The sequence below is a fragment of the Magnolia sinica genome, chromosome 18 (assembly GCF_029962835.1).
Source record: "Magnolia sinica isolate HGM2019 chromosome 18, MsV1, whole genome shotgun sequence".
Taxonomy (NCBI): domain Eukaryota; kingdom Viridiplantae; phylum Streptophyta; class Magnoliopsida; order Magnoliales; family Magnoliaceae; genus Magnolia; species Magnolia sinica.
The window spans coordinates 6,495,363-6,567,451 of record NC_080590.1 but is presented as its reverse complement, the minus strand read 5'-3'; the positions used below and the strand labels follow the sequence as shown (position 1 = coordinate 6,567,451).

General features: G+C 40.0%; 2 protein-coding genes across 5 annotated transcripts; both read left to right on the top strand.

Annotated features, from left to right (window-relative positions):
* The first annotated feature begins 15,028 nt into the window (after window positions 1-15,028).
* On the top strand, window positions 15,029-27,454 carry LOC131233311 (uncharacterized). 3 transcript variants are annotated; one of them, XM_058229972.1, is made up of 9 exons: window positions 15,031-15,370; window positions 21,126-21,253; window positions 21,385-21,456; window positions 21,637-21,779; window positions 21,878-21,992; window positions 22,077-22,157; window positions 23,660-23,797; window positions 25,408-25,495; window positions 27,159-27,454. In XM_058229972.1, the coding sequence occupies exons 1-9, from the start codon at window positions 15,115-15,117 to the stop codon at window positions 27,281-27,283; spliced, it is 1,146 nt and encodes a 381-aa protein (XP_058085955.1). In that variant the 5' UTR covers window positions 15,031-15,114; the 3' UTR covers window positions 27,284-27,454. The 3 variants fall into 3 exon arrangements, with proteins under 3 accessions (XP_058085957.1, XP_058085956.1, XP_058085955.1); XM_058229974.1 differs by lacking the exon at window positions 22,077-22,157 and having other exon boundaries at window positions 15,029-15,370; XM_058229973.1 differs by lacking the exon at window positions 21,385-21,456 and having other exon boundaries at window positions 15,030-15,370.
* A 32,389-nt stretch (window positions 27,455-59,843) lies between these two features.
* On the top strand, window positions 59,844-71,024 carry LOC131232532 (two-component response regulator-like APRR2). 2 transcript variants are annotated; one of them, XM_058228831.1, is made up of 12 exons: window positions 59,844-60,120; window positions 60,678-60,879; window positions 61,830-61,909; window positions 62,354-62,420; window positions 62,747-62,793; window positions 62,918-62,995; window positions 63,321-63,914; window positions 64,024-64,164; window positions 64,969-65,235; window positions 66,642-66,701; window positions 67,251-67,313; window positions 70,191-71,024. In XM_058228831.1, the coding sequence occupies exons 2-12, from the start codon at window positions 60,711-60,713 to the stop codon at window positions 70,338-70,340; spliced, it is 1,716 nt and encodes a 571-aa protein (XP_058084814.1). In that variant the 5' UTR covers window positions 59,844-60,120; window positions 60,678-60,710; the 3' UTR covers window positions 70,341-71,024. The 2 variants fall into 2 exon arrangements, with proteins under 2 accessions (XP_058084814.1, XP_058084815.1); XM_058228832.1 differs by having other exon boundaries at window positions 60,659-60,879.
* The last annotated feature ends 1,065 nt before the right edge of the window (window positions 71,025-72,089 follow it).

The window sequence follows — 72,089 nt, the reverse complement described above, 5'->3', positions numbered from 1 at the left end:
GGAAGTTTAAGGATAAAGGAGGACTTCTAAAAAATATAAGGTGTGAGCCAATAAAGACTTATTAAAAAAGAAAGGCATGTTAACTTTTCAGTAAGGAGCGTACCATTGAAGGAGAAAGTGTGCGAGGCCAAGAAACACTTACAAAAAAGAAGAAAAGAGCATGAGGCCAAGAAACACTTAAAGAAAAAGAAAAAAAAGAAAAAAGAGCATGAGACCAATCCTTCTTGAAAGAAGGAAAACTTATAAAACAAGAAAGGCCATGAGGCAAAAAATACTTATAAAAAATAAAAAAGAAAGGGCTTGTTAACCTTCCGGTAAGGAGAAAGACTTGAGAGAGAAGGGGAAGAAGAAGGGACACGGATTGCGTCCTACCCCCGCCTAGATGGTAATCCGTCCGGGCAGGGCTCTGTGGGGCCCACCATGATGTAAGTGTTTTATCCAAGTTGTTAATCACTTTTCTCATATCATTTAAAGGTATGAACCACACTGAGCAAGGTACAGGGTTTTAAGTGGACCACAAAGTGGGGATTTAAGGAAGTTTCGGATCAAGCTAATATTTGTTTTTTCACTTCATCCACGTCTACATGACCTTATTAATAGGTTGGATGATTTAAAAAAAACATCACGGTGGCCCTTAGAAAGGTTTCAACGGTCGGTGTCATTATCACTGCAGCTTCTTCCGGTGTGGTCCACTGGAGTTGTGGACCAGCTTCAATTTTATATGCATACCTTAAAATGATTTGAGAAAAGCGATTAACAGCGTGGATAAAACACTTACATCACAGTGGGCCTCACAGAGCCCTACCCGGATGGATTACCGTCCGGACGAGGGTAGGACGCAATCCGCGTCCAAGAAGAAGAAGGCGCAGGCAGCAATGTCCACCATCCATCCATTTTAGGTGTTAAAGTAGGCATCTTATCAATTTTCATTCTTTTTCAAATTAATAAACTGAATCATACATACATCAAGTGGACCCCACCACTAGGAATTGATAACCGGGACAAGTAGACCCCAACCATCAATCAAGGGATCACTCATGTGGACCCCACCCCTTGTGGGCCTCCACACGCTGTCCACATTGGACAGACATGTGGATCCCACACGCTTCCCACTTTGGGTAGTTATGTGGGCCCCACCCCTCTTTTTCTTTATGTGCTATATGGGCCAATCATATTTTTCTTCCTACATATATGGACCCCACTGGCTGTATGTAATGGAGAACCCTTTATTTTGATCATATAGCGTTTTTACAAGTATAAGATAAACATAATTTTGGAGAGTTGATAACATCCATTCATCTTAAGATGTAATGGTGGGTCCCACAAAAATTTGAAAAGGTTCCATAGGTGGCCCCACCACATAATATTGTTGAATGGATGAATCACAATTAGTGACAGATATATGTGTATGGAGACCATGATTTGATTTGGACCACCTCATCTTAAGATGTAGTGGGGGCCCACAAAGAGTTGATACATTCCATAGATAGGCCCCACCACCAATCTTATTGTTTAGTGTGGACCAATTTATAGTAAATCTATGTATTCTAAGATTAGTTATAGATGGTGTCAGAATGCCACATGATCATGTTGTGGACCACACATGTTTAGAAAACCCTTTGAAGTAGGCCTCACCACAAGAAAGTATGATTTTTAGAGAAATCAATGAATTTAGATTGACTTCATCTTGAGAGGCAGTGGTAAGCCTCACAAGGATTCAACACATTTCATAGATGGGTCCACTACCAAACTTCATGTATGAAGTGAATCAATTATAAAGGTAGATTTATATGAATTCCTAGATGTATTTGACGATTATCCACACAATCATGTGGTGGGCTACATGACTTAAAGAATACCCTTTAAAATGAGCCTCATCCCACAATCATGATCGAATATATAGATTTCAAAGCCTTGATCTTTAGATCATTAGGTTAGATTGCTTAGATTGTATATATACATGTCTAATATTGAATCATCATCCTTAGTGGGCCTCACATAGAAATTGTGTTTAAAAGGTGGGTCCCACCATATCAATGTTTTCCTTGTGACCTTAACTATTGATAACTAAATCTTGGCACTCAAGATCAACTTAATCCGAACGGATGATAAACCAAAAAGTAGATCTTAACCGTTAAATCTTAATACGGTAGATCTAACCATTAATCGATGACCGAATCAATCGATTAAGTAGACTGATTAGGGGAACTTAAGATCTACCCAATCTAGATCTAGATCGAATCCCTTACTTTAAGGCCGATTAGGATCGTCAAAACTGGATAATTAGAAACATGAAGAAATGGATGGTTGGATTAGATGGATCTTAACATCCAATGAACCTAAACCTAAATTTTCCTCGACTTGGGGAGCTACGCTATAATAGGACTCTCAATCGATGGTTAGGACTGATCTCAACTTAGATTACATTATGAATAGTGATCTACGACCTGATTTAGGGATATAGCATTATAATTTGGCTAGTATGAAATCTAATTAATAGAAAACTCAAAAGAGCCATTTTTGGCAAGATTTTCAAATAGGGAAAGTTTTACTGATTCCTAATTTAAAAAGTTCTAATTATAGAAAAATTTGAATTTTAGCAATGGATACCAGTCGTGAATATTCTAAGGTGATTAAATTAGAAAACTGATGTAGAACGTATCACAGATACGTCCCAGCATGGTTGAGCCAAAAGACGATGGATCGTGAATTGACCATAACTTTTGATTCGGGTATCGTTTTGGGGCGTACTACCTATCAATCTTTATTGAAACGAGCCATCCGAGGTGAACCGACCCACATAATGGGTCGCATCTGTTCGTTTCGTCAGAAAACGTGCACTTTCAGCTCAAAAACAAATTTTTAGAAAATTTTTATTATTTTTAGTAATTCTGATTTTTTTTTTTAATTTTTAGAGTTTTAGATTTTCTTTCCTTTTAGAAATAACTTTTAGTTATACTAGGACTCTTCTAGAGAAAGTTTATTTGCAATTTTTATTTTTAGAAATTAAGCCTTAGAAGAGTTTTATTAGAATTAGAATTTTTATTAGAGTTAAAATTTTGCTATTTTTGGTAATTACCAATTTTAGTTTTTTTTCTATATTAATGGTGTAAGGAGACACATTAGACAATTATCAATGATTAATTAATCAATTTTGTATTTATTTGAATTTATTTCTATTTTCTGCTTTCTTTCCTCGTGGATTCGAGAAGTCTCTGAGGAGTCCAGAGAAGTTCCGTGGATTCGGAGTAGTTATCCTCTTGAGGAAGACGATGCTCAACCTCACGTCCTCCCCTGCGTCAATTGGTATCAAAGTCAGGTTCCCCTCGGGCCGATGACAAATAATGAAGGTCTGAATCAAAATTCTGTGGACGGTGATCCCATGATTCATTATCTTTTGGAAAGAATGGAAGCTTTCCACCGGGAGAGTCAGTTGACCATGCAAGGGCTACAGGCAACCCTCAACCGTATTGCGGATGCGCTAATTCCGCCCCGAGCTCAAACTGATGCTCAACCGCTTGTGACCGATGTACGACACAACCCTAATTTCTACAAAGCACCATCAGATGATGGTAAATCACAGGCCACCACTTCGATTATGAGGAAGTCGTTATACATGCCAAAGGTAAAAATAGAATTACAGCGAGATAACATCTTTCGAACAAGGTGCATTGCATACAAAAAAGTTTGCAATGTGACCATCGATGTCAGGAGTGATGAGAATTTCGTGTCGAAAATAATGGTGGAAAAGTTACAACTGAAAACAGAAAGATACCCATCTCCATATATAATTGGATAGATCAAGGAGGTCAACAAAACAGAGGTAACTGAATGATGTTGTATATCTTTTTCCATTGGTAAATATTATAAGGATGAAATAATGTGTGTCGTGGTCGACATGGAAGCTTGCCACATGTTACTTGGTCAACCCTGGCAAAATAATATTAATGTTACACATAGGGATCAGGATAACCTATTTATCTTTATTAAAGATGGTAAAAAGATTATCCTCGGCCCTATGGGAAGGGAAAACTAACCCAAGACTTCTAAAGTTGAGGAACAGTCTCTCACAACTAAACAGGCTTTTGTCAAACAATCTGAGGAAATAAAACATATATATCCATTAGTTGAAAAAAAATAATATATGGAACCTGTGAATATCCCATAAAATTTGAAGCCAATTTTGTAGGAGTTCAAGGAGATTGTGCTCGATGAACCCCTCGATAAATTGCCTCCCATACGAGATATACAAAATCACGTTGATCCTGTCTTAGGGGCAAGTCTGCCTTATTGCCCACGTTATCAGAAAAAATATGAGATCTTGAAGGCAGATGTGAAGGAACTGATCGATATTAGTCAAGTTATGGAAAGCATGAGTACATGTATTGTGTCAACTCAAGAGCTTAATGCCAAGTACCAAAAAAAAGCTAATGAACATCAGCATTAGAAGTTATCTCAAACTCATGTGCCAAGTCTCTTGCGTAACTCGAGGACGAGTTTTTTTTCAAGTGGAGGGGTCCGATGTAGAACGTGTAATGGATACGTTCCCAGCATGGTTGAGCCAAAAGAAGATGGACTGTGAATTGACCATAACTTTTGATCCGGGTATCGTTATGGGGCGTACAACCTATCAATATTTATTGAAACAAGCCATCCGAGGTTAACCGACCCACAAAGTGGGTCGCATCTATCCGTTTCGTCAGAAAACGTGCACTTTCAGCTTAAAAACGAATTTTTAGAAAATTTTTACTATTTTTAGTAATTCCGATTTTTTTAAATATTTTTAGAGTTTTAGATTTTCTTTCCTTTTAGAAATAACTTTTAGTTATACTAGGACTCTTCTAGAGAAAGTTTATTTGCAATTTTTATTTTTAGAAATTAGGCCTTAGAAGAGTTTTATTAGAATTATGATTTTTATTAGAGTTAGAATTTTGCTATTTTTGATAATTACGAATTTTAGTTTATTTATTTATTTATATTAATGGTGTAAGGAGACACATTAAACAATTATCAATGATCAATTAATCAATTTTGAATTTATTAGAATTTATTTCTATTTTCTACTTTTTTTCCTCGTGGGTTCGAGAAGTCTCTGTGAGGAGTCCAGAGAAGCTCCGTGGATTCGGAGTAGTTATCCTCTTGAGGAAGACGATGCTCGACCTCACGTCCTCCCCTGCATCAAAAACCTGAGGAGGGTTAGGGATAAGAATCGAGTCAAGGAAGTGTTATTTGTATGTAACTTTATGCAATGTTATATTTTTGGATATAGCATGTAAGTCATACTTGGACATTCTCATTACATATTATTATTTGGAACTATGTGTTTCTTGGAATGCTAGATACATTTAGTGAGTATATTATGTGATTGATTAAAGAAACATTCAACATAATATCGTTGTGAGTACTAGACAACCCAAGGACTTGAGGATCCCTTAAATTTGAGAGGCAAGAAGAGGCATAGCAGTGTGCAAATCCTCACCCCTAGATGATATCATTAGGGCCTCTATGTTAGGACGTAGGTCGAGCGAAGGAGTCTAACCAGTTCAAAAAGGGGCTATCCGTGAATTTGCGCTGGGTGATTTTCACACAAATTGAGAATAGGTCACAATGCGAGGCTTATATACCCGACATGTTGACTACCACACATGTCAGTGATTAGCCTATGCAAGCCAGGTGAGTGTTGGTAGGCCGAGGTTGAAGAGATTGAGCTATGGTGGTTCAATATATTAACTATACTGAAAAAAATGAAATACCACAATACATTCGTACATTTCTGATTACTTGGGATTGATACTTGTGAATGAATATTCCATATATAATATGCACGGATGATTACTTGTTGGGCTTTACAGCTCACACTATTTGGATTTGACATTCCAGGGCGAGGATAGCATCAAGTATAACTATGGACTGGTAATGTGAGCAGATATATATATATATATAAACCAATCTTTAATTACTGATTTTATTTTCAATAAAGTGAACAACGTACTGGGACAAATTTATTAAATAAATGATTGTTGATGCCATTTTTATTTATTTAAGGTTCATTATGATTATTGTTTCTGTGAACGGTTAACTCTTGCTTGAATCACACCCACAAGTTAGCGGCCACGTGGATGTGGTAGTAAGCCCCACGTGGTGGATGACCCACGTAAAGGTGGGACCATGTGATGGATAATAACATTGATGGTGAATCCCAAGTGATAGACAAGGTATACCAAGGTGGGCTCCATGTGAGTACAATTCACATTAAAGGTTGGCACATGATGGTGAATGACCTGGGCCATACTTGTGGACAACCCACTTCAAAGTTGGGCATTGCATGATGGATGATTCACCATAAAGATGGGGCCACTGTGGGACTAAATCTATATGCGGAATAGGCCCACGGATCTGTCTGTGCATGGGACATGGCGATCAGGGGTTCAGATAGCTTACCTAGCTGAGACGCCGCCATGGAAGCCGGATAAGAACACCAGAATACTAGAATTCCTTTAGAGCTTAGGATCTTCCTCTCCTTCACACCCTTTCTGCAAATCAGTAGATGAGACTCGAATTTCTGCTGTGGTGTAGGATTGGGGACCCAACTCTCTTTTATAGAATCTGTAGAGAGAGAGTTTGAAACCCATCACAACTCTCTCTCCCACGCTCCACATTGTAGCATCCTAGTACAACTCAAATTGCTGTCTGCGTAAGACAGTTATAGCATTCCAGCCCTAGTACGCAAAGCTGCGCAGATAGGCTGCGCAACACATCACCTGAAGTGGGGCCCACTGTTCTACTCAATCATCCAGTCCAACTGAATGACAATCCAAACTGTTGATCAGTAAGGCCCACTAAACAGAGTTCTTACATTCTCCTACTTGGGCCTTATTGAGTAACGTCAATGATGGTCATATAGAATAATTTTGAAAACAAGTTTTGATTATTTAAGAAAATATCTAAATGGTTAACCAATGAAACAGTTGGACAGTATGAGTAATGCTATTCAATCTGGTCCATTAAGACAGTCAGTATCGAAACGCGGTAGTCATCACAACATTTAATTTAGGCGAAGTGAGTCTAAGCGCGATCACAAATACTTTCAATCTTAACGACATAGATCACGAACTAGGAAATGTGGTATGAGGATTACACACTTTAGTGTGTTAATATGTGCCTATCCTTAAGAGGTCCTGAAGCTTTTTCATGTCTCCAACGAGACATAACTGTAGTTCCACTTATTCAAAATTTGCGCATATATATAAATAAGCAGAAATAAATCTTTATATCAAAATCATCCAAACAAACTGTATAAAACGAGATCTCTAAGTGTCTGTGAAAATCAAAGTACGCTCAACTCCCACTAACTGAAAACATCTGTGGGATCAATGACTCTCATGGATGTTACATGCTCCTGAAATGGTGTGATAGAGAGCCCTTTAGTGAGCGGATCTGCAATCATCTGCTTAGTGTCGATGAATTCCACGGACACTTGATGATTCTGAACCCTTTCCTTTACAACAAGATACTTGATGTCGATATGCCTTGACCTCGATGAATACTTGTTGTTACTAGAGGAGGAAATAGCAGCCGAATTATCGCAAAATATTCTCAATGGTTTCGGGATATGCTCCAGTACCCGTAAACCTGAAAAGAAACTCTGTAACCATAGTGCCTGATTATATGCCTCATGGCGGGCAATAAATTCATCTTCCATAGTAGATGAGGCTGTGGTAGATTATTTCACGCTTTTCCACGACACGGCTCCTCCCACCCTCATGAAGATGTATCCTGAAGTAGACTTCTTAGTATCGACGCAGCCTACGAAGTCTGCATCTGAATATCCGATCAACTCCAACTGATCAGACCTTCTGTATGTGAGTCCGAAGTCTTTTGTTCTCTGAAGATACCGTAATACTTTCTTTGCAGCTATCCAATGTTGCATTCCTAGATTAGATAGATATCTTCCCAACATTCTAGTGACAAAGGCAATGTCCGGTCGCGTATAGACTTGAGCATACATGATGCTCCCTATTACTGATGCGTACGAAAATTCTTTCATTCGATTCTTTTTTAAATCATTCTTTGGACACTGAAATAAACCAAATTTGTTGCCCTTCACAATAAGGGACTTTCCTAAAGCATAATTTTGCATGCCATACCTTTCGAGTACCCTAGCAATATAGGCCCTCTGTGACAAGCTGAGCAGTCCAAGTGTTCTGTCACGGCGAATTTAAATGCCGATGACGTAAGAAGCTTCACCAAGGTCTTTCATTTCAAACTTTTGAGATAAAAATTTCTTGGTGTCGCTCAACATCCTGGTATCACTGCTAGCTAACAGAATGTCATCAACATACAAAATCATCATAACGAACTTACTCCCACTGGTTTTAATATAGATGCATTCATCTGCAGTGTTTTCTACAAAGCCATATGAAGAAATTACTTCATGAAACTTAAGGTACCACTGCCGCGATGCCTGTTTCAACCCATAAATGGACTTCTTAAGTTTGCAAACCAAATGTTCTGCGCCAGTAGCTACAAAACCTTCGGGCTGCAACATGTACACATTCTCATTTAGATCTCCATTGAGAAATGCAGTCTTTACATCCATCTGATGTAACTCTAAATCCATATGAGCTACAAGAGCCATTATGATCCTGAATGAGTTTTTCTTGGATACTGGTTAGAAAGTCTCTTTAAAGTCAATGCCCTCACGTTGGTTAAAACCCTTGGCAACAAGTCTGGCTTTATATCGTTTAACATTACCTTTGGAGTCCCGTTTGGTTTTAAATATCCATTTACAACCAATCGACCTTATTCCAGTGGGTAACTCTACAAGATCCCATACTTTATTGTCCTGCATGGATTTCAACTCATCTTTCATGACATTAAACCAACGAGAAGGATCAGCACTTTGTTTGACTTGTGTAAAGGATTCAGGATTCTTTTCCACTCCTATGTCAAAGTCGTGTTCCTGTAAGTATATGATGTAATCGTCTCGATTTACAGGCATTCTCTCTCTTTCAGATCTTCTTAATGGTTCAGTTTGTTGGGTTTGATCTTGATTTTTCTCATCAGTGATTTGTATATGAGGTTCTACGTGGTGCTCTGCAGTGACTGCAGAATCGACTGTATCATTAATATCCACGTGATCTGGATTGACTATGACAGGAGTCACAGTCCTTTGTTCTTCAAATACAAAATTTCTTATGTTCGTGCTCCCACTGTTTTCGGTGTCCTCAATGAATCTGGCATTCCCAGTCTCAACAATCTTGATGGAGTGGGAAGGACAGTAGAATCGATAGCCTTTTGATCTTTCTGGGTATCCAATGAAGAAACAACTTATGGTTCTAGGATCAAGCTTCTTTTCATGCGGGTTATAAATTTTGGCCTCAGCAGAACAACCCAAAACATGTAGATATCAGAGACTTGGTTTTCTCCCATTCCACAACTCAAAAGGAGTTTTGCTTACTGCTTTGCTAGGAACCCTGTTTAATATATGAACTGCGGTTTTGATCGCATCACCCCACAGAGATTCTGGTAATGTTGAATTGCTGACCATACTTCGCACCATATCCATAAGGGTGCGATTACATCTCTCAGCAACTCCATTCTGCTCTGGAGTACCAGGCATAGTGTACTGAGCAACAATGTCACAATCCTGCAGGTATTTAGCGAATGACCCTGGATTGCGTCCTGATTCGTCATATCTGCCATAGTATTCACCACCACGGTCAAATCTGACAACTTTAATTCTCTTATCGAGTTGATTTTCAACCTCGGCTTTAAAGATTTTAAAAGCATCCAGGGCATCTGATTTCTCACTGATAAGGTATAGGTACTCAAAGCGAGAGTAGTCATCTATAAAGGTAATGAAATATTTGTGGCCACTCCATGAGGCTGTAGGAAATAGTCCACAGATATCTGTATGTATAACCTCTAATAGATCTACACTCCTAGTTGCACCTTTCTTTCTCGTTCTAGTCTGTTTCCCTTTTATACAATCAATGCATACTTTATAGTCAGAGAAGTCTAGAGAATGCAAAATTCCTTCTCGCACAAGTCTGTCTAATCTCTCACGAGATATATGACACAGCCGCCTGTGCCACAACATGGAGGAATTCTCATAGTCTAGTCTTCGCTTGGATCCCACTACATTTCCATGCAAGGTATTAATATTATAAACTTGAGAGGCAATCAAGTCTAACTAGTATAAGTTGTTTACTAAAGAGCCGGTTCCAACTTTAATCGAATTAAAGTAAATACTAAAACTTTTATTTCCAAAGTGGAACGAATATCCCAACTTATCCAAACAGAAAATTGAAACTAAATTGCGCCTTATAGACGGCACACAGAATGTATTTACTAAATTCAAAAAATGACCAGTCTTCAACTTAAGCCTATAGACTCCTATTGCCTCCACGTCAACTTTGACACCATTACCTACGTATACTAAGCGCTCCGCATCAGTTGGTAGCCTGGCCTGTAGTAATTCTTGCATAGAAGTGCATATGTGAATAGTAGTTCCTGAATCTATCCACCAGGAATCCACTGACACATCGGTCAGATTAGATTCAAAATAGACAAGAACAGAATGATTACCTTTCTTTATGAGCCAATCCTTAAAACCTTCGCAGTCTTTCTTTAGATGACCTGTCTTTTTACAAAAGAAGCACGGTTTGTCTTTAACCCGTTTGCGTCTAGATCCATTTCCAGATTGATTCTCATGGTTTCCATATGGAAGACCAGAGAATCCATTATTAGAACCTTGTTTCCTCTTCCTTTTACCTTTATTCTCTTGTCCATGCCCTTGTCCTGAAGTCACCATATTAACATTTTGAACTTTTATCATCTGTCTGATCCTGTCTTCTTCTTGGACGCATTGAGTGATGAGTTCATCCAATGTCCACATGTCCTTTAGAGTGTTATAGTTTATCAGGAACGTGCCGAATTGGGGAGGTAGGTTGTTCATGATCAAATGAACTAGTTGATCATCAGTGAGTACAAGCCCTAGAGCACGGATCTTAGAAACAACTTCGATCTGCTCTACAATGTATTCACGGATGTTGCCTTTTCCATCGTAGGACGAGCGAGTCAATTTATTCAGAAGAATGCCTACTTCAGATTTATCAGATTTCTTGAATCGTTTTCCCATTTCAGTCAGGAAAACTTTGGCCTTATCTGTTTCAGGCATGACACCCTTCATCGATTCAGAAATTGAATACTTAATGACTTTCAGGCATGTATCATTTGATCTAAACCATGTAACCCATCTATTATATTCAGCTTCAGTGGCATTATCAAATGGCTTTGACGGTTCTGGTGTTATCAGGGCAAGATCTAATTGAAGACAGCCTAGTACAACTTCATTGGCGTTCTTCCATTGAGTATAATTATACCCATTTAAGGCAGGGACTTGATGTGTATTAGTTGGAATTGAGACTGAAATATAAGAGATACACATATACTCACATTAGTTCATTGTTTCACAAAGCAATTTAGTGAATGTAGACAAAATTATCAGGCAAAGTTAATCAATTCAGTTGCTAGGGGAGGCATCAACTGAATCATCTAAGATGAAAATGGGTCTAACCATCACATCCTGGTGAGAATCTGTTACATCATCATTATTCCTCCTATGGGAGGTAATAACAACATGTTAGTGATCCTCCTGAACATGAAGCTGAGTGATGTAAGTCATGTAAATTTGAGACACTCAACACCTATGGGTGAGATGAGTCTTTCAGTTTTACATTACCAGCACCATTTACTTCACCCGTTCACTTGACTGCCAAACGGTAATCGTCTGTGTTTTCGTTACCGTACGCATGAAAACGTGAACGCAACTGTATGCAATCTTTCTGATCCCAATGTTACAAGTCTGTACTTGTAAAGTTTTCATCGATTGAGGTCACTATGGTGGCTAACACAACCAAATCCAAAACTACAAATATAGACTTTAAGATTACTATTATAATCCTGCCTCTCTATGGATTATATCTTAATTATTCTGATGCGGCCCACTAGATAGTTAGTTTTGATCAATGGAAAATAGATGATCTAAAGAGAAAAACTGTCAGATATGTTTCGCTTTCTATGATCCAATGGTCTGTAATAATATTAAGGATGGGTAATGGGCCTAAATAGGGGCTTCATCAAAATTTAATCTGTATGATCTATACATCATCCTTAAGGCACTCATAATTAGAATAGAATTATCACAAGATGGGTGGTAATAATCAATAATATGTTTAGTTCAATTATAGTGTATACACACCCTTGATCCCCACTTAGTGAATATTCTACATGAGATGCCTACGGGATACATAATGGATGATTTAGATCTATTAATCAATGTCCACAATGTAAACACAATGTTTACAATGTCAATCATATACGACCTTGGCCCATCAATAGTTATGAAAAATCAGGCCCATGGATGTCAATCATATACGACCGGGCTTACAAATCATGTCAGGCCCGGTTCAAAGATCCATATAGTGGATCCGATTTAACTGAAATCGGGTTTAGAGAACGGATCCGATTAAACAAAATCGGGTCGGAGGACCCGTCCTCTTATATGGTCGTTTTTTCGACCTAATTCCAGTCGCAGCGATGGGAAGAAAAAGAAAAAAAAAACAGGCCGTTTTCGACCGGACGTCTGCGGCGAGGAAGGAGCCGGTAGTTCTCGTCCCGCTGTATGCAGTCTCGAAAAAAAGGAAGAAGAAAGAGAGATGAATCTCATCTGTTCTCCTCTGTCCGTTCAATCAGATGAAGAGAAGATTGACGATGGCATCTCCCTCGATTCTATATGAGACGCAAATTCCTCCAAATACGTTGGATGTGGTCGTGGTTGAACGACGTGGCTAGTTCAAAGCTTCAACAGCCATGAATGGAGGTGGATCTAGAGAAATCGAAGTTTCTCAGACAGCTCGAGTGGAAGAACCAATCGTTCATGGCGGTCTTCACCAATTCATAGGTATGGGTATACAAATCCCTAATTAATGGGATTTAGGGTTTCGAATATGAAATTCCCAATATCTGGATTTGGGATTAAAATCCCTAATTCCGAATTTGGGATTCGAAATCCCTAATTGGATGACTGGATTCCAAAATCCCGATTTGGGGTTTTGAATCCAAAATCCCTAATTCTCAGAATTTGGGAATCTGGATTCCGAAATCCTTAATCAGATATCTGTATTTAGGAGTTCGAATCCAAAATCCCTAATTTAACTGGATTTGGGGATTTCGAAATTGAAAACCCTAATTATCTGTTGAATACAGGGATTCTAAATCCCTAATCTTAGCTGGATTTTTGGGGTTTATGAGACTGAAATCCCAATATTGGATTTGGGATTAAAATCCCTAAACATTAACACAGCTTCGAATTTGGGAAAAATTAAACCCTGATTATCTATATGGGTTTTGAATCTGAAATCCCTAATACGAACCTGAATTTGAAAATTAGATGAATCTGATCATCATACCTTTGCACAGATGGCTCTGATACCAACTGTGGGACTTAATCTATATGTGGAATAGGCCCACGGATCTGTCTGTGCATGGGACATGGCGATCAGGGGTTCAGATAGCTTACCTAGCTGAGACGCCGCTATGGAAGTCGGATAAGAACACCAGAATACCAGAATTCCTTTAGAGCTTAGGATCTTTCTCTCCTTCACACCCTTTCTGCAAATCAGTAGATGAGACTCGAATTTCTGCTGTGGTGTAGGATTGGGGACCCAGCTCTCTTTTATAGAATCTGTAGAGAGAGAGTTTGAAACCCATCACAACTCTCTCTCCCACGCTTCACATTGTAGTATCCTAGTACAACTCAAATTGTTGTCTGCGTAAGACAGTTATAGCATTCCAGCCCTAGTACGCAAAGTCTGAAGTGGGGCCTACTGTTCTACTCAATCATCCAGTCCAACTGAATGACAATCCAAACCGTTGATCAGCAAGGCCCCACTAAACAGAGTTCTTACAGTCACATGATGTATGACCCACATCTAACACAGGCCCTGCATGATAGATAACCCACCTCGAATGCAGACCTTGTAAGATGAAGGGTCCTCATTGGAGGTAGGCCCCATGCAATGAGGGTTCACATTGAAGACAGGGCCAAGGTTAGTCCAACATACTACATGGTTCACATCAAAAGTTGGGTCTAAATGATTTAGTAACTTACGGTCCAAACGACCCCTAACTTATTGTAAAAAAGCTTAGGATTGCTTGGACAATCTCAACCTCTCATCGGTGGACCGTTTGTTTCTTAGCATGAGACCATACGAATTCTTTCAATTTTAACTGTCCCATAAGTGTCCACCAATCTAAATAGGTAGATAGCTAAATACCCTTACGTTTGTTTGAGGAATCGGATTGCTTACCGAGTTACTTAGTAGGCTCTTAGGGCACTGAGTAAACTTTGTTGGGCCTTCGTGAATGCATTTAATTTATCCACGCCCTCCATCCGTTTTTCCAGATCATTTTAAGGGTTGAGACCAAAATTTTAATATATTAAAAGCTCAAGTTGACTATACCAAAGGAAACAGTGAAAGTATTGATTTCCACCATTGAAACATTCCTAAGGCCTACAGTTGTGTTTGTTTGTCATCCAACTAGTTCATAAGATCATATAGACATGATGAAGGGAAAAAACAAATATAAGGTTGATCTAAAACTTTTGTGGCCCCCAAGAACTTTTCAAGGGTGGATGTTGAATTCACATTGTTTCATGTGGTGTGTTCCGCTTGAGTTTTTGATACCTCCATTTTTGGACTGAACCCCTAAAATTATCTGGTAAAATGGATGGACGGAACGGATGAAATGCATGAATGACCGTAGGCCCCACAGGGTTTACTCAGTACGCAATCCGACCATAGTATATTTAAAATGTTAAATATTATGTGGAACAGTTTAATATGAAATTTATAAAATTTAAGTAAACTGTGAGTGTTTGCTTATCATCCATCACGGAACACACCGTCGGAGAATCAAAGTTCTTCCAAGTACGGTAAGGAGAAGCTCCGACGGTGTGCGCAGTATAAGGAGAAGCTCTCTTCAGCGCTCTCTCTCTCTCTCTCTCTCTCTCTCTCTGTCTGTGTCTGAGAAATTCGGTTTATAGGCATGTCTTCCATCACAAGAAAACGCTCAAAACCAAAGCAGAAAAGCTCACCTCCTTCAATCCCATTCCTACTAAAAGAGCCTCCTCCCTCTCTCTTCCCTTCCAAAGAAGATCTTCTCAAGCTCTTCACTGTTGTTGCCATCGCTTCCTCCGTCGTCATCGCCTGCAATTACGTTTTCACCATCTTCAATCGCCATCCCAAGCCATTCTGCGACAGCGACAACATGACCGGATTCTTCCACGATCATTCGATTTCTGGTAAATTTCCCAGTTTCAAAATTCAAGATGTAGAAATTTCTCGTGCTATTGGTTACATACTTTCATTTTCAAATTCGGGATTTTTGTACTGTTTGAATCCCCAAAATGGAAAATGGGTGTACGGTAATTAATCTGGGTGGTTGTTGATATCAATTCCCTATCTTTATCTTGGCCATGATGCAGTAATCCAGACCGTCTTTCAGTTGTGTCCCACCATCCACAATCTTCGGGGCCTTTTTTTTTCCTGATTGGAAGATCCTAGCCACCAATCTTGGGGGCCTTTTTTTTTTCCTCCGGTTGAATGTGGACCGTTGTTGTATTTCCCTGGTTAGCTGTCTATTTGTAGGCAATGAGTCAAAAGGTTATGATTCTCCTCTTGAGGTGATTTTTTTGGTACCGGTCCATCCACGGTGGGAGACAACGTACCAATGATCTGTGCTACTCAAGCAGGACTTGTACTTGGAAGAATTGAAAACCTGCAGATACTATGGATAGCCTGGGGTTGTGTATTCTGTAATGGCCCCTTCACTTGTTTCTTGAATTCGTTTGCCGTTCTAATCACCACGTGGTGGAGCCTATGAAGGTAAATACGTATTGTGAATTCTTGTACTGGACCTATACTAAAAATCAGTGTGCTAGTTGCAAGATTCTTCTAACTAGGTGCCACTCCTGCTTCGAATCACACTTCAGATTTGTGCTTCCACTCCCATTTTCTAACCTTTTATACTTGATAACTTTTTGAAAGGACATTTCCCCACTTCCACACCCAAATATGTTGCTGCTTGCTTCATGTCTTGTGCAAATATAAGTAGACAGAGTGGGGATGTTTGGAAAGCTGGAAATGGTTGGAAATGAAATCGATTTCCGTGGATATAACTGTGGAAATCGATCGTCATTATTATGCTTTACCTCTGAAATGAGTGAATTGATGTCTTCCAGAAAAGCTAATCCATGTGCATTCCTCTCTTTAGTGGGGACACCAATCGACTGTTGAGGGTTCTTTTGATTTTCCGCAATAAAAAGCTTCTATCCAAACAACAGCAAAGGAAAAAGAAATCAGTTCCATGGAAAATTTAGTTGCAAAACAAAACCGTTGACCATGGATTCTTTTCCATTGTTTTCTGCGCTTTTTAGTTTTTCATATCCACATTTTATATTCTTCCTATCTGGAACAGGCCTGGGGGTGGATGATCAGTTGGACTGAATTGCAATACCTGGATTAGACATAGAAGGAATGGCCAAAATTGAGGTGGGGTCATTTTGATACTCAAAAGGTGAGTTGCCGACCAAACCTTGATTGCAATTCCATGTGTTCCCAGTTGGAGTTGAAACAATCTGAATTCCTACTTGGGGGTGGACCTCTCATTATGAATCGAGTTGGACTTGTCCCACTCGGTTGTATCCACTTTATTGAATTGAAGTATTGCACTTCAATTCAGCTGAGCATCATGAACATGTAGATATTAGTAGATCCTTGAGGGTCTAGATTAGTTTGTATTCTGAGGCTGGATCCTACCTGTGTGCCATTAGCAAATGTACCATGTACCAATGCTGAAATCAATGAGATTCATAAATGTGTGAAGGGTTTTTGTATTGACACCGAATTCATAACTGCCAAATTCAAGAAGTACGCTGCCGAGACATTCAGACAATGCATTTTACCAGAATTGTGAATTAGGCAAGTGGCAGAAGGAGCCTAATTGATGAAGTCACCATTAAATAATAGAAATGCAATTCCCAAATTTATGAAATCACCAATTCCTTATTGTTAGTTCATCAGATCGAAGTGATTCTTCAGAAGCCATGGGCAATAGAATGTGGGGTCCTTGTGATGGCTGGTGCAAATCAGTGATTGGGCCCTTCATAATCAAGGCATACTATTAGTTCTTTTGCCATTAATCAAATAAGAGATACAAGAATCCTAGGTGGGAAAAATGATTGATGGTCTGCACTTCTTCTTCTTCCTAACATTAATCAGGGTTTGGGTTGGCAATGGGCTGGGCCGGGGTTGGCCCTAGCCTGACTCTAGTCCTCTACTAAGTCTTGACCCGGCCCTGGTCTTATCGGGCTAAAAAGGCCCTGGCTCCATTAGGAAAAGAGTGAAATGATCAAAGGTTTGGAAGTCCAATCTAAGAGTTTTTTGGGGTTATCCCCTCCATCCACCGTGAGTTTGATCTTGGTTTTGATCATTGAAACATGAGTATGGATCTAAGATCACATTTAAACTCTCATTTACATTGAATGGGCATTTCTCACAAGTTTCTTTAAATTGTTCATTCTTTTTGTGTAATGGTGACCCACTTGATGATTGGACTGGGTCGCTCATCACTAGCCCACTCCCAGCCTGGCTCCAGTGCAGATGCCTAGCCAAGGTTTCAAGCTTGGGCCTGGTCCTATGCCAAGTTTAGGGTGTGGCCTTGGCCCTAGGGTTGGCCCAGGACACACAGACCATTGCCACCCCTAATCAGTTCCATCCGTTTAGTTGGCCACCAATCAGATGATTAATATCATCACATCCAACTGATTCTTGAGATACATGGGCAATTGAAGGTGTCCCAGAAAACAATCCATATCAGCAATTATACTTTTTTATAATCAATTTGGAATGCTGATTGAATGATTAGGATCGTTTGATCATGGTAATTCTTTAGAAACATAAGCAATCCAAGGCAGAGCTCGCATGGATCGGTGCATGTTAGTCATTGGAGCCTTCTTCTACTATCAGTTTGAACATTTCATGTTATTGGTAATCAATTAGATGGTTAGAATAATCAAATCGAAGTAATTCCTAAGAGAAGTTGCATGATCCTTCTAACCAGGTATTGCTTCCGCTCTAATAACACTCTTTGAACCTGAGCACTTGCTCCCGCATTCGAGCTGTTTAAACTTGCTGACATTTTGAAACAAATGCTTCCTCACTCTCACACACCCAAATCTGTTGCTGCTTCACTTCACACTTCATGCAAGTATGCAATATCCATATAACGGTTGATCTAGGTTGATCATTTGAGTTTTGTTACCATGATTGGGCCATTCATTTTACTTATAATAGATCATAGGGTTAGGATTATTAGCTCAAAGTGATCCTTGAGATATATGCACATTCGAAGGCAGGGTTCACATTATGGATGGTCCAAATGTGTTATTGGACCATTTTCACTATATGATCTGGGCCATCAATTTTAATTTTACATCAATCGGTTGTTTGGATTGTCCAATCAAAGTGATTCTTGTGTGATATTGGCAATCTGAGGTGGGTGAATGTGATGCATGGTCCAGATCGAGTTGGACCATTGCTATGATTGATTTGCTTGTCCATTTTACTAACAGTGGATCATATGGTAACAAATTTTTGATCAAAATGATTATTGATAGATGTGGACAATCCAATGTGGGACCCTCATGATGATTGTTCCATGAGTTATTTAACTTATTATTGTTATGTTCGATGTGGAACATACATTTTGGCGATCATTGATATGATGGTTATAGCCATCCAATCAAGGTGGTCACTAAGAGGCATGCACAATCAAAGTTGGGTTGTAGATGATGGATGGTTTAGATCCACAATAGGACATTTCTGTATTATGATTGATTTAGGCCTTCAGTTGCAATTGCCATTCTTAAATGGTCTTGCCCATCCAATTGAAGTGGTTTTTGAAGGGCTTTAGAAATTGACGTGGACCATTATCTGAAAATGTAAGTTTGATAGGACCAGCCAACAACACCAACTGTTAAATCATGAACTTCACAGGAAAAAGCTGTTAAATCATAAATTTCTAGGTTCATGAAGGGATCAATTAATAGATTGACTAATTTAGGAAGTGACTAATTGTATATCTCCAAAGAGCCCCTCAATTAATTGGATGAACCAATTGACAGGCCACCACATGGATGAGCTGATGGTAAAAAGTTACCACAATTGGCTTTTGCTAACCATTTGGTCTATAGAATCTCTTCTAGACCTTTTTTTTTTTTGAACAATGATGAATTTGTTGCTAAAAGGCCGGAGCCAAAGAATACAAGAAAAGCAGAAAAAAGAAAGGGAAAAACAGAAAAAAAACAAATTACAGATCAGCCCAACTTTCAGATAAATGAGATATCCCGATGCCTGCAGATTCGATGGTCCATTCCTTTACAAGGTCTTTTGCTAGAATACAGACCACCTCGATGTCTCTGAGCCGATTTCTGAAGCAGCCATTGTTCCTTTCCAACCATATATACCAAATCCCAGCTAGCAAGCATAAATGCCAGACCTTTTTCCCGACCTTCCCTTAACCCCTGCCTTGCCATGACAAGAGGGGAGAATCAATAGAGCCTGGCAAAACTCACTTAATGCCAAACAAGATTAGTAAGCTTTCCCATAATTTCCTTACAAAAGGACAATGAATGAAAAGATGATTTACCAACTCCTCGTCCTGATAGCAGAGAAGACACATGTTCGGTAACATCATTTCTCTTGCAAAGATTTGTCAACCGTGAGCACTTTGTTTCTTCCCACTAACCACGCTAGCGCTGCCACCTTTGGAGGAGCCCCGTAACTCCAAATGTATGCCATTATCCCTAGACGCACCATTGATCATGTTGTAAAAAGATTTTACTGAAAACTTGCCAGACTTGTCATGTAACCATCTCAAGGAATCCCTTTCGAAGACTAGGGGGCGGGCCTTACCAAGCAATTGTAGCAAGTTCATAAGCTCCTCAACCTCAAACTCAACCAGATTCCTCCTACAAGGGGGTGCCCAAATGACTGCATCCCCTTGAAAAGAAAAGCATCTTGCCACCTTCAAATTATCTTCAGGCGAAATCCCCGCCAAATGGGGGAAGATCTCCTTCAGTCTTTGGTCCCCTAACCAAATATCCTCCCAAGATCTTGTCTTCACCATTCCCCAAAGAGAAAGCCATCCATCCCTTCCCAAACTTGTTTTTTTAGCGAGGCCACCGCTTTCCATATGGATGATGCCCTATACAGAGAAGAGTCTTTTGTCCACCATGAGCCCTCATGAACCCCATATTACCTTACTACTACTTCCCTCCACAAACAACCCTCTCCTATCCCAAATCTCCAAACCCACTTGCCCAATAATGCTAAATTCATCTCACCCAAGAGTTGATTGTCTAATTGGTGGTCTGGATCCATCACCAAAGCGCTCCAACCATGGATTTTATTGGGTTGTTGCCATTTATGAAATGGAACTGGACACGCACTGGATCCAAAACCTTTGCTCATTACTGTTATTGCCTGGATCTAAAACAATTTTTTTTTTCATAAAAAATGTTTGTGCCTGTTTAGCCATAGGGGAGTTATTTGATACTCCGGCTGTGTATGACGCTTGATACACAAGCACTTCAAAATGGAACATGTGTCATGCATTAACTAATATTTAACTGGCTAAATCGTGGAACTCACTGTCGCCAAGTTCCAGTAAAAAAATTAGATTGGTTGCACAATCCTAGCCTCTGTTTTGTGGACGCTTATTTATTGAAATAAATCCACTGGATATTTTCATTTTTACCTGTCCAGTAGTTGTCCACAAATCTGATAGTAAGACAATAAAATAATTGTAATTTTTAGTTTATGATACATCTAAACTTGTATACATAGATTGGACTGTTTAATTTGAATTAAGTGTATGCCACAAATGATATTTCTAAGTAATTTATAAGTGCCTGTGTTATCATCCATCAGACTCTGCCACAGTATCAAGGTTTTTCTCATAGCCCATATCATTTTTACCATGGCATATTATTACAGATTTTTGTGAGCCTTGTCCAAACAATGGAGAGTGTTCTAAAGGTAAGTTGGAGTGTCTTCCTGGGTATAAGAAGCATCGGAGGTTATGCGTAGAAGATGGAGAAATCAATCAAACAGCTAAGAAACTTGTATGCCCTCAACAATCTCATTCCCTTCTGACCTATTGAATTTGTGGTTCAAGACTGTAAAATACTGTGGTTACCTTCCCTTTTTCATATCTTTTGTTGATTGTAATGAATAATATGTTATGCTGATGCAGTCAGAATGGGTAGAATATCATGTCTGTGAAGCATATGCTCGATATTTGTGCGATGGCTCCGGGACAATTTGGGTCGGTTACCATGGCCATCCTTTGACTTTCGTACAGCTTATGTGTAAGAATTTTCTATATGAAGATCATAAAATATACCTGTATTGGTTTGTTGCTGTCATGCTCAAGTAACTGCTATTGAACTTCCATGCTAGGATGCTGCAATATCTTTATTTTTAAGAAGACTTTTTTATTTGCCAGTTTCAGAAGGCGGATATATTGAAGGAACTCGATGAATACAAGTCGAAGAACCTTGGCTGGAAAAATGACACTTTTTTTTACTCAAAACAAAAGGCAATGGAAACCATGGAAAGCTACTTGGAAACAAGGACAGTTTCTGATGGGTATATCCGTATATGCAGTATTTTATCTTCACTTGGGAAAATTGCAGGTCTAGACACTTGTGCCTAACTATGTCTCCGGTTCGTTGTACTCCATGTAGGATCAAAGAACTCAAGTGTCCAGATTGGTTGGCAGAACATTATAAACCACTTCTCTGCTGTATCCGTCAATGGATCTACAGGCATGCTGTACTTGTACTGCCAATTTGTGCCTTGGTAAGTTGCTGCAAAATGAAAGTTCCCATTTGCTTCATACCGTCAAGGTGTCAAATTCACTGACATCGCTTTGAACTTTTAAAGTTTCTATTGTTCATGACGTTTCTCCGGAGGGTTCGTCGCAGTCATTATCTATCAACTAGAGCTGAACAGCTTTATGAACAGGTATACCCATTGGACTGAGCATGGGGCCTCTCTAGCTTGCTTTGAATAGAAGCTCCTATCAATTATTCGGGCTTTGGCTGTGAGCAGTTGGCAATTTTTGTTTTCTTTCCTGATCAATAGCTATTGAAAATCATGTCTCTGTATTTTATATTGCTCTATTCTTGTTTATTTTTATTTCTTTATATCTTTTTCAGTTTTTGCCTTTCCCTTTCCAATTGACAATCTGAGGATTTTATTAGAGTAGAACGAGAACCTTCATACTCAAAGGATTAAAGTTCTAAGGGCATGGGTAAGCTTTCCAACGAACGTATCTTTTCTATCAGTACGAGGTCTGGCTGAAGTGTTAGGATCTGAATTGTCCTCTCAATTAATGTGAGAAATCGTGTTTACTAGAAAGTCATAAGTAAGAAAACTTGGCTAAAAAATGTGATGGATCCAAGTGTGAAGATCCAGGTCAGGTAGACTGCCGTTTAAGTGGGACCTAGTGATTAAATTAATCTTAACAATGCACCTTGGCTTGAACTATTTTTGGAAAATTTCAAGTTAAGGGTGCGTTTGGTTGCACCAAATATCATGAAATTTCATGATATTTTGCACAAATTAGACTGAATAATCATGAAATTTGATGATATTTAGTGTAACCAAGTGCACCCTAAAGTAAAATAAAATATCTAAATCTCACTTGTCATGAAAAGTGTCCTGATGCATCCAGTTGATACTTGTACAACTGGGGCTCCAGGTTAGGTGATCAGCAAACTGATGGACCCTGCCATGGATGGTGAAAACCACTAAAATATTCCAGATTCGAAGAATTTAGTTATCAAATGTGCCCTGTTTTCTGGACTGTTTTATTTGTTTTTTTTATTAACCATATACTCATAGGCGACTTATGTAGGGCACTGTCAGATAAACATTTTGTATCATGTAACTTGGACCCCATTCACTCAAACTGGCACATCAGAACACTATTCACATTCTGATGCGTCAGGGCTTTATTTCTCATTTAAGAAAAACCCTATATAGAACTTAGGAAGTGAACAGTAATCTGGGAGGAGCCATTACTTGACCAATTGATATAGTAAATTATGTTTCAGAAAATTAACACAACCAGATGCTACATTTGGATGCTTGCTCTAATTTTCTTTTGATAGTATCATGTGATAGATTATGCTTGAAATGTTGTATCATATGGCTTTACTTGGAAGCAGCATACTTCTGTGACCCATTCTAACAATACTTTGCATTTAATAACGCATTTGGAAAACCTAAATACCCTTGGCATATGCCTGGAATATGAAGAATGTCCACAATGTACACACTAGTATACGTGCTAGTGCCACAGTAGAATACATCCATGAATCCACATGGACACTCATGTGTACCCATACATATAATATACAACAGTCTTTCAACATTCCTTGTTTCTTTATTTGGATATGCTTACATAATTTACTGCAATTTGCAAATGATTGACATTCAAGATGCTTGTGCAATTCTGATAGGTTTGTGACATACTTGAAGAAAATGCCATGACGGCAAAGACAATAAAAGGTGAAAGTGAACCGTGGGTTGTTGCATCTTACTTACGCGATCATCTACTTTTGCCGAGGGAAAGGAAGGACACTATGTTGTGGAGAAAGGTATTCTCCTTGTTGATAGAAGCATGTTGTTATTCATTCCTAGAATTGTTTTCAGTCGATGATATTTGCTAGGGCTGTCAATGGGCTGGGCCGAGGTGTGTCGAAGCCTGGCCCACAAAGTAAAACCCATGCTCAAGTCTGGTTTGTGCCCTTGATGGGCCAAAACAAACAGGCCTGAGCTCAGCCCATACGGTTATGCATGGCCCAGCCACCCTCTTTTGTCCAAGATCTAGGCTGTTCATTAGGAGTGCCCAATCATGCATGATATTGAAAAAAATCTCCTTTGAAACTTTAAATGGACCATGCTAATGGGCTTTTAGACACACTGAGCCCAGCCCAATTAATAAACTGGCCTAACTTTTGGGCCTAGTATTTCAGCTCAAGCGCAGTGCGGCCCATTGACAGCCCTAATATTTGCTGATATTTTGATTAGATAATTCCATGCATTGGTTTCTAGGCTTATTCATATTTTGTCAGCCCAGTGGAGCTTGCATTTCCACAATGTTGTTTGCAAGTTGAGGTGTTCATGTGCATCTTCTCTCTCTAGGATTTAGTTCATTGTTCCATGAACTCGGACACAAATCAAATTCAACCTTTGCTAAGAAGCATTGCCATTAAGTTGCAACTGACTATATTATGTTATTGGGTGGGCCTGCACAATTTAGCTTACTGTGAGTGAGGTGAAATGGTTTCTCACCACTTTTACACTCTTAGCAATGAGTTAAAAAACCAGTGCCTAGCAACCTCCACAAGAAACAAGTCTTGTATTAGCCAATGTATTCCATAATAGTAATGGTGGCCGTAACGGCCACTGCCGTTACTGTTACGATATGGGCCGTAATGGGTGTTAGTTTTTTTTTTTAAAAACCTATTTTGGCCCATTATGGCCATTACAGGATCCTTATGGGGCCATTATGGATCAATTTTTCCTTACGTTCGTTATGACCCCATAACACTTAACAGTTACCACCATTTTTATTTTTTTTTAAAAGAAAAGAAAAAAAGAGGTCTTCACGGTTAACACCATTACGCAACCGTTTTGGAAAACCTTGGTATTAGCACTTACCAGGTTTAAGTTTAAACAACCTCCTCCTGTATTATTACACTGACAACTTTGCGAATGGTTTCTATACTTTCATGTATAGGATAAAAGGTATGAGAAAGGCTTATTGCGCGTGACTTGAATGTGCACTTCACACGATTTTCTGTGGGGACATGGGGCAGGCATGTAGAAGATTTGGGCTGCTCATCCAGAAGGCCCCACCATATATGACAATGGGCCATGGCCCAAAAAACTAAAGCCGGATGGGCGATCCTTATCACTTGATTTGAGGAAACAATGATCCCTGATATTTTGACGATCCTTATCACTTGATTTGGTCCCCATGGCAGTCAAGTGGTCAGGAATGTCTGATGGTGCCTGATATTTTGTTATGGCCAGCATATGGTGGTTCCTGCAGCCAGAGGAGCGGTCCTGATGTTGTACATGCCTGCGTTGTCCCCAAAGGAACTCATGCAGTAATGGTGTGTAGTGAGTAGTGTGCACTTGAACTATCCTCTTAAAGATGCTATTGTGGGGTTATTTAATGATATTGACCTCTCTAACATAGGTTGAAGAGTTGGTGCAAGAAGATTCCCGGTTAGATCAATACCCAAAGTTGGTCAAAGGTGAATCAAGAACCGTGTGGGAATGGCAAGGTATGCGATCCATTTCAGCACAGCATGATCTGTTTGATCTTTTCTTTAAACAACACAGCGCTCAATTTTCACTTTCTTTTCACCTTTTCTTGTGGTTGCCTTTCAGTATCATGACTTGCATGCTGGAAGGGTTTACTAAAATAACTAGTGATCCTTCACATGCAAATCACAGAAATCGTTTTTTAAAGAAATAGCGGGACAAAAGGGTAGACACACGAAACAGGAGTGTTGTGTTTCTGGGGTCTGTCACCAAGCATTTCAATTTAATGTTGGCAAATTTCTTTCTGAGAGAAATTATCCAGTGCTCCAAGTTGCATTGGGAGACTTGGACAGTCCAATTGATCCACCTCAACTTCTCATTAGGTGCAGCATATTTTTGTCGGGCTAACATGTAAAAATCACACCAATCAGACAGTTTGAAGCATCCAATCAATGGCCTATAAAATTGATGGTCAAGGTCACTTACAAGAAAGTCAGATCAATAGTTTGAACCATCCATTGGCGGTTTATTATGGATCACTTCTTGTGTAATGAATCACTTCTATCGGACCATTGTAAACATTCCGTCCATGGATTGGGAAATGGATGGCTACAGAAGACAAAGCAACTTACAGATGTATCTGATGATACGATTAGTGTAATTTTTTCTTGGCAGCCCATGAAATGTGTGCTCCACCCAATGGACAGTCCAGGTTGATTGAGTGGATTGTCCAAGCATCCCAATGCAACTACGAGCAAGATAACTTACAGTTATAGTGCTGTGGGAGCACTGGATTATTTCTCTATTTGTAACCTAGAGATAGGCACAATATTCAAGTCGTGGCTACCTAAACTTTACATGCTATCCACATCTCATATTCGAAGAAAGTTTAGGGGCTGTTTGGTAGACACATAAAAATGAGTTCGTCTCATTTTAGTTGACAGTGATTGGTGCATTGGAGATATTGATCTCTAATATCATAATGAGTTCATCTCATTTTGGGGGTGGCTATCAGTGAAGTGTGAACTGACAGTGGGTGTACTAACAAGCTAACGAAAGAAAAAAGAAAAAAGAGTTCATCTCATTTTAGTTAACAGTAGTTATGTATTGGAGATTTTGACTCTAATAAATAACTACTATCAACTAAAATGAGAACTCATTTTTATGCATATACCAAACAGGGCCCTAGGGTTTACAATGAGAGAGATCTTACGGGTTGCTGCATGTTGCATTTCTGTCTGATTCAAATGAAGGCGAGTTTTGATGGTTGTGGTTTCTGTTCTTTCTTCCTTGTTGTTCTATCATCCGTCCTTAGCCTTAAGAAATGTGGGTGCTGGTTTGTGTGGTGCCTGTGGTTCGGTGATCCGCACCATTGATGGAATGGGCCCCACTAGATGGAGAACTTCCCAAAATTATACAATCCTATTCATTTCACTGATGACCGAAAAAGAGATGATTGATAAGCAACTACACCAATGGTCGCCATTGTAATGGAGACAAGGCCAAAGATTGGATGCTAGGATCTTCTGATCTGGTGATTTTTTGGGCCTGCCAGATAACTAAACTGTGGGGGCCATGTCTGTGGGACGCTGCACTTCTGTGAATCATGAAGTTTTCTACTCGTGAACTTTCATCAAATTGAATGCAGAGTCATTATGTTTTGCTCCATTTTGGTATACACAGTTGAAGGATCTCTGAGCTTGAAGAGGGGAAAGAAGGTAGCTGCAAGCAAGATGCAATCTGTGGAGCATGTGCACACGCCTTCTACAGCACAACAAATGAAAACAGGCAAGCTTCTAAATTCTTGAATGGTAGTGTCTTTTATTTGACATTAATATGTATTTCAATCGAAGGCTTTTGTTTTTTTTTTGGTTTGCCTTTTTCTTCTTCTTCTTTTTTGAAAAGGGTTGATGTACTCTTTATGTATTTTTAGTTTACATTGCTGTGATGAAAGCATAGATGATCGATTATCAGCCTCAGTCCCTTTTTTTTTTTTTTTTTTTTTCAGTTCTTTCTTCCTTATTTACCATAGTCATCTTCATAGTCATGGAGGAAGAATAGGAGAACTCTTGTGGAGGCTGAGAGAATGAAATGGCAATGAGTAGGATTGTCCTTGGGCCGTCCTGCAAGGCTTATATACATCACCCCCTTATAGCATTCTGTAAATAAAAGATGGCCATGCCAGACCTGGGGCTGGGACCAAGTCCGGCTTGATTAAACCATACGTAAAGGGCCTGATGGGCCCCGGGGCCTGATCTCCATGATGGCAAGTCATGAAGCAAGCCAGATCCTTTTAAATGGTTCATTGCTTTCTTGACTGGCCTGATATTTTCACTAAGCCCATTCACAGTAGCACTGACTTTATAATGCTGGGGAATTTTCACACCGGGCTCGAGTGGGGTGTGGGGACACACTCGGGGTGGGCAGCCCGCGGAACCTATGGATTTGGGCCCATGTGAGGCGGGTGGCTCATGTGAGGCGGAACCCATGTGATTTGTCGACCACAAGGTGGCAGAACCCATGGATTTGGGGCCCACGAGGAGGGTTCGGCCGAGGACATATGGATGTGGGGATGTGGGGCCTGGGCAATGAGATAAAGGGATTACTTCGCCATGCTCTATCAGTTCGAGCTTTTAGAGCAAGTGGTTAATTGTCATGCATCACCTTATGCACGGGTTAGATGCTCTTCATGCACACACATGAAAACTGTGATTGGTTTCTTAAATAAGTGGCTCATCTAATGAGTTGATTGGCCTGATTTTTTCATGAGGCCATCTTCATGATGGCACCCACCTTATTAAGCATCCATCAGATGCTCCACACGCACTAAGAATGTATGTGCCAGCCTAGTGAATTTCAGAGATGCATGTTATTTCTTTTTCCTACATTATCGGATGCCAGAAGTGTGTTTGATAAATTGGAAAACATTAAGCATATTATGAAGAGCAATAATGGGATTGCATGTCTTATACATATAATTTCTCCTTCAACAATCTTATCAAAATCTTGTCATGTTTTTTTTTTTTTTTTTAAAGGTTTGTAAGAGTACATCCCATATTGCAATAGGGTACATGGGATCCTTAGCTGTTAGATCAGGGTCATTTTCAATGACCAAAACAGTTTATATGATCGGCCTCCCAGTAGATCAAGGATCACCAAAATATGAAAAATAAAATAAAATCTTGTGTTGAAATATATCAAGCCTTTAATTATTCAAAGGTTAAGGAAACTGTCCATATTCAAAAGAAAATAGTCAAATGATCTAAGGGTTAAAATTTTCCGATCTAAGAGTTCATTTTATTTATTTATTTGTTTATTTAATGTTCCCCATCCAAGGCAATGCCCATCAAATAACGGTTGAAAGATGACCCAAATCCATTGGCTAGTCCCCATAGATCCTACAACAGTACACGGTTCTGGCAAACCTTTTTGTTTTGCTATCTTAAGTTCTGAACATTAACGATTTAATTATGTTTTAGAGTCTTTCATGAGGACTGAATCCTTTTCAATCACCCAAACCTTTGATGGAATGTTTTATCGTAGATTGGAATGTTTTAGTAATCATTCAAACCTTTTATATGATGGGCCTCAGTGGACGGGGATTGCCCAAAAAAATAAAAAAAAATCAGAACCATCCATATTCAAAAGAAAAAAGAGTCAAATGATCGAAAGTTTAAAGCATTCCAATCTAAGAGTTGTTATGTTTCAGCTATACCCAGTCAAGGCAAGGTCCATCTGATAAACGGTTTGGATCATTAAAAGACAACCCCAGATTCAAAGGCTACACTGTATGCTAGCAAACTTCATCTTTCATTAGCAAGGGACTAACTCATCACATTTCATAAACAGAAATCCGAGGGAGATGAAATTTACATAAATTATTTGTAGTTGTTTGTTAGTTAATCTTTCAATGAGGTCTTTCTCATTATCAAAGCTTTTAGTGCAAGTCCTTTGTGCTTGCTAATTTTATTTTTTAAAAAATAAATTTGAAATTAAAATAAAAAATAAAAACCATGTTTCTTCATTGAGTTTTTTTTTTTTTTTTTTTCATCTTTGTTATTTGTCACGTGCATGAACCACCTGCACATGTTTAATCAAAACGGCATACACCTAACTCAATCAGTACTCTGATGCAACTACCTCCAAAAGGCGATATCCATCAACCATGGCACAACAAGGTTTTCACATAAGAATCGCTGGTGAGGTAAAACTCTAGCTTGTTTGGAATATGGGATTAGGTGGTATGAAATTGCATTTAATCTGTGCAAATTCCATCCTGCATTTGAAAATGACTAAAGAATTGGATTCATTCAGGTATTACATCAGCCAATACTGCAGGATTTATAGTGGATTTTGAAATCCACTACAATTGTGGGGCCCATGTTGATGCATGCATTTTATTGATGCCATTCATCCATATGTGCCCTTTAAATGTGATATTCAAGTTGCACATGCTCCAGGTGACCACCATCTGTGGTTAAATCTAGTCTGTGGATTATAATTCCATGGTCCACCACACAGTTTTCAATTAATACAGTGTTTTTCCTAAAAGAATAATTTGATCCCTAATGTAGGATATTTCCTGACATGTAATTATTGTGTAATAATGATGTTAATTTGTCTAATGCAATTCCATACCATTTAGGGCATGTTTGGCCAGGTGGATTGGAAGGGATTGAATGGTATTAGGGTGGATGGCATTGAATCCAAGGTAATGATGGTCTTGTCAGTGGATTGTCTTAAGATTCATGGGATTGCTATATCGAGTTTGTATGGCACGCCCGGCCAATCCTGGGATTAAACCTTCCCATCCCTTCCAATCTGATGTAGAACGGGTCGCGGACAATTTCATGGCCAAGATGGATTAGAAAAGGCCCGGTCGATGACAGAAGTGATCCGGACTGTCGAACCTTAGATCGGGCATATCTCGCAATCCGGAATGAGTTATTTGATGTAAAATATATGATTTTGGGGTAGAACGAGCTACTTTAGCCAACCAAACCCGCTACGCCGGGTTGTGCAGCCCAGAATTGCGAAAAACCCCTGGATCGACGGTCATTTCCCCGTTTTAATTTCGTTTTTACTATAAATAATAAGTTTTAGTTTGATTATAACTCTTCATCCGCCGGGCTTTAGGAGTTGCGCCCAACGTGCAAAGAGCTTAGAATAATTAGGAGAACGGTTTGGTGAAGCCAAATAGGACACTTACTATTTTTGGCCAAAAACCTTGCGCACTAGTAGACATCATGACCGTCTATAAATAGTAAGTTTACTATTTATAGTAAGTCGCGGATTCTAGGAGTTTGAGTTGTAGTTTGATTCTAATTTCTTTCCTATTGCTTAGTACCTCTATTTAAAGGGTTGTGAACTCGTTTTTATTCATCAATTAATCAATTTTGAATTTATTAGAATTTATTTTTATTTTCTGCTTTCTTTCCTCGTGAATTCGAGAAGTCTCTGTGAGGAGTTCAGAGAAGCTCCGTGGATTCGGAGTAGTTATCCTCATCACGTTCATCCCTGCGTCAATTGGTATCAGAGCGAAGATTCCCCTTGGGCCAATGGCAAACAATGAAGGTATGAATCAAAATCCTGTGGATGGTGATCCAGAGATTCGTTATCTTTTGGAAAGAATGAAAGCTTTCCACCGGGAGAGTCAGTTGACTATACAAAGGCTGCAGGCAACTCTCGACCGTCTTGCGGATGCGCTACTTCCGTCCCGAGCCCTAGGCAGTGCTCCACCACCTTTGGTTGCTCCCCCACCCATGGTGGCTCCACCACCCATGATTGCTGTACGACACAATCCCGATTTTCGTAGAGCACTACCAGTGGCAAACCGTAGGGCTACACCAGATGATTCAAGTTCTAGCGACGAGGAGCTTAATGAGGGTTTTGCCCAACGACCAATCCATGGAGGTGATCATTTAGATCGTGTTGAAAGAGACTATCGAGGTAAGGCTGAACTTTATAATTTTAACGGTTTATTACGTATAGAAGATTTTCTCGATTGGCTAACCGAAGTAGAGAGATATTTTGATTACATGGACGTGTCAGATCATAAAGGGGTAAAATTGGTAGCGTTTAAATTAAAATCTGGTGCTTTTGCATGGTGGGAACAATTACAACTCTCACGAGCCCGCTAGAATAAGGCGCTCATCTCAGCATGGCCACGGATGAGACGTCTTCTTCGATCACGATTTCTCCCTAGTGATTATGAGTAGATATTATTTCAGCAATATCAAAATTGCAGACAAGGAAATCGAACTATCACAGATTACACTGAAGAATTCCAGTGGTTGGCAACACAAAACAATCTATCAGAATCTGAGTCACAGAAGGTGGCACGATTTATAAGAGGGTTATAATCGACAAATCATAATCGAGTTTAGATGTACCCAGTCGGGACCGTGGATGAAACAGTTCAATTGGTGGGTAAGACAGAAACACAACTTGCAAGAGCTCCTGCTTGTCCATATCCTTCAACTCGACCTCCCATTGTGGGTCCCACGCAGGATCCAGTGCTGCCACGAGGAAAAGACTCAGTACCTTAACTTCTTACAATTGCAAACCGTGATACGGGGAGCAGCTCATCCAGACTTCAACGTGCAGCACCCACAACAGCGGGTTCGAGTAGGATTCCAAATCCTTATGCTCGGCCAAAGTCGAACAATTGTTACTGCTATGGCTAACCAGGCCACTTATCAAACACTTGTCCTCAACGTCCCGCAGCACACTTGACTATAAACGGAGGGGGCACTGAAGATGAGGCTGCAGAAGAAGACCATCGCTTTGATGAACATGAACAAACCACTGAAGAAATAACATGTGGCGATGAAGTGACGGGTGAGGATCGTGGCGAATTTCTAGTTGTGAGGCGATTACTGTATGCCCTATGAAAGGAATTACATCCACAACGACACAATATATTTCGTACTCGGTGCACTGTCAACGGAAAGGTCTGTGATATGATCATAGACAGTGGTAATAGCGAGAACATTATCTCGAGAGTGATGGTGGACAAGTTGCGGCTACCAACGATGAAACATCCTTCCCCGTACTCAACTGGCTGGATAAAAAAGGTGAATGAGACCAAGGTAACTGAACAATGCACTATCTCGTTTTCAATTGACAAAAATTATAAGGATCAAATACTTTGTGACGTGGACGATATGGAAGCTTGTTATATGTTACTCGGTTGACCCTGACAGTCGGACCGTGATGCGACCTATCGGGGACGAGATAATGTTTACGTATTCGTCAAGGATAGTCGAAAAATAATCCTTGCCCCTATGGCACCAAAGAACCATCCTGAAGCCTCTAAAGTGGAGGGGAGTTCCCTCTTGACCATTCGGGATTTCATGGAGGAATCCAAGGAAACCGGCGAGGTATACGCCATAGTAGTGAAGGGCGAGGAAGAGGAACCCTCAAACATCCCTCCAAGTTTAAGACTGTTGCTAAACGAATTCAAAGAAGTCTGGCCTGAGGATTTACCTAATGGATTGCCCCCCATGAGGGACATCAAACATCACATAGATCTCGTCCCTGGGGCTAGCCTGCCCAATCGCCCTCATTATCGGATGAGTCCAAAGGAGTGTGAGATACTTCAGGAGCAAGTGGAGGAATTGATTTGTAAGGGTCTCTTGAGAGAGAGCATGAGCCCATGTGTCATACCGGCATTATTAACGCCAAAAAAAGATGGAAGCTGGCGTATGTGTGTCGACAGTCGGGCAATCAACAAAATTACTATCAAATATCGGTTCCCAATACCACGGTTGGACGACATGCTCGATATGTTAGAAGGGGCCAAGGTGTTCTTTAAACTAGATTTAAGGAGCGGGTACCATCAGATTCGTATTCGACCCGGTGATAAGTGGAAACGGTATTCAAGACCAAGGAAGGGCTATATGAGTGGCTGGTCATGCCCTTCGGCCTATCGAATGCACCAAGTACTTTTATGCATTTGATGAATCAAGTTTCAAAACCGTTCACTGGCCAATTTGTGGTAGTATATTTTGATGATATATTGATATATAGCCAGAATGAGGCAGAGCACAGGAAACATCTCAGGCAGGTGCTACAGGTCCTACAAATTAACAAGTTGTACCTCAACTTGAAGAAGTGTAGTTTTTTAACTGATAGCTTGTTGTTTCTAGGATTTGTTGTAACGTCCACAGGCATTCGTGTGGACGATGAAAAGGTGCGAGCTATTAGGGAATGGTCGATCCCGACAAACATTCATGAGGTGAGGAGTTTTCATGGGTTGGTGATTTTCTATCATCGATTTGTGCGAGATTTTAGCACCATAGTCGTGCCTATAATAGATTGCATGAAAAAAGAACCGTTCCAGTGGACCAATAAAACTGACAAGAGCTTTCATGAGATCAAGCATCATTTGTCTACAACACCGGTCTTGGTGCTTCTTAATTTCAACAAATTGTTTGAAGTTGAGTGTGACGCTTCATACTGTTGAGGGTCAAATATTGCATATTAGACCCATTTATTGCATGGATTTACAAGCATGATACCGTTTAATAGTCTGATTTAATTGTATTTGTGATGCAGAGTGTATTTACAAGCATGAACTGAAAAAGGGTGCTTAAACCATGGATTTAACACTCTGATGACACCCAAGGCAAGGGACGGACTCCAGGGGACCAAGATCGATGGAATTACACACCAGGGATCCGAGGAAATCAGGTCATTCACGTTAAAGAGGCCCGAAATTGGTGAAGAATGCAAGATCACATAGTTCCCGCCATCTGATTGGCTCAAAACTTCATACATGGCCTGAGGGCCATAAATTAACCGTACATATCAAATTTCAGCCCTCGGATCACTATGGAAGTGCCCCAACTGACAGATCAGCCCATAAACCGTTGATTCTGGGCCCACCTGATATCTGGAACTATCCAAATTTGGTCTCGACGGTTTAAATAAGATGGGAAAATGAATGGATGGATCAGATTGTTGAAACACATCACAGTGGGGCCCGTATGTGATGTGTGTGTGCACAGCACACGCAGACCCGAGCCGCACCGAGCCAACAAACGCGGGTCAGCAGCGCTGACCCGCGTCTCCTTCCCAAACACGGCAACAGCCGTTTCACGACGTAAAACGAACGGACGCTGTCCGTTTTTACGGACGCTAGTGGGCCCCACAGAGCATACGTACGGACAATCCAAACCGTCCATCGTGTAGAGGGCCTTGACTAATACAAAACCTTGCTAAACTTTTGGACCCATGCAAGCACACGTGCGCGATACAGAGGCCACAAACAGGCGGTCCTGCGACGTTCAAAACAGTTTTTGAGGTGATTTCTTCTCTGGGCCGCGTCAATGGACGTTCAAAATCACCCATTCTTGACTGAAATTTCGTCCTGAATCTAATGGACGGGGTGGATTTCTCCGAAAATACCTCTGTGGGGCCCACCGAACACGTTAGCGCCTCTGCGTACGCCTTACGCGCGTTCGGGAAAACCGGAATTTGCGGGAGATAGTGGGCCACGGTCATCAATACTTTGAGTGATCAAGACCGTCCAAAGTGTCCACAGGGAGTCCAATACTCTAGCCAAGATTTCAGAATTGTCAGGTAGGTCGATATCACGCCGCAAAGACACTCCAAACGCAAGTCGTTTTGCGTTTTTACTGCGCATACGAACTCAGTTGCGGAAACAAAGTGCGAAAGCTCTCCTGGTGCGGAAGGGAAACTTCGACCGAAGTGTTCAGGAGGGTCTTCTATAAAACAGAGAAGAGAAAACATGGAAAGGGAGTCTCGGTTTGGAGGTTGGAGCGTGGAGGCTGAAAACGGACATAGAACGGGAGCGCTGAAGACGTTGGCTACTGGACGTCGGCTGCTGAACGTGGAGTTGCTCTTGGGCTGGCACGTGAGTGGAGGTTGACTGCTGGAGGACGTGGGTTAGAAGGAAAGAAAAGAGAGAGTTGCTGGCTTGTGTAAACGAGAAGACTGGACGGGGAAAGGGAAGTTTTCCCTTATTTTCTTCTTCTTTTTCTTATTTTTCTGGGCGGTTATTCTCTTCTTTCCTTATGAACTCTAAGGATTTTAGCCTAATCATGGTAGGCTAAACCTCTTAGCTAGGGCTAAGAGGTGAAGCTTATGTGAGATGGGAGACACTATTTCATGCGTTTAATTTGAATTTCATGAACTTGGTTTTAAGTTGATTATTAAAAGAATATTTTCCCAGTCTTTAATGGTCTGTTGTGACTGAAATTACAATGGGTTTGCAATGACTTTGAATATCTCTTTTTCTCTTTTTGATGTTTATGACGTCAGGAGGCCCTGTTGTTCACCATCGTCTCCTGGGCATGGTTGGATGATAGTACTCTTCCTGATCTTCATACATTATTGATTGGTTGGTAATTAGTTTAATCCTGTTGTTTGCTTTGTCTCCTAGGCATGGTTAGATGATGGAATCCATTCTAATTCATACACCTTTCACCTCTTGAAAACTATATCAAGTAAGTTCAGTTTGAATTCCATAATCCTTGATGCAGGCATAAGATCTCCCTGATCTCTACAAGTGGATCCTCTGAATCCCTAGTTTCCTTCCTCAGAATTCCTTAAAGTTTTAGATAATTATTCCACAATTATTTCCTAAATTCTCTTTGGTTTAAATCATATCTTAGTCTAGTTCTAGTTCTACTTGGTTTCAGATAACGTACAGGTGTCAATCCCTGTGGATTCGACCTCGGTCTTACCGAGTTTATTACTACATCACAACCCTGCACTTGGGGTGTGAACACATACGTCGGAATTGGAGGAGTATTATCACAGGAAGGCAGGCCGGTAGCCTTCTACAGCGAGAAGCTCAGTGAAGCCCGAAAGAAGTGGTCGACTTATGAGCTTGAGTTGTACGCAGTTGTTCAGGAGCTGTGACATTGGCGGCATTATCTGATTCAAAGAGAGTTTGTTTTGTACACTGACCATCAAGCATTAAAGTTTATTAATAGTCAGACTAACGTGAATCGTGTGCATGCTAGAAGGGTTGCATTTTTACAGGAATTTATGTTCGTTCTGAAGCACAAGTCAGGGCAGCAGAACAAGGTGGCTGATGCACTTAGCCTCGTGCGTCATACTTGTTACAATGAGCAACGAGGTGGTCGGCTTCGACTGTGTCAAGGAGCTGTATGCCGAGGATGAGAACTTCAAAGATTCTTGGATGAAGTACCACAGTGACCTTCATATACAGGACAATTTTCTCTTCAAAGGGAATCGATTGTGCATCCCCTAAAGTTCTCTAAGGGAGCAGATTATTCAGGAGCTACATGGAGGTGGCCTCGGTGGACACCTGGGGCGAGACAAGACACGATCTCTTGTGGAAGAGCGGTATTACTGGCCGCAATTAGTACGCGATGTGGAAAAATCCGTACAACATTGTCATGTTTGTTGGACCTCCAAAGGGCAATCTCAGAATACGGGCCTTTACACTCCGTTACCTGTGCCCGACGGTCCTTGAGAGGATTTATCAATGGACTTCGTGCTTGGTCTCCCATGAACACAACGTGGCATGGATTCGGTGTTCGTGGTGGTAGATCGTTTCTCCAAGATGACACACTTTATCCCATGCAAGAAGACCCTCGATGCAACACACGTGGCGAATCTATTTTTCAGGAAGGTCGTACTGCTACACGGGGTCCCCAAGACCATTACTTCCAATCATGACACGAAGTTCATTAGCCACTTTTGACGGACTTTATGGAATCGATTCGATACACGACTTCAATTCAGCAGTGCTTACCACACACAGACTGATGTGCAGACCGAAGTTGTGAATCGCACGTTGGGAAACCTCATTCGCTGTATTTCAGGAGAAAAATCAAAGCAATGAGATTTGGTCTTGTCTCAAGCAGAGTTTGCATTCAACAACATGGTGAACCGCTCGACAGGGAGATCACCGTTCCAGATTATCTACAGACGAGTGCCTCGCCATACACTTGACTTGGTCCCTTTACCCAAGCACTCAGGCACGAGCATTGCAGCAGAACATATGACAGACAAGATCATGGGCATCCATGCAGAAGTGCAGACCAAGCTACATGTCTCGAACGAGAAGTACAAAAAACAAGCGGACAAGCATCGGCGACAAAAAGTGTTCGAAGTGGGCGACCGCGTTATGGTCTATCTGCGCAAAGAGAGATTTCCAACCGGGATGTACAACAAGTTGAAAAATAAGAAGATTGGACCCGTCCCAATCATTCGAAAGATCAATGATAACGCTTATGTTGTTGATCTCCCAAATGACATAGCGATCTCATGGACTTTCAACGTCGTGGACTTGACCGAGTATCATGAACCAGAGCAGGATGAGAACTCGAGGACTAGTTCTTTTGAAGTGGAGGGGACTAATGTAGAGCGGGTCGCGGACAGTTTCATGGCCAAGATGGATCAGAAAAGGCCCAGTCGACGACAGAAGTGATCCGGACCGTCGAACCTTAGATCGGGCGTATCTCGCAAATCCGGAATGAGTTATCTGACGTAAAATATATGATTTTAGGGTAGAACGAGCTACTTTAGCCAACCAACCCTGCTATGCCGGGTTGCGCAGCCCAGAATTGCGAAAAACCCTTGGATCGACGGTCGTTTCTCTGTTTTAATTTCGTTTTTACTATAAATAGTAAGTTTTAGTTTGATTATAACTCTTCATCCGTCGGGCTTTAGGAGTTGCGCCCAACGTGAAAAGAGCTTAGAATAATTAGGAGAATGGTTTACTGAAGCCAAATAGGACACTTACTATTTTTGACCGAAAACCTTGCGCACTAGTAGACATCACGACCGTCTATAAATAGTAAGTTTACTATTTATAGTAAGTCGCGGATTCTAGGAGTTTGAGTTGTAGTTTGATTCTAATTTCTTTCCCATTGCTTGGTACCCCTATTTAAAGGGTTATGAACTCGTTTTTATTCATCAATTAATCAATTTCGAATTTATTAGAATTTATTTTTATTTTCTGCTTTCTTTTCTTGTGGATTCGAGAAGTCTCTGTAAGGAGTCCAGAGAAGCTCCGTGGATTCGGAGTAGTTATCCTCATCACGTTCATCCCTATGTCACAATCCCTTGACCCAAACACGTCCCAGGCGAATTTGAACGGATTAGGGTGGATTGGATGGGATTTACTATATCCCGGGATCAGATCACCCAGTCTGTTTGGCACGCGCGGCCAATCCCAGGATTTTACTTCCAATCCCTTCCAATACCATCCAATCCCTTCCAATCCGCCCGGCCAAACAGGCCCTTAATCTGGCATTCCAAACAGGCCTGTACATTTTCTGTTTTGGGGACACAAAACCACAAGGATTCATTAAAGGGTGGAAAATTACAAATTTTGGAGTGGAGTCCAATCAAAATCATACTCTGTAGAAAGTTTGGAGTAGACTTTCAACCACATCATCATGATCCCATCAAGGCAAGACCACCAGACAAAGTTACCAATGACAGGATGATTCACCACCACAACCAGGTTCAGTCCCCGTTTGCTGGACCCGGCCATGTGGTCCGTCTTAGATTCCCATCGTACGCCTGTCATTGACTGACCACCCTCTGATACAGACACTCCCAATGAACTAGCCTTATTGGACCTTTGCTTGCATGAACAAGAACCACTCCGGTTGGGAAGTTCCAAGTTCAAGCGTCTAACCCATTGTACCACGGAACAAATGGTTACACATCGATTCCTAGTGGGAGAGACGTGTATGGGTCTATAGGCAGAGTAGCATGTGGAGTACACTCAAATCAGTGATGTGAGCATCCAAAGTCAAAATATTTCTGGCCATCGTATATGTAAGGAGGGGGCAGTAGGACTTGTGGGGTCATTTTTTTTTTTTAGTGGAGGGTATGATGGGAATCCTTACTACTTGGGTCATTGGTTTTTTTTTTTTTTTCTTTTCTTTTCTTTTTTCTGTATTGATTGAATGGTTGGACAAATTGCCCTGTCTTGAATAAGGTGAGTTGGATGAAGGTGACAAATCTCAAAGTAGATGTCAAGGGACACTTTCATGTGACACTCCCACTAGAAAAGAGGAGATGATAAGGGATGACTTTAGCACCAAAGCTGCAAGAATTTTCTACTTTTTTTTATTTTGGTTTGGAGCGGTATTTATTCAAGGCGAGGATAAAAATGAACTTAAAAATAAATAAAAATAATAAAAAAAAAAACTTTGGGGGAATGGAAAATATTTTTGTTACCCATTTAAAATAAAAAAATATTTTTTTTTTGGTTTTTTAAAGTAAAAAAAGGGAAGGGATTTATTATAGTTTTCACAGCAGTTAAGTTAAAGATCTAAACAATGTAACCAACTTAGCAAAATTTCGCATAGTTATTAATACAGGAAAAAGATTGTGTTTGGTGACCATGGTAGGCCCCACAAATTTTATGAAATTTTTTTTTTTCTATTCCTTGGTTTTAGTGAAATTGTCATTGTCAAAACGGCCGTGTGGATGAATTTGTCGTGGTAAATAATTATTACCCTTTTACCAGAATTTTATAAACAATCTTAGCAAATTTTTGCATAGTTATTAATACAGTAAAAGGCTTGTGTTCAATGATCACGGTAGGCCCCACAAATTTTACCAAATTTGTTTTTCTCTTCATTGGTTTTAGTGAAATTGACAATGTCAAAACGGAAGCGTGGATGAATTTGTCCTGGTAAAAAATTGTTACCCATTTACCAGAATTAAATAAACAGTATAACCAACTTAGCAAATTTTTGCATAGTTATTAATACAGGAAAAAGATCGTGTTCGGTGATCATGATAGGCCCCACAAATTTTACTAATTTTGTTTTTCTCTTCCTTGGTTTTAGTGAAATTGTCAATTTCAAAACGGCAGCGTGGATGAATTTTTCATGATAAATAATTATTACCCATTGACCACAATTTACCATGGTAAATGGTAAAACAAATCATAGCACACGTTTCATAATGGGCTTTTGAAATATTAAATTTTGAAATGTTGCTACATTCTCAAAACCATTTATAGACACCCCATCTTAACGCTAGTCTGATAGTCGATCTATCGTATCTCTTAATAGGTTTTAGCGTATTTTTAGCATCGACCGGAAAAATCCCATTCTACACCATCTTTAAACGGTGGAAGTTAATGGTTGCATGACTCTTGGTGGGTCACTGTCTTTTGCAAGCATGCCCTTGCTACTATCGCAGTAAACATTTTTTGGACGGGGTAAAATTCCAATGCAAAATTTCTATTAAAGGGAATTTTGCCTTTTCATTATCATTGATAAAAAAAAAGAAAAAGATAACTCGGTAATAAAAGGATAAAGTGGGACCTCAAAAGGGAAAGGTCATGCGGATTGAATTGAAGTGATAGGACAAAATTAAAATCTTTCATGTATGTGACCTGGTCACATGCCTCTGCTCACCTTGCTTTGGCCTTACCACCTAACAAACATGTCCAAAGGACTTGAATTCAAAGGAATTACACTCATCATCTTGGCATCTATGGCCAGGGATTCTCCATTCGGACCTTTCAAACACTTCAAGGTTCAAAATTTTCAAACTTCAACTCCACTATTTAAAAAAGAAAAAAACGAAAAAACTTTGCAAATCTGTGCGCCATCCGACCCGCCTACTGTTTTCGGCAGTGGTACGAATTGATAAGTTCCTTTCCAAATCATGGATTAAATGTCCTTGTCGGATTAGGCATGTTTTGGCCTACTAAAAAATCCAGCACATGTCTATGTGAATCTTGACTAATTTAGTCCATTATTAATGATAATATCAAAATGTGTGGTGTCTTTATGATATTAAACTCATATACAAAAGATTAAAAAACAAAAAACAAAAAATAAAAAATAAAATTTGACATATGAGACCTTCCTTTTTGGCTCAAAGATAAATGACCTTTCTTCTGGCTCAAAAACAAATAATATCCTCATGCATTTTCGCATGGTTAACATTTGTTGTGACATAATCATATTAGAGCTACTATAATTTATTGTTGACCATTATCCCAAGAAAAAAGAGCTTATTTATTTATAGCACATGCTCATACCCCTATACCACACTGGCACTTGTACCAATGAACTCAATGTTAAAACTTAGAGAGTCTATCATTGAGCCATGAGTGGGGATCATGGAAAAAGAGATTTTTACCTTAAGGGTTGCTTGGTTTTCTAATTTCCTATTAAACCTAAAGCAATAGGTTATTATTATCATTTTAAGGTATTTATTTAAAAAAGAAATATAAAATTCATGGCTCATAAATTAAGAGTCAAATACACTTTTAAAAGAAATAAGTAAATGGTAATCATTACATTTTCAAATTATAAAGTTATTATTTTTAGAGTACTATTTTTGAGAAACAAATAAGGCAATAAAATCTTCATTTCACTAAAATGTAAGTAATATTGCAGCACGCATAAAAAGCAGATAATCATTATCCACTTCCAGCCATTTACTTTTGAAAAAAGTAAAATTATAATTTAACTTTAAAAAGAGAGAGGAAGGTCTAGGGTCATGGTTAAGCTTGGAGGATTCAAAGGATTTAAAGAAAGGTTGTAAAAAAATATTTTGCTAACCAAACTTCGATTAATTTTTCCATCCAAAATTTAACACGTGTGGTTTTTTTTTTTTTTTTTTTTTTTTTTTTTTTTTTTTTTTTTAACCATTAGGCAATTTAGACTCTTAATTTAGCAGGACGCGCCATGGATTGGTTAATCTCATAAATCTTTCAGATTAAAAGATCTGAGCCATCGAATCTTTAGCCTTTTTCTTAGGCCACTCAAAGAGTAAGGATCTCTTAACTTGAGAGATTTTTGGGGTTCCATCATCCATGGTGTGGCCCATCAGATCACTGGTATGGATCACTGAATCATGTTCGCCACATGCACCGGAAGTGCACAGTAGGAATAGCTGGGAGCCGACAGTGGATGGAGAGGTACAACCGTACAAGAGAATCATTAGGACCGTCAGTCACTGCTGCAAAGTCTCACAGGATAGAGTTATAGTGGGCCACAATCTCATGTCTTGTTTTATGATTCAATGAATTTCGATTAGGGAATCTGGGTCATCTTTCCATTATCCATGCCGTTGATATGATGGGGCTCACCTTGGATTGGATATGATGAAAATTCAAAAATATTAGATTGGGAATTTCATCTATTTGATCATTTAAATCTTTTGCTTTGAATACGTTTGGTCTCCTTAATCTAAGGGCTAAAATATTTCAATTTAAAAATTTTCTCGGTGAACCCCAATCTACGGTGTGGCCCATCATATAAACGATCTGGGTCGTTGAAAATAACTCCAAAGTCCAACCGAAGGCTATGAGGGAGCGGATTGCCTGTGACCTGTGCATGGGGATGTGTGGGATCCACATAGATGTCCTTGATAAATCCGCTCTGTCCATCCGTTTTTGAAAGACCACAGTAGGATAGCATTCTTAAAACCAGAAAGATAGAAAGCTCAGGTGGTCCACACCAACAAAAAATCTGGACCAACAACATCCACCGTTGAAACCTTCCTGGAGCTGACCATGATGTTTATATGCCATCCAAACCGTTACTAGAATTATTAACACTTAGATAAACTGTAGGAACAAATATCATTCTGGTGCAAAACTTCTATCACAGCCAGACTTTCGATCCCCACTGTTTAGTGTGTTATGGTCCACATGAGTTTTGGATCTGGCTGATTTTTAAAATCCTGTCCTATTGTGATCTTTCAAAACAGATGGACGGAGTGGATTTCCCAAGGACATCTCTATGGGCCCCACGCAGCCCAGGGGACAAAGATATCTCTATGTCCAGGATCACACGCAATTCGTCTCCCAGGCTATAAAGTCCCCACGTATCCAAAACATCTAGATGTACCCAAAGAGGTTTGCTAGCAAATGTTAGGCGTTGAGCCGTCGGATCAAGATTCTTTTGAAACGTCCAAACCGTTTATATGGTGGGCCTCACCCTAGATGGGGGATACACAAAAAAATATCATATTTAAAAAATTGAATCGTTTGATATTCAAATGTTTCCGAGACCGTCCATTTTCAAAGGAGAAGGGTAAAAGGATGAAAGGATCAGAACATTCCACTCTAAGAGTTATATTTTTGGTATATCCTCCATCCAAAGTGAAGCCTTCATATGAACGGCTTGGATCATTGGAATCAACCTATATCCGAAGATTATTGTCACGATGTATCGTACAGTGGGGGTGTATTCTAACATATCTCTTCCTGCACAAAGAATCAAAGATAGGAAAGCATGCTGCGCCTACACCTATGGAAGAAAGCGTCCGCAACCCCAATTTTACGCAGCTGCGTAAAACATTCAAACTCTGTAGGTCACATCATGTTGTATGTAAATCCACTCCGTCCACCAGGTTAGAAGCATTATTTCAACCGTGCGTAAAAAATATAAGGCAAATAAAATAAATCTAATGGGCCAAAACAAAGGGAAAATTCTATAACCTCTAACTTCGAACGGTGTGGCTCTAATAATATTTAGATCAGGCTGATTTTTGTATTTTCCCTTCATCCTGGTGATTTACACCTGATTAACGGGTTTGATGAAATATAAACACTATGGTGGCCACAGAAAAAAACGTACGGTTGGCATCGCATCCCCTGTGGTATGGCCCAATTAAATTTTGGATCTCTCTAATTATTTTTTCTTTCCAGTTCAATAATCGAGGATAGAACCTGATGGACGGAGTGGATTTTATATAGAATACATGACGGGTCCCACAAGCTCTGGGGTTTTACGAACAGGTGTTTGTTGGGTATTCCGGTACAGTCACGAGTCATGTCCACGAAGTTGGATAGCGTTCGAAGCTTTGGGGTTTTACGAACAGGTGTTTGAAGGCGTTTAATTCGTAGTTGGAAAGAAACTTTGATACTCCGGCAGAATGTGATGATCCATACACATGAACGCTGCAGTAGTACTCGTGGAATGCATGTACCTCAATTTAAAACGTCCAAGTACTGGGTCTTCCGTAACCTGATCAAAGGATCCTAACCTTTGGTGTACATCTAATGGCTGATGATCCAAACACAAAAATTAGATGTCCACTGAGCAGAGGTAAATATCATCTAACCGAAATGATTTTTAGGGGTTGGTCTATCTATAGTAGTTCCCATTATTTGGGCGGTTTGGATTTAATTAAACGTGTGAAATACGCAAGATAGGTGGGTCTATACACGGTGCCAGTACTTCGCCGGCGTATCAAAGAACTCTTCCCGACAATGTACCAGCTATTGGAAAGTGGCAATGCTTGATGATGACCATGAATGACAAGGACACATGAGAAACGTTTTAATTCAGCCGAAGTACTGGCTTCAGATCTACACCGTTGATCCGATGGGCTTCACGGTGGATGGGCAATGCCCGAGAAATCTCCCACCATGAAACTAAAAATCCTTTTGATCAAAGATGGTTAAGAAAATAATATATCAAGGTCCCACATTCAACATGATTGTGCCAAAGATCGAAGGGCCAGGATCATCCAATCTGGAAGATCAAGGGCATCCTCACAAACAGTAGCCGAGCTAGCTATCTGGGTGATCCAATCAGACCGAATGGTTTGCTACAGTACATCTTGATGTATTGCAATACGATACGTCGGTACTATTGACATTGCATCTGGGTCATGCTTTGTGATCTAAATCGTTGATAAGATGGGCCAAATCGTGGATGGAGGATTATAAATAATAAAAATATTTTACACTTTCATAATTTCATAATTTAACATTTTTTGATTAATTATGAACGGACGGTTACTTTGACCATTTCTTTGTGAAATCACATTTTGGTAATTTCCTACTTATCTAATCAAAATATTACAATCTAATACAATATTGCATCCAAACACACCATCCATTACTTTCAAGTTGGTGTAGTAAGAGAGATTAAGTGACACGCCACCTGCATTTTTTCAGATAGTGTGCACGGTTTCTGACTATGGTAAATGAAGCCCATGTTTCCATAAGTAGACCGGCGTGTTTGGTTGGACGGACTCTGCCCCAAAGGCTTTCAGATTGGGACACTTCAGGGACCACTTTTGGGATTTTATTATTATTATTATTATTATTATTTCAGTTGGATTTGGACATTTATTGCGATTTTTTTAAAACCACCTATTTATAGGCCAATAATTGAAAAGTTAAACGATTCAGCCTGATTTGTTACCTAAAAAGTTGTCGGCACCCGAACATTAAAATTTAAGAAAGGGCTGCTCAAAAGTGCAAAAACTTTTTATACTCTAGCCCAGTAGGAGAGATGATACGTAGGTACTTGAAAATTGAGTTTCTACCACATAACATGCAAAAGTAATATTATGTTGGTCATGCGCTGGTGGGGCTTACTTGTGATCAATCATCAGTGGGTGGTCCTATAAAAGGTTCTTACCTTTGATCATTTCTAATTTTTCACCGCAGTTTAACGTTGAATTGAAAATTTTAGATTTAAATTAAACTTCAAACTTAAAATTGTATAAGGTGAGATTGGATGAAATTGATAATTTTCAACAATATCTAAATTCATTGAGCTTTTTTATTAAAAAGGAAAGAAATTCTTTTATGAATATTATAAAAAAGTCAATAGCTATTGTTGCTGCAAAAATTTGCTTCACCCTTTTCGATCTCCGAGCACTCACTCCGAGCCCTATAAGCCTGCACAAGAGAAGGACAAAGGAGACACTGGCTAGAGCAGGGGACCTTCTGATGCCAAAGTTAGGCTAGAAATCTGCGTCTAAGTAGTGTGGGTAGGTTTCGGGTGAGAGATATTGCGTACCTTCCAATGTAGATGAGACTCTTATTTATAGTGAAAATAGGACAGTGTGGTCTATAATTTCAAGCACGGTTTCAACCATTACACGAGATGTCAGGGAGTAGTGGATACCGACAGTTATGCAAGAATCACGTCATGGGCGGTTACTCTTGTCGTGTGTTACTGGGAGAAAATCTCGTACCTAACTGATCTGCCCGAGTTAAGCTGACCGAGGCCTAGCCGAGCTAACCTACCGAGGCTGAGCTGACTTGTCGAGGCCGGGTAGACCTGTTGAGGCGGAGCTGAGCTGCCAAAGCTAAGCTGAGTTGGCGAGGCCGAGCAGAGGTACTAAGGCCGAGCTGGTTTTGGTCGACATCTCTACCTTAGCCATTGAGGAGCTCATTAGTCATGATTAGTGCTGGACAACCTCATGTCCCGTTGAGATGTCCAAGCCAACCTATTTTCTTAGGCAGTCCATTTTTATCCATAACAACTATCAAAGAACAAAAGAGAGAGATGGTGTATACCTAGGTTCCGTCCATTATGCCCATCTCTCATACGATCCAAGGCATTAATTGTAATCCGATGCCATCTTAACCCTAAAATCATAGGAGTAATTAGTCTTCTTTACTCCCATAAAGTATATCTTAACATTTGCGAAGGACCCAATATTATGAAGTTGTTGGATCTTGCAGGCCCACCTTTCCTGGCCGACCATCAAATTCAATACTCCAAATTATGGTTGCTAGTTTAAATATATTGTGAGCTAAAAAATTATTCTAGTTTGGTAATTTGACCATTAGATTGTGGGCATTTACTGGACAAATTTAAAAAAAAAACATCTAATATTTTATTTTGATAAACAAGTGTCCATGAATCAAAGGTTAGGATTATCCCACCAATTTAATTTTGAGAATGTGACTTGGTGACAATGGGTTACCCAATTTAAGTAACTCAGCCTTATTTACTTCTCAACTCTCACTCAACCATTAATAAAAAATTCGGCTATAATCCGTTAAACCTGCACAATATTTTCATTTTATTACATTCTTTATAAAATACTTAAAGGGTATTTGTTAAATTCTATTAAAGTCTTTATTACCTTCTTTATAAAATAATTAAAGGGTATTTATTAAATTCTATTAAAGTCTTTGATATATATTAATACATTGTTCTTTGACAACTTGAGTTTTAGAACAAATAGTTATTTCACATGGTATCGAGCCAAAGGTTTAAATATAACTTGTACAATACTCAGTCCACATGTTGTCGGTCAGCCAGGTGTCAGATGCAATCCTTTTTCATTTATATAGGTATTACGTGGATGGATGTGTTGAGAGACCATTAATACAATCTTATTTAGACGTACATCCATCCGATCATTGAAAGTGGCCCAATTACAGTGTAATCCTGTCCATTAATTCAGTTGCTGTATTGGTCTTCTGGATGGTTAACTTTCAGCACCAAAAGTGGAAACAAAAAAAAAGAAAAAGAAAGAAAAAAGAATCGTTCTATCCAGGTGACTTTTGGGTCCGATGGTGAAAAACAGACCAATGGTCCAGATCTCAGTACCATGCATGGACCCACTTGAGCGAACCAAAACCCAGAGCATGCTGTGAATACGTGGATCCTAAAATCCGATGAATAAGATGGTCTATTTGGTGTGATTTTCGGGATAAGGCTGTTTTGAGATTGGGCCCAGGATTTGGACGGTCTGGATTGACGAACATGTATGCATGCGCGGGCAAGTTGCTACACTTTCTGCTTATTGTGCCCAACGCGCAAGGTAGTCTCCTTGGCTCAATCTAATGAATGGGCGCTTTCGCTCGTGAAAGCTGCCACTTCGTCCTAACCTCATTCTCGTGACTGCCCCCGAGCAGCTCGTGAGTGGATAGAAGTAGAACACATATATCACGATGGGCCCCACGGAGCTTAGAGCTGCAGGTAACCGGCGTCCTCTTTCAATGGTCCACGTAGCAGTTACGTGGTTCGCGGCGGCGGCTTGACCAAACAGGGTGTGGCCTTGACCGTGGGGCCCACCTTGATGTATGTATTGTATATCCACACCGTCTTTTTATTTTTATTTTATCTCGTTTCAAGGCTCATGAAGCAAGTCAATATCTCAACTAGACCATACCATAGGAAATAATGTGATTGGCGAGTAAAAACTTCTCGTCGACTACAAAAGTTTTGGATGAATTTGATATTTGTTTTTAATTCGTCAAGGTCGTCGTGACCTTATCACCTTATCAACAAGCAAGTTGGATGGCTTAAAAACAGTACGGCGGGCATTATAGTTGGCCGCGTTAGTTTTCAGTAACAGGCCTTCAGTCACAATTTTTTCTTACGGTGTAGTTCACTTAGACTTGGATCTACTTCATTATTTGTTTAATTTCCTACAATGATCTACTTATATATATATATATATATATATATATATATATATATATATATATATATATATATATATATATACACACACGAGCGCGCGGGCGAAATGATTCTATTTGTACAAAAGTTGAGAGGGATTACCCATCATACGTGATGTGGATCCAAAATCTGAACCGTTCATGTGAATCAGCACCTCCTGAAACCCCCTGGGCCCAAGTTTTACTTTGATATGAAACTTTGGTGGGCCATGAAAAATAAAAACAGTTTCCTCCCTTGATTTGCATTTCTCTTTGCTATGGCCCACCAGAATATTAGATCAGGGTGAAAATTTTCCACATGGGGTTTTATGGGATTCCGCATCACACGGACCGTTCAGATTAGACACCTATGGCACGTGTGCAAAGGTGCGCACGTGCGTAGGTGCGCAGGGGAGCATGACTCTATATATATATATATGTGGGGAAAAGGTACTATGCGCTCCATCTCACTATAAGCTCCTGTGAGGTCGAGCTGTGTGGGCCCCACCGTGATGCGTGTTGACCATCAACACCGTGCATTTGATGGGTCCCCTTTAAATTATGGGATATCCCAAAAATCAGCCGTATACGGAATTCAAGTGGGCCATACCATCTAAAATCATGTGAAGACACCGTTAAAACATATAAAAGCACTTGGTGGGGCCCACCTGAAATTTGCATGCCTCTGAAACTTGGTCTGAACCCTCATCCAAGTGGGACACACATAATGGATGGGCTGGATTTGCAAACCACATCTCGGTGGGCCCAAAAAATGGTTATGAATGTTTTAATGGTGCACGACCCCTCTCCACTTCTGTATGTGGTGTGGCCCACACAAGTCACGGATTGACTTGATTTTTGAGACCTAGGCCCACGATGGAATGGTGCATCTGACTGATGGGGTAGATGTTCGAAATGCATCACGGTGGGGCCCACACAACTCGACCTCATGGGACGGACATGTGAGGTCGAGCCCATAGTACATTTTCCCATATATATATATATATATAGAGAGAGAGAGAGAGAGAGAGAGAGAGAGAGAGAGAGAGAGAGAGGAATGCTCGTATGTGTACGGGTGCTCACCTTTGCACACATGTGCTAGACACAAAATCTGAACGGTCCACATGATGTGGCACCCCTTGAAACTTTATAAGCTCAACTTTTAGCATGATACAAAACTCTGGTGCGCCATTGTAACACCCCGTACTTTACAATACTTGAGTGTTACCATATAAATTAATTTAATATAAAAGTATAAATAATGCAACCTAAATATATAAACTATGAAGTGTATGTACTTTGTAAAGATTGAAAATTTAATGCTAAAATGATATGTACGTATTTAATATATATAAAAATATCATAAAAATAATATTATATTAAATAAACATAAGGAATAATAATTTCGCAACATTATTAAATACAAATATAATTTTAATTAAAACATGATATCGTATAATCTTCAATTCATTCATATGTATAATTTATAATGTAATATTATGTATTAATAAATATGTGATTAATAGCATGTATGTAGGAGCATGTTAATATTAGGAATTTTATTTATATACATGTATAAAGTAGTATAGTAATATTAAAATCAAATTTATATGAGACTTTAAGCAATAGGCAATAGCAACAAAATTGGTTAGCAATGCATGATGTGAGCTTGCAAGTGGCCCATTTAGGTCTTTTAACCATCGACGCTCAATTTCGGAGTGATCTGACCGCTATATTGATGAGAATCCACCATTAGGTCGTGAAACCCAAAAGTATGGCCCACCTAAACCTTGGGTCCGCCCCATCTTTGGTCCAAGGTCCTAATTGGGCCTGTGAAACCAAATGAATGGAGTGGATTTCATCCAAACACAACTGTGGGCCCCTCCCTGTTGGTGCATGTGCACAATTGACGAGCACTCGCTGTGTACCGAGCACCCCAGACCAGTCAGCACGGGCTGACCCGTGTTTCGCCAGAAAAGGGAAGTTTTCCCTCTCTCTCTCTGTTTGAAAACAGCGGACGGCGTCCGTTTGCAACGCACTGCGCCCACCATATGGTCCCCACCTTGATGATCCAAACCGTCCATCAGATTCATAGCGTGTCCCTGACTAAAACAAAGAAAACTTCACACGTTTCAACATGTTTTCTTGCACACAATCCTTGGTGCAAACAGGCCATACAAACACACTATATCCAGAAATGGAAACTGCTTTCTTCCAGCTCAGCGATCCGCGTGAGGCCGAATCCGCCTATCCTGACCGTTCATTTCAAACCAATCCCGGCCATCCAATGGCTCCCCAAATGGGAGAGGATTCTCGCCCACAGAGAGACCAATACCGGGGCTGGTTTCGGCCTTACAAGCCGTACCCTGAAACGGCTTCAAGCCAGTGCAATCCGGGCCATCCAAATCACATCCAACGGTCCTAGAGAGCTAGGGATTTTCATAAATGAAGAAGGAGCTAGTAGATGCAATCGCTCTCCACCTCCTACAACGGTTTGAGAGAAAATCGGCTGAAACCTGCTCCAGTCGAACCCACCACCCAGATGTTCTCCAAGCTCCGGAAAAGCTTATCCGTAAGCTTCCTAGGACTGCTCATGACCCTCCAGAAGCTCCGTTTTGGAGAAATACCAGTCGGGTCCAGATCTGCCATTAATGGCGATCATCTTCCTCGGCAATCCATGATCATGGATCTGCTGCTGGCGGCGTTTGGGTGTAGCAGAAATGTAAAGAAGGAAAATGGAAGAAGAAGGGGAAATGAATGAGAGAAAGAGAACATGAAGAAAGGAAGAAGAAAGTCAGAGAGAGAGAGGGCGTTGCTGATCGAGTTCGGGCCAAGTTGAGGGGCCATTCTGGACGGGTCGGGTTGCTGTCCAGCTGGTCCATGGCTGCTGTTGTTGAGCTTGAGGAATTGCTGGAAGTTTCAGCAATAGGGATTGCAGGAAGAAGAGGAAGAAAAGAAAGAAAAAGAGAAGAAGAAGAAGGAAAAATCAGACAGAGGAAGAGAGAGAGAGTTGGTAGCTGAGTCAACTCACTGCTGGGTTCCGAGTCAGGCTCAGTTCAGCTGGGTCCATTGGTGCACACCTTCAGCGGAAATGGTAGGAAAGAAATGAGGAAGAGAGTGAGAAAAGAAAAGGAGAAGGAAGGAAAGAGAAGGAATGATGGAAGAGAGTGGTGGTGGCGTTGCACCACACGTCAAGTCGAACCGAGTCGACTCAGCTGACTTGCGAAGGTGCTGCGCTACTCTGTCTCAACTCGCTGATGGGTTGAGTTGAGCCTTAACTGAGTTAGAAAGAAAGGAAAGGAAGAAAGAAAGAGAAGGTGAGGCCGTGAGGGTTGAGCCGAGCCAACTCGGACGTCGAGCTGTGTTGATTCAAGTCGAATTATCTGTAGGTGCGTTTTCTCTAAAAACATTGTATTAGAATTTTAATTAGCATATTGGTAGGTTATTTATACTATAACTAGCTATTAAAAATCAAAAGGGTGTAATTGTCAAATCTTAGTAATCATTATCATCATTAGTGTGGCTATAATTATTGCGATTATTAAATACGGTTAACCATTAGTAAGTTAATTCTGCTAGTGTTAGTTATTATAAGCATTAGGTATTAACATTCATCATGTTACACCTATTTTTTTTCATTGTAGGTTATTAACAATAAGATTAACATTGATGGCGTTAATAGGTAATTTTTATCTACTTTTACTTCATTCTAAAATTAATGTGAATTAAAGGTATGAATTTGATTTCTAAACTCTTAAGCCAAGGTCTAAAGTTAGATTAGTGATTGAAACCCTGAGTTTAAATAACCCTAAACCATAAGTTATGATCCTAATCGTATAAATTGATAAGTTGTTCTCTAAGATATCACTATAGGTTTCTTTTACCATTGTTATTACTATCATGAGTCACTATTAGTATCCTTATTCGTGTGTTGTTAGATAACTTAATATAATATTAGCCATTGTAATATTCTCAAAATTTATAACTAAATTATTTATGAACTTTACTCATTCATTACTCTCGTTAACAATACCATTGATGGCCATACGAAATAGAACTCAAATTCCATAATCTAAACCTAGAACTAAATCCTAAGATGAAGCCCTAAACTCTACATTACAATCCTAAAATCCAAGTATGGGACTAGACTCTAGAATAAAACCCTAAAAATGAGTAATCCAAACCCTAGGATATGATCTTAAACCTAGGTGGTGCGTGGAACTTGGATCTAATGGTACAAATTCATGAATTGTATTAGGATTCAATTCTATAGGCGCAAGCACCTTGCGACACTAGTAGGCGATTCCAAGTATAAGGTGATGATTCTTCCCCTTGAGCTTTCCATCTTCTCATTAGCTTAAGTTATAGTTTTTATTAAAAATTAGAATTGATATCTCTCTCTTATAATCACATGTATTAGCTGGTGGAAATTGAATTGCTATATTGCCTGCTTAATGTTTATCTTGTATATTTGTTCATGCTTGTGAATTATTTGTGTATTGCTTATGGACTTTAAACTGGTACATTAGTGGGAAACCCCCACCTGTAAATGTACACCCATACTTGGGATGTAACCCGACTGGTTGTGATTAAAATGGACCTTCGACTTAGTGGTTATTGAGTAGTGGTCTAAATGGATCATTGATGTGGGCCTACCATCCAGGGTTACTGTGTCCAAATGGTTTTCAAGGATGGTCTTTTATCGCATGGTTTTGACACTCGCCCTATGAGGCCTATTTTGATAATTGCCCTATGTGGCTTGTTTGATATCGCCCTATGTGCTTTGTTTTGATATTTTCCCTATATGGGTTCGATGTTTTATACTGTGTAACCATACGATGGTAAGCCCCATATATTGTAATATGATTGGCCACTAGTCGACGGGTTTCCATTAAACATCCCAAGATGGTAGCCTCATGAGTCGGGGATGGTGGTAATGGGACACTATGCCGGAGCTGTCGGCCTACGCTGGGCCATATGCTCCCCGTAGTGACCTTTGAGCTTATCTAAATTGGCTGGTTGTAAATGGACTAATAATGACTTGGCTAATCATACATGTATGGCATACTACGACGGCTTGGATCATTATGCCCATGCGATTACGCTGCGAGTTGCGCTAATGACCAGCCGATCGATTTACGATGATGACTTGGATCACTCATGCCCATACGATTACGCTGCGTGTTGCGTTGGTGACCAGTCGCATCTTTGGGTGACGACCCCATTGCCTGTCTGGATGTTTTCCTGGGGCACCGACCGTCCGGATGATTTACCCGGGTCGATGATTGCATTCATGCATCCATGCACCTAATAAGATTGCATTTATTCCGTTTTGGTTGTCTGGATGTTTTATACTATTTCTTACCTAATGCGGCGGTGTGTAATCTTGAGGGGAATTCACACTGAGTTGGCCACTCATCCATCAAATATACAACCGTACAGGTAGTGCAGGTGGCCCCGTATATTGGTGAGGAGCAGGCTATGTGGTTGACAAGGGTGCATGATTCTATTTGCTAAGGGTTGCTAGATGATTTAACAGTTCAAGATTGTTGCAGTTTACCTTGTTTCCCATGTAATATTATGTCAATTTTGTATTTGTAAGAATGAGGACATTGGTTTGTATAAGTCATTATGGGCAACCACTTGTACATTCTAAATGAAAATTTAAACTTCCCTTTTAGCTTACTTGTCCATTCTACGCTCATCTGCTTACTCTGATAAGGAGAGAAAAAAATATAAGTGAATTTGACCATCCTTTAAAGTTAACACTCGAGTTTTTGGGAAATGCGTTATATACTCGGGTCCTGAAAACACGGGGTGTTACAGCCATGGCAAAAGAAAATAGTTCCCCCTCTTGATTTGTGTTTCTATTTGTTATGGCCCACTAGAATTTTAGATAAGGCTAGAAATTGGGCCCATAGAGTTTCAAGGTGTGCCACATCACATGGACACTATTCAAATTCCATGCTCATGACACGTATGCAAAGGTGCTCATGTAAGAAAGTATGCAGGTGAGCATTCTTCTCTCTCTCTCTCTCTCTCTCTCTCTCTCTCTCTCTCTATATATATATATATATGACAATGGTACTATGAGGTGACGTTTTGATTACGGTTGGGTTTACACGGATCAATTATGATCCGTCCCTCTTTACAAGGACTTCCTCCTATGGCATTGTTATCATGTTTGTTTATGTTGATGATTTATTTTTCATTGACTGTGATCCAGTTATAATTTTGAAACTTTAAAATGTTCTTCAGTCATCTTTTCGCATGAAAGATTTGGGTGATCTTATGTACTTTTTAGGTTTGGAAGTCTCTTGTACCGATCAACGTATATTCGTCAGCTAGCGAAAATATACCAAGGATCTCATTAATCTCGCCAATCTTTATAATCAAGGGATAGTTGAGACATCAATGAAATTAAATTTTCAGTATGTCAAACAAGATGATGATCTCTTGGAGACCCTATTCCGTCGCCTCGTTGGCAGTCTAGTTTACCTCACAATGATAAGACCTGACATTGCATATATTGTCCAGTTGGTTAGTCAGTTTATTGTCGAGCCTCATACTTTGCAGATGATTGTTGTCTTGCAAATATTTCAATATCTGTGAGGCATCATATATTGTTCACTGTTCTTTTCCTCAACATATCCTGTTGAGCTTGTCGCATATTCTGATGTTGACTGGATAAGTTGTGATCTCACCTGATGACCCACAACAGGTAATTGCATGTTTCTTGGTACATCACTTATCTCTTGAAAGTGCAAAAAAAAAAAAACAAACGTCTCTAAATCCAACACAAAAGCTTAGTATCGCGCTGTCTTCAGCCTGTAGTGAGATCATTTAGCTTCCTGAACTTCTTTCAAAATTTGAAAATTTTATTCCTACTTCAACTCATCTTCATGTCGACAATACCAATGCTATCTAGATTGCTTTTAATCATGTTTCTCATAAAAGTATAAGACATATTGAAGTGAATTGTCCCTTTATTCGTGAAAAGTTTCGGTCTGGCATTATCTCTCTTCCATGTGTTGTCTCTTAAGATCAAATTGTGGATATTCTTATGAAAAGTCTAATGATCACCCGACGTGCGTTTCTAGTTCATAAACTATTGTTAGTTAATCCACCATATCAGTTTGAGGAGGGGGTGATAGCGAATCATTATTTTGATTTCCCTTCCATATATATATATATATATATAAACTTTATTTCATTATAGATAGTATTTATTTCCATGTATATAGGATGCATATCTCTATAAAATCCAACTGGGGGCTAATCAATGCATAAGAAATTCAAAAGAATTCTCCACGTTACCTTGTATTATCAGTGGCTTGTGTATCAAGGCACTTGCACGTGTGTATGAGCTTCGGAAAAACTCTCGTGCAAGTTACCAACCATCTTTTGGTTTTTCTTTGAAATTGATAATAATAGTCGACAAATCATAGCAAAATATTATTGTTCAAATAAAACTTTTTGAATAACCAAACAACCCAAGATGGAAAATGAGCTCACATGAGCCAAAGCATGACCAAAGCTCAAGACATCTGCTAGGGAAATAGCTGATGTCAGACGAGGCTCATGATCCTAACATACTGAGCTTGGTGAAACAGTTAGATTTTAGCAAGATGCGAGCCCATGTCAAGAAGAAGTACATATAAAGCATGACACTTATACTTTGGCCCCACCCAATGATCTCGAGCTTAACCCAAACCTTTGGGCTAGCCTTTTTAATTCTACGCGCGTCTCTAACCATATACATGGTAATATGCATATGTCAAGGTGGGGAAAGTGTGGGAAATCCAAACAACCAATCATGTGGGCTACATTGTATATATAATCTTGCCAAAATACAGACCATGCCAATCCACTCATCAGGTGTGCAACTATGTGGAATAAATGGATGGGTGAAAAATAAATTATATAGTTATTTGCTAGTTTTATGCATTGTGGCCCACCAGGTAAGTTAAAAAAAGGAGATTTTCCTGCAAGAAAATTCATATAGTGTGGCACACTCAGCGGATAGCTTGGATGTTGCACATGCATGTGGCACATTAGCATGTGCATCAGGACTTGATTTGGGTACCGTCACTGCTTACACCAAGCTCGACAGAGGCATGAGGTGGCTGGATATTTAATTGGACAATAGGCTGCTATAAGAGATGATGTCCACACAAAGCATGTATGAAAGTTGTTCCACCAAGTGCTTGAGCTGGCCTTATCTCTAAAAGTAGCCTACCATCAATCAAATCTCATTAAGTAGCGGGGAAAATCATTGATATGCAGGCAAAGCGTCATATGCATGATTACTTAGAAATTGTACAGGTAGCATGCTAGTAGTTCAAATTAAAGTGTCCAAAGGTAAAGTTCTTAGTCTAGATGTACTATGAACCATAAATTACTCTTATATAGTTATCTTATCTAATACTATTAGATGAATCCAGATTCTTTGCTTTCCATAAGCAAAAAAATCTTGTTTTCCTTGCATTGTGATTGGTCCATGTCATTACTGACATTGTTAGTACTACCGCATTAAATGCAGTGTGTGATGATGCGGCCCAATTAGATTGCAAAAAAAAGAAGAAGGGATTTTGCAAGCAGAGGATCCAAATTCCTATAAGACTAATGAGTGTTTACTTAAAGGTTAAAAAATGAAAATATCCAATTATCCTTTTCAACAAAATAGCATCCACCAACGAGGAGTTACAATTGCATAACAAATCAAAATTTGGAATTATAAGAGTTTCCACCATACAATCAGTTCAGCGTGTGTTTACATATGGCGCACATAGGATTTTTGAGTGCATGTATATCAAACATCATTTCTTACCCAGAGGGTAAGTAGCTCTCCATGCTCTAATTACTGAGGTGGAACAGTCTTACGTTAGGTTGAAAGTTAACCCTAGTTGACCCAACCTCAAGAGGAGTCAGCCCAACGCCCAAGGCACAACCCAACTCAAGCTACTCAACCCAAGCCCTTTAACCCCCCAACAGGGAATAGAAATACCAAGAAGATGAAAGCATTCCTCCCAAGCGTTGTGCCTCACTCGACTTGTTAGCACTTTCAAGCCATGTAAGTTGGTGCAGAGGAGGGTCCGGCTCCACAGCTCAGCGGTAGATAGACTCTGTTTCAACACTGACACAGAGATCGAATGCCCATGTAAGTGAGAGTGGGTGTAGGAGTGTGTGGGGTATAGGTGTTAAAAAAAGAAAAAAAGAAAAAAAGGCTGCTGTAGAGCAGATTTGGTAACTTGTCATGAATGTGGAGGAGTGCGAGGGAGAAATCCTAAAGTGTATCACGCAGACAAATAAAAGCAGCTTAAACTACCTTATTTATGTAAACAACATGCAAAAGATAAGAAAGAGTAATAGGACACTTATTGCCTTATAAGAGTAGGAATTGATGGTAGATGAACAGTAGACTCAACCTATGGTATTGAATGCGCAACCTTAACTCAATTCGGGTTAGGCTAGGTTGGGGTTAGGTTTAATTAACATCTAAAGCTAATAAAACTACCTGTTAAAACATTCACCCATTGAATAACACCGTTAAAATAATACATGTAATTACAGAAATAATATGAGCAAAATAAAGTTTACAATTATCACTCATAAAATAATAAAATTAAAGAAATAAATGGAAAAAAAAATCACTAATGGTTCAACTTAAATATAAATGGATGGTTCACTTGACAAGTGTGCTATTTTAATTTTTGGTACGTGGCGTGTTAACGGTCACAATACTTGATATGGCTGGCACATTTTCTGTCCAAAATAATCCTTAGCACATGTTCCTTGGCATATGTTCCAACATAACCTCCACACCTAATAGCCCCTCTTCCCTATATAAGTTCATTTTGTCTCCATATGCACCTTAAGATCTAGTGATTTCGTGTGTCCCTCTACATGTTCCTTTATTTGAGCTATATCCATATAATCATTAGTTTGGATCACCAAATAATTTCATTATCATCAGTTATTAGTTAGTTTGGATTATCTAACCACCCAACATGTCATCCAAGTTCTTCTTTTTAATCATGAATGATATTTTCTATGCATGAAGAGTTTTTATTTCTTTATTTCTTTATTTTTTATCTTCATGGACTTTATATATCAAAGCCTATAGTATAAGCAGCTCCACATATCATAGTATAAAAACTTTATTTTTTAAATAAGTTTTAATTTTATATTTATATCATTTATGTTAGTCATTACTTTTATATCATCCGTTGCATGTTGGGGTTGAGTTTGAATGTAGGCTGAATTGCCATCTTAACTTGCAGATGGTTGTGTCGAGAATTATTTTCAAATCAAGCCCCGACCCAATCTCAACCCAACCTGGGTCCTGACCTAATGTTGGGTCAGGCGTATGAAGTCCTGGTGGCCGAATTGCATCCGCGCTCGAGTAGGATGCGGATTGTGTAGTGAGGAGCTCACCACGCAATTACGTGGCTTTGGTTCTCTATGGGGCCCACCTTGATGTATGTGTTTTATCCACGTGGTACATCCGTTTTCCAGATCATTTTAAGGCATGCGACCAAAATCGTAGCCCATCCCAAGCTCAAGTGGACCACAACGTAGGAAACAATGGCAGTTGAATGGCCACCGTTGAAAACTTCTTGTGGGCTACAGAAGTTTTGGATCAAGCTGATATTTGTGATTTCCCTTCATCCAGGTCTGTGTGACCTCATGAACAGGTTGGATGGAAAACTAACATCACTGTAGGCCCTAGGAAGGTATCAACACTGGAGATCATTATCCCACTGTTTTTCGTGGTGTGGTCCATTTGAGATTTGGATATACTTCAATTTTGGCCTAGTGCACTAATATGAACTGGAAAAACGGATGAATGGCGTGGATAAAATAAATAAATCACAATGGGCCTCACAGAAAATACACACCACGCTATACGGTGGTTAGCTCATGACTACACAAGCCGCGTCTACTTATATATATTTGCATGAAAGAATTAGCACTGTAGATGCTATTTTGGGGTAATTATTTTTCTAGCTGGCGAAAAAGTTTAGTGATAAAAGATGATTTTTATGTACGGACGGACGAAATTGCCCCCGTGTTAAGGTCGAAGCAGTGAAAAAGTTAGGGTTATTTTCGTCCAAAATGGGTTTATCCGTACATTAGGGGTCTACTTTGGTTATCAAATGGTGAGGTGGATAAAAGGCGGTGTCTATAGTAAAAAAAATACCCTTGCATGCATTGGTAGGAAGCCTGTTAGGTCTTTTGCATATTCTGTGGTCCACGGTACTCGACAGCAACCGTACGTGAAAACACCAGCAACCGCACTAAAGGGTCGTTTGGGAGTGCATTTGATATGCATTGGAATCCATACAGATTGGAATTTATGTGAATTGGAATAACTGCGTTTTGCTCTGTTCTCATAATTTTCATACCAAATACACTCACCCAAACTTACTGATTCACACCAATTAAATCTCTCTCTCTCTCTCTCTCTCTCTCTCTCCAAGTGAAGAAGCCGAAGCGAAAGACAAAGTAAGAAAGAGCTCTCTTTTTAATTTTCTCACCAATTCCAAAACGTATTATGAAAAGTCGTTTGCTCCTTTTCTTACTTGAATTTTCAGTACGTCTTTTTTATTTTAATTATTGAAAATCCATTGCATGTAGAATTTCTTCCATTGGTGGCTTTTTTTAATTTTTAATTTTATTTTATTTTTATTAATATCAATAGATTCTTTGTTTGTTTTGAGTAGTTGAATGGGATTTGAGTTGGGTTTTCTTTATTACATATAAATGTGAAAATTTTGAGGGTTGTTTGGAGATTCCAGTGGGTTTTTTGACATTTTATTTATTTTTAATAGCTTTTTCCATTTTTTTGAGTTTTGAAGTATTTTCATAATATATATATATATATATATATATATATATATATATATATATATATATATATATATATATGGGTTTTCCTTTTCTTTTTTTCTTTTTTTTTGGTTTCTAAATTTGAGTTTGGTTATGAGAAATTTGACGGTTTCTCTCTCTCTCTCTCTCTCTCTCTCTCTCTCTATATATATATATATATATGGTCTGTGCAGGATGAATAGGATGTTGGCACGCAGCGGCCGCAAATGCTCTCTCGCCGCCTGAGAAACGATGCGAAACCAGCTATGGTTTGCTCTGCTGATGATTTGCGGGAGTGGAAGGATTTTCCTAAAGGCCTCAGGGTCCTTCTACTCGATGAAGACAGTGTCTCCGCTTCTGAAATAAAATCAAAGCTCGAAGAAATGGACTATATCGGTAAAATAAAAAGAAAAAACATCTATTTCCTATCTCCCGCTTATCCCTGAATTTCAAAAGAGCTTGTTCTGGTGTGTCTTTCTAACATGATTTTTGTTTTCTTTTTGAAAGATTTTCTAACATGAATTTTGGGCTCATGGTCCCTTGTTTTGTCGTTGCATACGGACGTGTCTTGTAGCTTATGGTAACTTTGAATAATTTCAGTTTGATTATTTTCTAACAGATAGGCTTTTTGGATTTTACCCATTTGTGGATTACTCTTGAATACGATGTTTCCGTTGTTCTCCAATCGAGCAAGATTGGGGTGCCCGAAATCTAATTCTAGCATGGTAGAGGGAGATCGACAGTTGGGATTTAGATATATAGCCTCTTAAGAAAGATGCTGGGAAAAAAAAAAAAACCAAATATGGAATTGAATTTCTTCAAATGCCATTATCGACTTTCGGTTTTATCGTGGCAACACATGGTAGCTACAGAACATTCCTTGAATTCTATAGAAGGGTGGAAAAGTTTCTGAAATCAGTAAAATGGCAGGGCCCATTTCCTGTTCTGGGCTAGATTGTTTCTTATTTGAGCAGGATAGAATGCCTCTTTTTCTTTGTTAGTGGGGGAAATGTGTGTGTGTGTGTGTGTGTGTGTGTGTGTGTGTGTACTTTTAAATTACTGCTCCCATTTTAACAAATGATGCTTGGGATTTTCTTGAAAAATCTTGAAAATTCAATTCAATTTCTAATTTGAAGGGAGGATATCTTCTATCTCACGAGCGTCATCTTTAAACTGGTATTTGTTTGTATAATTCAACGTAGAAGAGGATTGCAAATATGTCCACGACGCACTTGTTTGATGAGATCTATTATTTATTCTGTTTTTTTGCCAAAAGACCCTCCATACAGTGTTATTGTTTCCTCAATGCATAATCCTCATTGTAACATTCTCTCTACTATTTGCAGTTTCAGTGTTTTGCAATGAGATTGAAGCATTGGAAGCTATTTCAAACAAAGGCGATAGCTTCCACGTTGCTATAGTAGAGGTAGTGCATTTCTGAAGTAGAAATTGAGGGCTATAATGTCTTGATTTTAGATATATTTTGTGTTATTGTTAAGGTATTAAAAAATGGTTACGTAACAGCCGTAATTGACATTTATGTATTGGTAACAGTGGGACCTATTACATGATACGGGGCTGTTACACCTGATCTGGAAAATATGGCCATTATGTGCCTATAATGGGCCGATGCAAATCCGTAACAGACCGATACGGGACCATAACTGGCTGATGTGGGGCTGATACATTTTTTCTCTTAAAAAAAATAACTGTTATAGGGCTGTACTGACCATTACAGGGGCTGTAATGGCCATTACAGCCCATATTATAATGGACTAATGGTCATATGGCCGGCCATTTCCGCCATTGAATACCTTGGTTATTATACTCTTATGTGGATATTTTTCTTCAATGAAATTTATGGTTGCAGGTTAGTACGGGAAACAGCCAAGGGTGTTTCAGGTTTCTCGAGACGGCTAGGGACTTGCCCACCATCAGTGAGTGCGGGCACTTCTCATAGACACTCCAAATTACTGATAATGAGAATTTCTTTTTACTGTAGCCATTCGGTTCCTTTCTCTAGATAATAATCCAACATCTCTTATTCTATAAAGACGTAGATATAGAAGTTATTTTTGATGTTTTAACTTTTAATTGTCTTTCATCATTTCATTCTTTGTTTTATGTTTTGTATACTTTGCTTGGTATTGCTTCCATTTTTATTTTTATTTTTTCCTTAAAAGGTATTTTTATTTCTTTCAAATAGAGTACTTGTAATTTTTTACACCCTTTGCTATAACTGTATTGAAAATGACCGTTGCAGTGATATCAAACATCCATTGCCTAAGCACCATGATGAAGTGCATTGCGGTGTGTTTTCTCATCTGCTTCCTGATATACATGTATACTTTTGTTTGTATGTGGTGGTTATTCTCATTGAAATTCCGAGTCTCATGATTTCTTTCTTTCATTATTAAATATATATATTTTTCAGTTGGGTGCAGCAGAGTTTCTTCAGAAACCTCTATCTGAAGACAAACTGAGAAACATATGGCAGCACGTGGTTCATAAGGTGGGCTTATTTTTTCGGGTGTGTCTCACATGAACTAAGAATAATAAGGACACGTTTAGATGCACACAATCTAATTGAATTGAAAGCCAATAAAGTTGAAATGACCAAATCACAATTCAAGTTAGGCATGGAAGGAATGCAACTGCAATGTGATCATTTCCTCTCTCTTGAACAAACAATTGCAATTCATTTCAATAGTGCAAAAAAACGCAACCTAGATGCTGCATTATGATTATTTTCAGTCATTTTGATTCCTTGAGAAACACAATTGTATTAGCATTAATTAAAAGTGGAAGGATTTCTGAACTCACTAGGCCCTGAACAGGCCTTCAATGCAGGAGGAACTGTTCCTAAATCATTGAAACCTGTCAAAGAAACCGTGGTATCCATGCTTCAGCTTAAATCAGAAACAGCTGTGGCCGAAAATCAAAACCTGTCAGAAGCAGAGAATTCAGCACTTGCCCATGAACACGGCCATGAGGAATCGCTGGTTACTGATAGGTATCCAGCACCTTCAACCCCGCAGTTGGAACGTGGAAGATCGTCGGATATCGGATGTTGCCAAGACCAACCCAATTGTTCAATGGAGAAGGAAAGTAAAGAGCATGATGGAGAGTCGATAGAGTTTAAAAAATTCAGCTGCTCGGAGTCAAAATCCGTCGAAAATACTTGCATCAATACAGCCGGTGCTGTTACTGTCAAGGCAGAATCCCTTTCTGGAGAGCCTATAATGGAAGAGGAGGTGGATTCTGCTGACGGTTCAAAAACCGGTGAATGCAATGCTACTAAGGAAAGCATCATGTCTTCACATTCGCGAAATGGAGACAACATCGAATCAGGCACCGAGGATGGTATCCAAAAGAAGGCATCCACTCTTCCTAATTTATGTGGCAACAGGGCTAATAGAAAGAAGATGAAGGTAATGTGGAAGAAGTTACCCTTCAGTTCCCCTCCCCCTCTTATTTTGGAGCATCTGTCCCTCTCAAAAATCATTTTATGTGATTTGTATGGATTGTTTGGCATTTTAGGTGGATTGGACGCAGGAATTGCACAGACGGTTTGTGCAGGCAGTCGAGCAATTGGGGATTGACCAAGCCATCCCTTCTAAAATTTTGGAGCTGATGAAGGTGGAAGGATTGACGAGGCACAACGTAGCGAGCCACCTTCAGGTTTGTGCTCTCAATGTTGCTTTTTCAATGTGGGTTTTTATTTTACTTTATTTATTGTTCGTTTTGTGGGTGAATTCGGAAAACCTCTTTATTGGCTAAATGACCATTGCAGATTGAAAACAAGTTCAAAGTGTTGCAAGTACCCTTCAAATTCAATCATCTATTCTTTTTGGAAAATAAAGTTCAAAATTTTATGTAATTTTCAAATTGCATTTGCTTCAAATTGGGGGTAGATGGGAGATGTAAATAATGTAGGCAGTAGCAAACCCATGTGCTCATTAATTGTTGCCAGAATAAAGCATGGAGTCTATTTCTTTTGTTTGTTTCTATATTGTACATATTGCATATGTATATGATGATCCAAGCCGATCTTTCATCAAGGATAACCATGAATGGTCATAGACTAGAAGTTATAATGGTCGGACAATCCTAACCATTTAGTTGTGATCATCTAATGATTGATAATTTTGGTCTATCTTGATGGAGCCTTATGCTGAATGAACATTTTGGATCATCATATACATTATACATATGCCATGTGTATGGTATTAGACATGGGAGGAGAAAATTTCATACTTGGGTAGACTAGGTCTCCTCCCAATAATTGTAATTTGGATTAAAAACACGGAAAAAGAAAGAAAGCAAAGAATCAACCCATGATCTCTGTGTTGAAAACTTGAAATGCAGGCTTGAACCCAACTTCCTACTTTATTCGATTTCTTATATTCTAGAAAGATTAATGTAAAATAAAGCTATGATTTTTTAATAAATCTATAATGTGAATGGCTCTTTCTAATTGTGTAGAAATACCGGATGCATAGAAGACACATCATGCCCAACGAGGATGAGAGGAAATGGCAACAACAGAGAGATCCAAATCAACGGAGTTATATGCATAAGCCGATTGTAGCCTTCCCTCCCTATAATTCAAACTGTGGTCTTCCCACAAATCAGATCTACCCAGTTTGGGGCCATCCGAGCTGTCCTCCACCTGCCATGCAAATGTGGGGCCACCCAAGCTTTCCGATGTGGCAAACTACAGAAAGTTGGCGTTGGAGAACTTATCATGGGGTAATGTATGGATTTAACAGCCAATTTATACATGCACACAAACACACGGATGCGATATTAACGCGAGAAATATACAGGTGGGTGTTTCAATTTCTAGATGCCTTGGCCTGAGAATCAGGTCTGTCTACTAATCAGGTGGGTCACAGCAAATGTACAGCTGAAATGAACTTGTTTGAAGTTTTCTAAGAGTCATCCGCCTGTTTGTTGCATTGCGACCCGCGTGATGAGTTCACTGGCCTAATTTTCAGATGAAAACATATTCAAGGTTGGACCCACCAATAATTCAGATTTAAACTATTTTCAAATTTCCATGTGAAAAAAAAAAAACAACATGAAGCTGTTTTTTCACTCAGAGAAAGTCGTCTTTCTGCCTCTGGTAGAAAGTTACAACCCACTTCATGTAAACTTCACATACAACCCATCTCCATGTTCCAAAGTGTCATGTGTGCGGGACACCGACATACGATCTGTGAATATGGGCCTGCAAAGATGATCTCACCTGATACTAAAGTCAAGCATGTCCATTCATTAAGGCGGGCCACATACCTAATTTAAACTGTCCATTGTTTTCATTCAAGACGGCCATATGAGGAGTGGAACGGCCTGGTTTTTGCAATAGGTGATTTCAATGGTAGGGCCCTTTTGATGCTTGGTTCACATGCAATGAGTTGTCGTTGACATGAACTTTTCATTCTCTGCTTTATGAGATCTTCAGTAAAATGATTTTTACCATATACTCAGGTTTTGAGTTTGGGGAGAAGCAATCCAGGCCAGTGCATGGAGTATGCCCCAAAATTCTCCTCAACAGTACAATCCTAATTCCCAACCTCCCTATTTGTGGCCCACAAATAAATGGTTAAAAAGAGAACTGCAAATCCAAATCCAACTGAAAAAAAAAAAAAAAAACAAAAGGTAGGTGGCCCACCTATGAGAGTTTGTGGGCATGGTCCATCCACAGTGAGATGCAACAGATAAATGGTCTGGATTACTGAACCATGGGCCACACGTGTCGAACTGAGAACTTGGGTGGAGGATCCTGTAATTATTTGTTTTTCTTTTTCTCATTAATTGCGGTAGTTTTATAGTTGATTTATTCATGATAAAAACTCCACTAATGATGTCATGGATCATTAGGACATGATGATAAGATCCCTGAAAAAACAAGGTGGCCCATCACATCTTCACGTCGGTGTCTTACAGATGCTCCATGATATGCACCCATGACTTGCTGATTGCAGACCATGAGTAAAACCAAAAGACATGAAACGCCACCTAAGTGAAATCGTGTCGGTTGTACTCCATGAAGTCCATGAATAGGCTACATGGGGTGCACACATGCATGCATACTTGTGTATTATGTAGTGTATATTTACCATATCTGATGGATGTGCATTGTCATGTTTCAGATGCATGGGGATGCATGGGGTTGCCCTGTTGTGCAACCACAAGGCTCTTTCTGGCCCAAGGTATGCAGTTTCGGAGATACATGTATACATGCATCATGTTTGTATTTGTGAGATATTCCAGTGGCCAGCTGCGTAGCACGTGGCATCCTTGCGCATGTGTGGGATCTGGGCCATCCATCAAGTGGTGTTCAACGAACATGATCAACCCAAAATAGGTTGTTCTTCCACTCGTTGGATGGGGCACACGTACGTGTGCGTTGAATAAGGACCGTTGGCACCTTTTCCAAATGTGTGTCCGGGGTGATGAAAGTCAGGCCTATCCGCTCATCGGTTGGACCACAAATGGATATTTAATGTGTAGGCAATTTATTTCTGAACCACCCATGACTTTTGTATCTGAGTGGATCACCTGGTGAGTTAAGTGGGCCTGATTTTGCATGTGGTTGTCTTAACCATGTGGGCCACCTTACGAACCGCTCTGATCTCCCACACACTTTCCAGGTTGGCATGTGTATTGGTTGTCAAGATGTGTGTGGGCTGGCATATCTCAGGTCCCTCTATCTCGTGCGATTGAGGTCCAATTAACCGTTTGTTGCTTGAACGGTGCAGAATACGGCAGGTTTTGAAGGTGGTCATGAGGCGTGCAGGAATTCGTTTGATCTCCTCCACCCGGTAAGCTACAAACTCTAATCATTTTCGGGAAATGCTACAGCCGTTTGAGGGATTGAAGAGATGGACCGTGGCCCATGTCAGAATCCAGGCTGGTATCACATCAGATGGGCTTCACAGGACAGTTGGTGAATTTACTTTCCAACCGTCCTTTTCCCTCATACAAATGTGGTCCATGTGGGGAGGATTTCTACCTGAATTATCGGCCATCTGCAGCATCTAATGAATGGTCCGGATGTCATGCACGTGACATGTTGGCACATGTATACATGATTCACTTTCCTGGCACGAGTGGCTGTAGCATGTTTGACCGACAGATGGATGTATGCATTAGAGCAGGCGCGCAGTGACTGGGCGCTGCCACGTTTACACTGCCCATGTGACATGCATGCTAACATGTGACGCGGACGTATCTTTTCTGCCAACATGCACCTTATTCTGGACATCCATACCACGGAAACTGTAAGGTCCATTATGAAGATCATGCATATCTGAAATCAGGTTGATCCACCAATTAGATGGGCCACACTTGTATGTTGAGTCAGACCGTTGGTTGTCATTGATTACACCTGAGCGGACTGGCTTGATGCCTTTAGGATGGGGGAGCTGTTTGTATGGTACAGATGTCCTGACCTCCATGACAAGTCAGCATGATTTTGCACGGGTGATAAGTGGAAACGAGTGCAACTAATGTAGGGCATCTGTACGATGAAAATGGTAGGCCCCACCCTTAAGATCACCTGGCACGGAAGTCAGGCCTTCAGCTCATCAGATAGGCCACACTGTTGGAATCAATTGATAACCGACGGTCTGAATCAACATACAGGTGTGTCCCACCCAGTGAGCGGATTTGCCTGATTTTAGAGAATGGTAATCCTCATGGTGGGGCCCACCGTTTTCATGGTGAAGATTTTATGTACAAATGGCACGTTCCTGTGTTCTCAATAAAAGGGGAAAGCGAGAGATATCAATTCCCATCTTCGCCCGTAGATATCATTTTCAGCCATCGAAGACAATTTAAATCAAAGAGATTTGGTAGAATGCGGACGCGGATTGCGTCCTACCCCTTCCCGGACGGTAAGGGCTTCGTGAGGCCCACCGTGATGTAAGTGTTTTATCCACGCCGTTAAACGATATTCTCAGATCAATTTAAAATATAAAACTAAAAATGACACAGGTACAAAGCTCAAGTGGACCACAAAGTGGGGATTGAACTTCCACCGTTAAAAACTTCTTGGGAGCTGGAGAAGTTCCGGATCAAGCTGATATTTGTGTTATCACTTCATCCACGTCTACATGACCTCATGAATATGTTCGATGGTAAAAAAAACATCACGTTGGCCCTTAGAAAGGTTTCAACGGTGGGCGTCATTATCAGTGCATCTTCCTTTGTTGTGGTCCACTGGAGCTGTGGACTTTCCTCATTTTTAGGATCGTACCTTAAAATGATCTTATAAAAGCGGTGAACGGCGTGGATAAAACACTTACATCAGGTGGTCCCCGCAGAGCCCTGCCCGGACGGATTACCGTCCATGCGGGGGTAGGACGCAATCCGCGTCCGTAGAATACATCCTTCGCATTGCCGCACGATACGTCAAGACTTCAGCAGTTGGCGTAGGCACTTCTTACCGATCCAAACCGTTCATGTCTCCGGCCTCACCGTGGATGGGCTGTACCAGAAAAATCCTCATAGTAAAAAACTTTATTCGTTTATCATTCAGAGATTAAGTGGACCGTTCATTTCATGTTAAAAGAGTCAAATGATCAAAAGGTTGGAAGAGTCCAATCTAAGACTTTTATTTTTTATTTTTTATTTTAATTTTAAAATCCACTGCCCAAGGTGAGGACCGTCATGTAAACGGTTTGGATCAATGAAAGATGACCCTATCGTACAGCAGTGCGACGGCATGTATTCCAGCAAACCTCTTAAATCCCCGCCGAACCACTCAGAACAGCTCTCACTTCCTTTTCTTGATTTTGGAGCTGTGGGGCCCACCGTTTTGAGTGCGACATCTACTCCGTGTCCACCTTTTCATGTTAACCGTCATTATCATCTTTCATCTCAGCCTTATCCCGTTTAAATGGCGTGGTCTAAAACTCAGGTGGGGCCCACACCACTGGAACAATGGAAAATCATGCTTAAGACCTCTGAGCATCTGCCCGGCCTGAGTTTTGGATCCAGCTCCTTTTCGGAGTCTCCCTTCGTCTCAGTAAAGGTCCACTTGATGATGGGGTTGGAAGGAATAACACCCACCACCATGGTGGGTGCTATACAAACCTAGGGTTGTTGTCCCACCCTCGTTTTTCCCCTGTGGTGTTTCCCACCTGAATAGTGGGCCGGATTGATTTTTGCCTCCGAAATTTACTATTGAGGGCCGCCCCTGATGGACGGAGTGGATGTCAGAGACACAACGCAATGGGCCCACGAAGCTCGGATGTGGTACCGCTACCTTATCAGCTGCTGCGGAGGATTGCTTTCCTTCTCTTATCTACTAGCCTTTTTCCTCCATTGAGAAAAGTCTACGTGCATTAAATTCCCCAACTGGTCAGATGTATGAAACATCCGATCCGTGAAAAGGATAGGAACCCCCAGCGGCACACGTGCCAACGTCTCACCCGTATGTTTTATACTGTCTTTTCATCAGTCAGGTCGCACGTTCTATTACAAAAGTCAGTCAGTCCGATGCGCGTGGATGAGCTCATTAGGTTTGCAACACACGAGCATTGAACATCAGTAGACACGTGTTCGCATCTGAGTGAGCGAGTAGACTTGTTTCCACACGCGGCGTGTGATAACCACGCGTGTGCCTGTGCAAGGTTGTTATGAATTGGAATGTGACCAAAATGCCCCTTTCCTTTTGTGAAACTGTTCAACTGCAGGCGGAGGAGGTTATAGACAAGGTGGTCAAAGAGGTAATTAGTCAGCCATGGCTGCCCCTCCCGTTGGGCTTGAAACCGCCTTCCACCGAAAGCGTTGTCACGGAACTCCACAGGCAAGGAATACGCAACATCCCTCCCAGCTCCTCTTAGGCTGACGTGGCAGCGGGTCTCGGGCTCGAGCGGGCCCGCCCCCTCTTCCAGCAACCGACAAGGACACGACATCAAAGTCACCCAGATTAGTAAGGACTGAGCGTATCTTTATCCGATCCTATCTCGGCGCATGATAGCATCACTGATATCCAGCAGAGAGGGCCACTGAAAGAGCGCTGTCTCGCGCTGTTGACGGCACAGGACTTGCCACGTTTCAGTCCAGGGCTGGAGAAAGAGCGTGTGGCTGTGAAGCTGCGAAGGCGGAAAAATCGAGCGGCTTTATGAGCTTGGAAAGAACAGATTACGTTGAATATCGCGCTTGGTTGGCTTTTGTGAGGGATGGGTAAGGGGTGCGCAGTGCGCCGTGAGGGAAAGCGGAAGGATGACACGGATTCGGGTCAGAAGTCCAATCGTGTCGTTGATGGATAGCTGGGCCTGTTTTCTCTGTATCCATCATTGATTGAATGGCTGTCCTTTTTACTCTCTTTTTTTGTTTTTTCACCTTTCTTTTACTCTATGATTGGATACATGTGCTTCTTTCATAATGGTCTGGCTATGATTGAGGATCCTGTGCGTGGTACTCGTGCGAGATCTTGACAGGTGGGTTTACGTAGGGCATAAAACACCCAAAGTTTGTGGGGACTACAATGTTGTGTATGTAAAATCTACTCCGTCTATTGGTTATTGGGTTGTATCCTTCGATTGTACGGTCCTGGGGCAAAAAAAAATCCACGGTTCATATGGGCCAAACCATAGGGGGTGTTTTGCGCATGGAATTAGATGACATTAAGGGGGATGGAATTGCATTTTTGCGATAAATGCACTTGGTGGATTGTATATTAATGTCACGGGAGTGAGTCCAATCACTTTGGTGTTTGGAGAAGTGCTGACTTAAATACGTGTTTGGATTCATGAAGGGTGTATTTGATTTATCACGCATGTGTAAATACCTGGTAATTATTATCATTTCACCCTTTTGAAATTTGAATATCCATTGGATACCGGTGTTCGAATATACATCATACTTGCTATATTGGAAATCAGTTCAAAAGAGTTGTTTTTTATATTTGTGGACCCTAAGGTGATGTATATAATATATTCACTCGTTGCAGCCGTTTTAATATAATATTTTAAGGCATGAGTCGAAAAATGAGGTACATCAAACACTCAAATGATCCACACCACAAGAAACAGTGGCCCTAAGAGGTGTTTAATAGTAAGTATTCGATTCCATTTTTCCCGTGGCGTGGTCCACTTGAGCTTTAGATATGCCTCATTTTCTGGCTCATGCCATAAATGCGTTAAGCATAATAGATGAACGGTGTGGATAAGCGATATATATCACGGTGGGACCCATAAATATGTTGTAGTGTTTTTGATTTTTCAGTAAAAAAAGCATGTGGCTAAATCAAACGTTTGAAAAAGTGACCTAAATACAGGAGAAATAATTATTAAATATTTATACAGTATTTTTCGGTGAATTAAAAAATCAAACACGCTCGTAACATGCCCACCGTGTTTGATTGTAGGTGTAAAACAACTTCTAATCTCGAAAACCATATTTGAAAACCATGGTGAGAAGTAAGCTGGGCCCACTTTGATGTTAGTGAGTAATCTAGGGTGTCCATCCATTTTGTGAGATCATTTCAAGACGTACTATCAAAAGTCAAGCAAATTCGAAACTTAAGTGAGCCATGTGAGAGGAAAGATTGGGGAAAGAATTTCTTACCATTGAAACCTTCTTGAGTT

What these genes read in the sequence shown, in the direction of transcription:
- LOC131233311 (XM_058229972.1), top strand. Translation starts at nt 15,115, where the DNA reads ATGTCTTCCATCACAAGAAAACGCTCAAAACCAAAGCAGAAAAGCTCA. An exon ending in ATCAAACAGCTAAGAAACTT is followed by an intron (nt 21,254 to 21,384) that starts GTATGCCCTCAA and finishes ATGCTGATGCAG; the next exon opens with TCAGAATGGGTAGAATATCA. An exon ending in AACCGTGTGGGAATGGCAAG is followed by an intron (nt 25,496 to 27,158) that starts GTATGCGATCCA and finishes TGGTATACACAG; the next exon opens with TTGAAGGATCTCTGAGCTTG.
- LOC131232532 (XM_058228831.1), top strand. Translation starts at nt 60,711, where the DNA reads ATGCTCTCTCGCCGCCTGAGAAACGATGCGAAACCAGCTATGGTTTGC. An exon ending in CGAAGAAATGGACTATATCG is followed by an intron (nt 60,880 to 61,829) that starts GTAAAATAAAAA and finishes TACTATTTGCAG; the next exon opens with TTTCAGTGTTTTGCAATGAG. An exon ending in TAGGGACTTGCCCACCATCA is followed by an intron (nt 62,421 to 62,746) that starts GTGAGTGCGGGC and finishes TGACCGTTGCAG; the next exon opens with TGATATCAAACATCCATTGC.